This window comes from Pleurodeles waltl, chromosome 6 (assembly GCF_031143425.1).
Source record: "Pleurodeles waltl isolate 20211129_DDA chromosome 6, aPleWal1.hap1.20221129, whole genome shotgun sequence".
Lineage (NCBI taxonomy): Eukaryota > Metazoa > Chordata > Amphibia > Caudata > Salamandridae > Pleurodeles > Pleurodeles waltl.
In genome coordinates, this window is record NC_090445.1 from 166,953,951 (window position 1) to 167,026,039 (window position 72,089).

The window sequence follows — 72,089 nt, forward strand, 5'->3', positions numbered from 1 at the left end:
ATACCAAACCAGTGGCATTCAAGTTGGATCCCACTGCTCAGACACAAACACACGTAGAGTCCTACTACCATACAGATATCACATGCTCGCTGTATACACAAATGTTCTCGACATGCACATGGGATGTTACTGCATAGTTCTGAGTTTCACACAATAGCCAAATTTAACACGAGGGGGATCAGTGAGTCATAGGGGGTCATTACGACCCTGGCGGTCATGGACCGCCAGGGCCGGGGACCGCGGATGCACCGCCAACAGGCTGGCGGTGCATCCAGGCCTATTCTGACCGCGGCGGTAAAGCCGCGGTCAGAAAAGAGAAACCGGCGGTTTCCCGCCGGTTTTCCCCTGGCCTGAGGAATCCTCCATGGCGGCGCTGCAGGCAGCGCCGCCATGGGGATTCCAACACCCTTACCGCCAGCCTGGTTCTGGCGGTTTTGACCGCCAGAACCTGGTTGGCGGTAACGGGTGTTGTGGGGCCCCTGGGGGCCCCTGCAGTGCCCATGCCAATGGCATGGGCATTGCAGGGGCCCCCTAACAGGGCCCCACCAAGATTTTCAGTGTCTGCATACACTGAAAATTGCGACGGGTGCAACTGCACCCGTCGCACCCTTTCCACTCCGCCGGCTCCATTCGGAGCCGGCATCCTCATGGAAGGGGGTTTCCCGCTGGGCTGGTGGGCGGCCTTCTGGCGGTCGCCCGCCAGCCCAGCAGGAAACTCAGAATTACCGCGGCGGTCTTTTGACCGCGCAGCGGTATTCTGATGGCGGTACTTTGGCGGGCGGCCTCCGCCGCCCGCCAAAGTCAGAATGACCCCCCTAGTGCCTCTAGACTTGGTACTTCTGATGCAAGGAAGGATCAGAAGGCCCTGACTGTTTCTCCTGACCAAGTCTAAACTGGCTGCTGCATCCACTTTGTTGTGTGCAAGGTCAAAATTGGCAATAAACATCAAGTTTGGATTTCAGATTTGTTGGGGGAACCTATCTGCCCACAGTGGTGTGCACACCGTCAAGACCAACGGATAGGTGCTTCTGTGGCCATGCTGTGTGTGGTGTGCTGCTTAACTCTGCCTCTGTAGTGGCTCTTTATTAGCTGGACTCTAGGACCGACCTGGCACAAGGAATCTAGGAAGCTGCAGACCAGTTTGTGCCTCCTGGGATGTGCTGCCAAGTGAGAGTTCTTTAGTGCACACCAAGGCAGTTGAAACACTGATTGCACCTTTTGGAATCCCCTGGACACTGGTAAGCAACCGCAGGTGTGTACATTGCTATGAGTGCTAAGTACATTAGTGTTGTAGGGCACCTTGTGCCCCTTCTGCCCACCTTAAGCCATAGCCATTCTCATAAGGTACTACCGACTATTTGACCACCGACAAAAGAACCCTTCACTCTTGTTAAAAATCAAAGCAGCAGACGCGCTTTAAAATGAATTGGAGAGTGCTACAGATGTTTTATGGAAATAACCCATTTATACCAGACAGAAGGTACTGACACGGCTCAAATTACTTTTTTTTTATTAGGAGGCAATCTAAATTGCTGAAAAAATGATTCTTCCAGCAGGTTCTGCTTTTGTTCTGTTTTACATTTATTGCAACCTGTAGAGATGGATTGCTGTTTCTTTGCCATTCTCTCTAGTAAGAGAAAATTATGTACCACAATCAGTGAAGCACGTACAGCACAGGAGGATCCGTGTACTCACCAGTACCTCCTCATAGCTACCGACAAGAGTGTTGTGTTTGGTCATGGGCTCGCCCATGACACTCGCTGTTTTGAGGGAGATGAAGGTAATCTTGCCTGCAGTGTGCAAACAAAGTGGTATGGCCGGTGACGTAAACCGACCTAATAAAAGGGTCGAGGGAAGTCTCCCTCGAGGCCAGTGATAACTAACAAGTGTCCCAGAGTTGGTATTTCACACAGTTGATGTATAAATAAGCTGAGTCGCAAAGTGGTGCCACCTAGCGACTCAAAAAATTTGCCACGAGAGGGGGGATATCGTTCCCGGTGCTCCTCGCACCCGTACCTGCTGTTTTGTGCCACCTGCTGCCGAAGTCTGTGTCACCGCGGCCTTTATCTGCTGTACGGCCGCGTGTGTGCCCTGACGCTTCCTCTGCCAGCGAGCGTCAAGACAGAGTGCCGGAGGCAGTGTCAGCAATGATTTGGTGCCAGCGTGTCGAGCCGCGTCCATGGCTGTTGCTGGAGCAACAAGGCTGCTTCGTGGTCTCGGAGTCAGAAGGAGACTCCGTGTGCGGTGAGCGGCGCTGGGCGTGGGAGGCCCCCTTTCTGCTTTGTGCACGTGTCTAGTCATCAAGCAAGGAAAGACTCCACACAAGCTGCACATTATACCACTGGTGTGCCAAATAAGCATAAGCACACAGAGGTCTACCGGGTATCCTGAACATTGAAAAATAATTTTAAAAAAGAAAGAAAATATAGAGCACCAAATCATCTCCGAGAGGACACACAACTTGTACAGACACGCATGGGATTTTGTCTATAACAGTGTCTCAATGATTCATGAGCACCATATATATATCCTCAAGTGGCAAGGAACTTCCCACACGTGCATATGTACACTGGGGCTCGCTGTACGTTGCCTTGGGGATGACAGAATATCTCCAAAACTAAGGAGACGATGTCTGGCAGTCCAGTAACGTGCATAACACTGGTGTAAGGGAGTTTCAAATCAGAGGCCCATATTTTGCGACAAGGCAGCCATGTCGTCAGTTCCTGTGCTTGAACCTTTTGTCATGGAGGGTCCTCCTTCTGCTCAAGCAGCTCGGTGGAAGGAGGGGGTGGATAGGTTGGAAACCTACTTTCCAGCAACGGCACTGGACAATGAGAGGCACCACCCCATGCTCCTACACTTAGGAGGTGCAGCTATTCATAAACTTGGAAGGTTGTGGTAGAAGAGGGCCCACCTTTCACCTACCAGTCATCAAAACAGGCTCTGACGGCTCATTTTGAACCCCTAGCGAAACCGGACTATGAGCGTTACCTGTTAAGGCAATCCAGACAACTCCCAAATGAATCACTTGATACATTTTATGCCAGGTTCAAAGAACTAGCACGCACCTGTACGTTGTTGGATGCCAAAGATGAAATTTGTGCACAGTTCATACAGGGATGTGCATCTGTAAAACTGAGGGAGAGCATACTACAGGTACCCGGTATGTCCATGGCAAGTATTCTCCCGATAAGCCGATCCAAAGAACTGTAAAAAGAACGTGCAGCCCATATAGAAGCGGCGTTGCAGACCCAGGTCAAGGTTGAGCCAGTGAATGCCATCACCACAGCGGTCATGGAAAAGAAGAAAAACCGGCAGAAGGTTACCGCAAATTCACAGACCTGTTTTTCGTGTGGTGGCCCATTCCCTCATCAAGGCACGTGTCTTGCTCAAGGCAAGAAATGTTCAAGCTGCAATAAACTGAATCATTTTGCCAAGGTATGCCGATCATCCGTCCGTCCAAAGTCACAAAAGTCCAAAGCTATCAACTTAGTCCAGCCACCCGTCGTAACAGGAGAAGACGATGATCTGGATGACGATGAAGAAGAAGAAGGAACTGTCCATGTGATACATGCTCTGCAACCTGGAGGACATCCTCGAAAGCGAGTACCATGATGTCCTGTTTTTCTTGCAGGTCAAAAGATTCATGCTTTGATTGACACTGGTGCCTCCATTAACATACTGGCGCAGTCACTGTTGAAAAGTCTTCCCATCCAACCTAAACTGCGACTCAGGTGTATGCGTTTGGGCCATCGCAGCCACTGCCTTTAGCAGGTGTTTTAACCACCACATTATCTCATGAGAAGAATGCTGTGCAAACCAGAGTGTTTGTAACAAAAACTGGATCTCACATGCTACTAAGCTGCAGGACGGCTAAGCAACTTCACCTCATTTTATTTGCTTTCAATGTCCACCTCGGAACTGTGGAGTGTCTGTTAACTGAGTTTGGGCAGCTGTTTGAAGGGACTGGTTGCCTGAAAGACCGCTTGCTACGTCTGCACATTGATAAGTCCATACAGCCTGTGGCATTAAAACATCGCCGAGTTGCCTTCCATCTGCGACCAAAGGTGGAGGAAGAGCTCAGGAAGCTTGAGCAGGCTGACATAATTGAGAAGGCTGACGGTCCCACACCATGGGTATCACCAATTGTGATTGCAAGGAAACCCAAACAACTGGGAGAGGTGAGGGTCTGTGTCGACATGCCCCTGCCAAACGTCGCCATTAAGCGAGAACGTCATCTGACGCCTACTGTGGATGATATTGTTGCGGAGGTTGCAGAATCAAGGTGGTTCTCGAAGATGGACCTGCGTGCTGGGTACCATCAGCTTGAGAGAGCGTAGTTTTTTATTACATATTATAGACGTGAAATGCTTATGATTAACAATGCTACATTAAATAAAATATTCATTTAAATATATTCATTAACATAAAGGATTTTATGTGTGTAAACTAATGTCAACTATAAGAAATAATCGTTCATAGATTGCTAAAACTGTGCACATTAAAACGCATAAAACTGCATTAATTAGAACTCGTATATCTTAAGTTAGCGTGAGTCAAGCAAAGCTGTGTAGCTCTCATATTAAAGCGTATTCTTCTGTCTCTTCAGTGTGCTGACTTGCAAAAGACCATGACCCAGCGATTGTTCTTTTTCTTCAATAGTTCGCAACAATGCCAGATTTTCTCATCCGCATGCTAGCAGCTTTTAGTATAAAGTTATGTGCTTCGAAACATTAATGGACACTTCCAAGGACGATGGAGCGAGAAGAAGAGAACTTTTGACCTGATACGTATAAAGACAATGAAGTAATCACGGATGAGCCACCTACGAAAATACGTCAATTATGATGACCAATTAGAACATAAAGATTTATCAAAAATGACAAAATGCATTACTTAATGTATAATTTGATAGGTTAACAATGGTGGGGTGTATTGACTGACCAATAGAATTTTGGGGGAATGAATCACGGAAAAGGGATAAAAACCTATGACACAGGAGACAAAGAGTCATTAGATAGGGAATGATATCGATTGCTTCTCGAAACTCTGTCACTCTATTTGGTGATCTGAGACTTAGAGAAAACCATCCTTGCCCGTAGACTGCCCCTTACACTTTTCTCCTTATGAGGAGAGTGTCTTTGCCTTTAACTTAGATAGACTGACGGCAATCTAACTGATGTCCTGAAGACGAAGACTGATCCTGAATGCTGACCTAATCAGAGGAGGGTAATTATAATGTTGCTAATGAAAATTCATTTATTTGCCTTTTCTTTCTAGGTACCAACTGCTGTATGTTTTGATTAGAGACCTTAGTTAGATGTTTTCCAAATTGGTGTTCAAATTGTTTTGCATGAAGCCCAACATGCTAATGCTAATTAGAGGTTAGACGAGGTATTCATTTTGACTGACAAACCGACGTGACTGACGTGATGCTATGCTGAACTAGTATCTTAGAACATTCGATGTATTATGATTCGCTTATATCCATCTGATTATCTATGCTACTGATCTATGCATTATTGAAAGCTTATTATGGTTGTCATCTTGTGACTGTGCTTATATGCTTCCTGGCTTTGAGATTGATGCTTTGCTACTAGATTGTAATCAATAGGGAATAAAACTCATAAGACTTCATTAAGGTGTGGTTATTCATGACTGAAAGGTCATGGGTGCGCCGAATGTTTATTAAATGTTTAAAGTAAGAGATATTTTGGTGTTAAATATTGACAATGTTATTGACATATTGATTGATATATTGATCAGTTATCTCGTCCTACGGTGTCTCACCACTGGGCCCAAAGATTCATCGTCCTAAAACGAGTCCTGATGTGTATAAATTGACATAGACGGACGCGTTAGCAGTTCTGGTAGCAGAGTACGGTTTGGCCCTTGGGGGCCCTAGGACGGAGTTTTCATTGTTTAATTGTTTTCTTGTGATAATACAATTTGGAGAAATGATGAGTTGCTAGATTCGCCATGGCTTTCCCGGGATCTCGGAGCCTGCCTAAATGAGTTGGGAATGTTCTCGGTGCCATAGTATGTGTGGTTAGGGTCTTTTGCGCTTATTAAATCTTATGCACTTTGCAGGTGATTGTGAATATTTGAGTGCGATTAGGCCAAATTAAGTGTTGTTTAGAAGGAGTTGGCGTACTCCACAGCATGAGAGTAGGGAAGTCGGCGTACTTCATGTGAATGCAGCGCTTGTTGCTCAAAATTATCCACGTGGTTGGTTGTTGTATACGGGCCTATTGAGGTCTAAGACTCCGGAGTATGATGTTAAAATGGTTTATGTTGTAATCTGTGCGGTCTAGTAGGTCAATCGGGCGTGGTTGACAAGTCAAGTTTCGAGTTATGATGCATGTGTGAAACCTTCGATGGAGATTTGACAAGTTCTAAAGTGCACTAGAAGGAGTCATTGACAAGTCGAGAGTAGGATTTGCAGGTCGAATTCTGCTTGCGTATGAGGGAACTGAGAAGGAGAGAGTAGCGGCTTAGGCTTCAAGTGAAATCTCTGTAAAGTTCTGAAGCGAATGTGTTACCCTTCCTGTAATAAACCGGCAGATTTGTGTTGTCATTTAAGTGCTAGCAATAATTCGCATTAGTTTGTATGAGTTGTAAGGAGTTAGCGAGGTGTGGACAAGCCGCAAGACTTTGTCAGCTGCAGTGTGTGAGTGTGACGTCAGTGGTGCCGCGCTGGGATAAGTCAGATGTCGAGAGGGGTTGCGCACCGATTGGCTACCGTCCGTGAGAGGCAATAAGTTGAGCAAAGGGTAGGTGAAGAGTGTCCTGGGAACTAAGCCGTTTTCCTGATTAAATATAAAATAAAATGAATTTTGTTAAGGCATTCAAAAGGGCTTTGAAAGGAGATGTGTATATTGTTGCAACTGATGGGGAACCTACACCACCTGAGGGTACACCAGCTTACACGGTTATGGAGGAAAAGGGTGTTGCACCGTGTTTATGGATAAAACAATGGCGCAAATTAACAGAGAAAGAGGGGTGTCTAGCGTTTCCGGAACATGGAACATTTAATCAAAAGGTGTTAGAAAATTTGAGGTGGATGTTAAGTACACAGAAACCACCTCCAAGACGGCACAATATGAGGCTTTGGCAATTTGGGACCTGATGGCTCTTAATCATAGACAAGAAAGATTTCACAGAAGATTGACAAGGGCAGAAAAATCCTATGCAGAGGCTAGGTGGGATAATGAGAACAAAATGTGGAGACAAGGAATAGTGGATGGGTTAAAGTTGTTCCCGGCAATAACACAGGTAGAGGAGACACAGGGAAAGAAAGCTTCTTGCAAAACTGACAAAGATTCAGGCAAACTCAAAGAGAATAAAAGGTCCTGGGAAGAAGAGGATGATTCAGATGTTGAGGCGTTTATGGATAGATTGTTACATGATCGTCCGCCACCATACGCGGTGAACAACAGTGCTCCAAGTACTAGCTTGGATCCTGGGAACCAGACAAAGGAGAAGGGTGTTACTAATCCAGTGCAGACTAGCGATACAGCTTTGATACAGAATTGTGTCAGTGTACCCACTGCACCAGACTCGCTGATACAGTTACAGCCTCCACCACAGATAAAAAGAATTTACCCCGATATCCCAGTACTTGAGACTACTACGAACTTGGTGGTACCGCCAGACCCGATATATACAAAGCCAAGGTTAATACAGATTGAGTCAACTCCACAGTTAGTGTCACAACCGCCACAACTGATATCTGGGTATAACCCAATAGCGGGTCCTTTGAAAGAACCTGCACCAGGATTATTAGAGCAGACCTATGGTGTCGCCGCTCCAAGAAGCTTGGAATCAGGCCAGACACCTGCCGCTATATCACTACCTATTACTGTTGGTCCCCCAGTACCATTATATGCACAGGAGAAAACAGGGACATGCGAGCAGGGGGTTATGACTCATGAAACGATAAGAGGAGGGCCTATTAGAACTCCACAAATAATGGCCCAGGGAGGACAGGTTTGCGAACAATCAAGACACTTAATGGACCTCAGTCCAATAGGGGCACCTCTTGAGGCAATGCGACAAGCAGGGTTGGGAGTCCTGACTCCCCAAACTATGAGTACAAATACCTCATACACTCCAATGATACATGCAGGGAACATTTCACTGCAGGGTTTTACAGTACAACAGTTAAATGAGTGGTTAGAGAAAACTTTCACATCACAAAAGACTACAGCGACTACAATTGAACCTGAAAAAGAAAAACAAGATGAATACCTAAATCTAGTACGACTAGGAGCAGAAGCTGCTGAATTGGTGGATGGAACAATGGGAGTAAATAGATTGGAGTCTTACACTGAGGCAGAACTAAGGTACTTATGCCCTAAAATTACCAAAGAGGTAGGCAAAGTACACCAGAAATTAACGAATTTGGCAGACAAATACAATATCGACATTGGATACACGAAACATTTGAAACGGAGTTACAGATTAGATTTTGACACGAAGGATTTTGAACACATGAGATCTGCAGGCATGAAGACACATTTTAAAGAGTTGCTGCAAAGCGCACAAATTTGGGGTGCACTAGAGAAATGGGAAGGCCGATGGGTAAAGAAAAGAGATAAGGGAAAATGAGATAGTCCAGGTTCTAATGAAACAACAGTCACACCAAATTTAGACACGGTGAAAATCCTACCTGTGAGAGAAACAGCTGGTGGTGTTTTGGTGCATGTGCCTTGGTCCAGGGGAGACATTTTGGGGGTTATTCTAACTTTGGAGGAGTGTTAATCCGTCCCAAAAGTGACGGTAAAGTGACGGATATACCACCAGCCGTATTACGAGTTCCATAGGATATAATGGACTCGTAATACGGCTGGTGGTAAATCCGTCACTTTTCCGTCACTTTTGGGACGGATTAACACCTACTCCAAAGTTAGAATAACCCCCTTTGTCTTTTACGAATGATTATCCTAGGTTAAGAGAAAAACCGATTGAGTGGTATCAACAGACAGATAGATTTGTGAAGCTTGCAAAATGTCTCTGGGAAGACTTAAATACCTTGTTTGAGATTATTGTTCCGCCAGACTTGTGGCTCGAGTGTAAGAGAGGGGTAGATTGGCCCACAAAGGAACCAGCAAGGGATAAAGTGACTGGAGCACCTTCTGAAGAGGTGATGAAATATTATCATAAAGTAATTGAGTTTTTGAAACAAAAGGTGTCGCCGAAGGTGACTGTTGGACCTGGCTTTTTGACAGGGACATCCCCAAACTTTTTGCCTCCTTCCTCCTATTTTTTCTGACCTGTTGTTGTTGGCTTTTGACCTCTGGGCACTTTACCACTGCTAACCAGTGCTAAAGTGCATATGCTCTCTGGGTAAATTGTACTACTGATTGGTTTATCCATGATTGACTATTTAATGTACTTGTAAGTCCCTGGTAGAGTGCACTACATGTGACTAGGGCAGGTAGATTAAATGCTACTAGTGGGCCTGCAGCACTGGTTGTGCCACCCACCTCAGTAGCCCCTTAACCCTGTCTCAGGCCTGCCATTGCAAGGCCTGTGTGTGCAGTTTCACTGCCACTTCGACTTGGCATTTAAAAGTACTTGCCAAGCCTAGAACTCCCCTTTTACTACACATAAGTCATCCCTAATGTGTGCCCTAGGTAACCCCTAGAGCAGGGTGCTATGTAGGTAAAAGGCAGGACATGTACCTGTGTAGTTATATGTCCTGGTAGTGTAAAACTCCTAAATTCGTTTTTGCACTACTGTGAGGCCTGCTCCTTTCATGGGCTAACATTGGGGCTGCCCTCATACACTGTTGAAGTGGCAGCTGCTGATCTGAAAGGAGCAGGAAGGTCATATTTAGTATGGCCAGAATGGTAATACAAAATCCTGCTGACTGGTGAAGTCGGATTTAATATTACTATTCTAGAAATGCCACTTTTAGAAAGTGAGCATTTCTTTGCACTAAAATCTTGTTGTGCCCTTCAATCCACGTCTGGCTAGGTTTAGTTGACAGCTCCTTGTGCATTCACTCAGACACACCCCAAACACAGGGTACTCAGCCTCACTTGCATACATCTGCATTTTGAATGGGTCTTCCTGGGCTGGGAGGGTGGAGGGCCTGCCCTCACACAAAGGACTGCCACACCCCCTACTGGGACTCTGGCAGACAGGATTTAACTGAAAGGGGAAAGAGGGCTTGGTGCATTTCTTAGAGACTCTTTGAAGTCACCCCCACTTCAAAGGCACAACTTAGTATAAAACAGGGCCTCTGCCCTACCTCATCAGACACTTGCTGGAGAAGAAACCTGAACCAGAAACTACATCCTGCCAAGAAGAACTGCCTGGCTGCTCAAAGGACTCACCTGTCTGCTTTTCTACAAAGGACTGCTGCCTTGCTGTTGGCCTGCTGCCTTGCTGATTTCTTGCCTGGCTGTAAAAGTGCTCTCCAAGGGCTTGGATAGAGCTTGCCTCCTGTTCCCTGAAGTCTCAGGACCAAAAAGACTTCACTCTTCCTCTTGGACGCTCCGTGCGCCAAACTTTTCGACGCACAGCTTGTTCCGTGGCAAGAAAAACGCCGCACACCGACGCTGATCAACGCGACGCCTTCGGGACGACCGAAACTTTGACGCACGGCCTCGCAAGGACAACGCCGCCCGACTTCCCGGGAGAAATCGACGCGACGCCTGCCGTGAGATCAAAACTTTGACGCACGGCCTCGCAAGGACAACGCCGCCCCACTCCGCAGGAGAAATCGACGCGACGCCTGCCGTGAGATCAAAACTTTGACGCACCGCCTCGCAAGGACAACGCCGCCCGACTCCGCAGGAGAAATCGATGCGACGCCTGCCGTGAGATCGAAACTTCGACGCGCAGCCCCGCAGAACGACGCACAGCCGGAAAACAAGCAGGAAAATCCACGCACAGACCCAGGACATCTGGTAATCCCCGCGACCCACAGAAAGAGACTGTCCGCGCGCCGGAAAACGACGCCCGACTTCCCCACGTGTAAAATAACGACGCAAGTCCGTGTGTGCTGGGGAGAAATCGACGCACACACCCTTTTTCCACGCACCTCTTCCTTTGTGGCCCTCTGAGGAGATTGCCCACCAGAAACCAGGTACTTTGTGTTTGAAAGAGACTCTGTTTACTTTCTAAAGACTTAAGACGCTTTATATCACTTTTCAGTGATATCTTTACAAATTCATATTGCAACTTTGATCGTTTTGACCTGAAGATACCCAGATAAATATTATATATTTTTCTAAACACTGCGTGGTGTATTTTTGTGGTGTTATGCTATGGTGTTGTATGATTTATTGCACAAATGCTTTACACATTGCCTTCTTAGTTAAGCCTGACTGCTCGTGCCAAGCTACCGGAGAGTGAGCACAGGCTGATTTTGGATTGTGTGTGACTTACCCTGACTAGAGTGAGGGTTCTTGCTTGGACAGAGGGCAACCTGACTGCCAACCAAAAACCCCATTTCTAACATTGGTGATCAGCGGTGAGGATAGGACTTGTGTTTGTGCAGTGACATACAGTAGCTAAGTATTTCACTACCTACCCCCAGTTGAAGGTCAACTTGATTTTTCATCTTTTTTGGCTCTTGGTTCTCTGATGTCCTCCTGGATATACTACTGATATTTTGGACTTTGGATTTTGTTTTTTGCTGATAAGATCTTATCAAAATGGGATTGTGTACCTACTCATTCTTTGTTCGTACTGACCACCTCACTAAGGCTGACCTAAGGAAGCTTTGCAGAAAATGGGGCCTTCCTGTAGCAAGGAGATCTACTAAGGCGGAGATGCTCCATCACTACATAGTCTGGGGGGAGGAAAGATGGGCAGAGAGAGAGGCAGCAAGAAACCAAATGACTAAGTACCCCTCAGATGAGGAGGAGGACTACGCACAGGAGGAGGAAGACTTCTCACATGAGGAGGAAGACTACTCAGAGTTGGACAGTGACCCAGAAATAGATGAATGGCTCCGAGGTCAAAGGCGACAGGAGCAACAATTAGAGGAGTATCTTGCAGAGGTTGAGGTAAAAAGACTCTTAGCCCTGGAAGAAGAAAAGGTTGCAGCTCAAGAGCTGAGCTGTAAAGAGCTGAAACTGGAGGCCGGAAGGGCTGAGTCCAGTTCAGATGGTGGCAGCAAAAATCTTGCATCTAGTACTGCTGAAGGAGGGCACAAGCCCAGAGATGTGGTGCCCAACTTGAAGAAGGGAGTTGACACACCCCAGGCGGTTCAAGGGTATGAGGTAGTTCCCGTTATGCACAGGGTCCCTGAGAAGGATTGGGGGACTGGCACAGGGAGTCATATTCCTACTGGGGGGAGGGACACTTTACTGACTCTAGCAGAGTGTGACAGAGAAAAGGGTTCCCCCCTGGTGGACGTCCTGGATATAGAGTGTAGAGACATCCCAGAAGAGTATGGGTTGAGTGTCAGGGACAGACAGATACTGTCTCACCAGTCTCAGGAGGGTGAAGTAGAGTGCTTTTCCAAGGTTGAGTTACTGGGTGGTTGGGTGAAGGGTACTGTGGTTAATACATGTGAAGAGCAGAGTGATGTAATTGCTGGAGAGCATATGTCTGGTCCTTATTTTCCAGAGCTACGCCAACACCAGGTGGAGTGTGAGTTCTCTGACCCCAGGGAACTTACAATGGAGGAAGACTTCTGGATGAGTACCAGAGAGTCTGAAGAGGCATTTGGGGGTGCTCCTGAAGGGAGTGGTCTAGGTGGTTCCCAACCGAGTGGTGGGAAAGGATTGTAGTGTCCCAGGTAGGTCCCAGGTCCTAGAGGGTTCCATGAGGGAACACCAGGAGGGAAGCCTAGCCTGTACCGTAGGGCCACCTTTTGAGGGAAGCCCCGCAGTGTCAGAAGAACTTGGGGGGGTGGCTGTAGCCAGCATTCCAACAGTTCTGGTGTCTGGCAGTACCCCTCCTAGTGAGGGGGTGCAGAAGTCCAGACATAGGGTTGAGAGGGGGTTGCAGACCCCAGTGGAGGACCTTGAGAGTCAGGGGACAGCTCTGAGAGCAGAGCCCCCCAGGAATGACCCCGGTGAAACCGTTTCTGGTTTGGGGGAAACCCAGACTCTGCCGGATGGGCAGAGGTCGGGAGACCTGCGCCAACCAGACTCTTGTGTGGCCCTTGGGGACGGTGTGTCCCTTGTGGGGGGTGAGAGTGCCCCCCAGGAAGTCCTGGCATGCCAGGCAAAGATTCAACCTCATGGTGGTGACTCTGGGTTGGATACCCAGGTTCAGAGGTTAAACTCTGACCTGGTGGGAGGTAGATGTGCCTCCCAAGAAGTCCTGCTGTGCCAGGCAATTGTCCAACCTCAGGGTGTTGACTCTGGGTTGGATGACCAGGTTCAGAGGTTAAACTCTGACCTGGTGGGGGGTAGGTGTGCCCCCAAGAAAGTCCTGGCGTGCCAGGCAATTGCCCAACCTCAGGGTGGTGACCCTGGGTTGGGGAACCAGGCTCAGAGGTCAAACTCTGACCTGGTGGGAGGTAGGTGTGCCTCCCTGGAAGTCCTGGCCTGCCAGGCAATGGTTCAACCTCAGGGTGGTGACTCTGGGTTGGCTAACCAGGTTCAGGGGATAAACTCTGACCTGTTGGGGGGTAGGTGTGCCCCCCAGAAAGTCCTGGTGTACCAGGCAGTGGTCCAACCTCAGAGTGCTGACTCTGGGTTGGATAACCGGGTTCAGAGGTTAAACTCTGACCTGGTGGGGGGTAGGTGTGCCCCCCAGAAAGTCCTGGCATGCCAGGCAATTGTTCAACCTCAGGGTGGTGACCCTGGATTGGATACCCAGGTTCAGAGGCTAAAATCTGACCTGGTGGGAGGTAGGTGTGCCTCCCAAGAAGTCCTGCTGTGCCAGGCAATTGTCCAACCTCAGGGTGTTGACTCTGGGTTGGATGACCAGGTTCAGAGGTTAAACTCTGACCTGGTGGGGGGTAGGTGTGCCCCCCAGAAAGTCCTGGCGTGCCAGGCAATTGCCCAACCTCAGGGTGGTGACCCTGGGTTGGGGAACCAGGCTCAGAGGTTAAACTCTGACCTGGTGGGAGGTAGGTGTGCCTCCCAGAAAGTCCTGGTGCGCCAGGCAATTGTTCAACTTCAGGGTGGTGACTCAGAGTTGAATGGCCCAGTTCAGAGGTTAAACTCTGACCTGGTGGAGGGTCAGTGTGCCCTCCAGGAAGTCCTGGCGTGCCAGGCAATTGTTCAACTTCAGGGTGGTGACTCTGAGTTGAATGGCCAAGTTCAGAGGTTAAACTCTGACCTGGTGGAGGGTCAGTGTGCCCTCCAGGAAGTCCTGGCGTGCCAGGCAATTGTTCAACTTCAGGTTGGTGACTCTGAGTTGAATGGTCAGGTGCAGAGGTTAAACTCTGACCTGGTGGGGGGTAGGTGTGCCTCCCAGGAAGTCCTGGTTTGCCAGGCAGTGATCCAGTCTGCGAATACAGACCCTGGGCTGGAAGACCAGGTTCAGGGTGTCCCCCCGGACCTGGAGAGAGGGGCTACTGATAACAGGGCCCCTACCATGTTGTCTTCTGAGGAGGCCACTCCTAGTTGGAGGGTGCTGGACCCCAGAAGGGAGGGCAGGGGGAGGGAAGCCTCACCCCGGGCCCTAGTCCAACCTGAAGGTACAGGCCCCAGGTTGGAGGGCCAGTTGCAGGTTAACAGCCCTGCACTGGTGGAGGAATGGTACAGGGCGACTTCTGTAAGCACCCTGACCATGTTGGACTCTGGGGGTACCGCTCCAGGAGGGAGGGTACAGAGCCCCAGAGGGGAGGACCAGGTTCAGGCTGTCATCCCTGACCTGGTGGAAGGGAGAGTGGTTAAAGGGTGCCCAGCACCTGGGGCTACACCCCCCACTCTCCACAGCCACAGTGGTTGGAGAGCTTTGAGAGGCCTGGGGCCTGGCTCTCATCCCTGGCAGCTGTCAGTAATCACTGTGGCTTGCTGTCTGGGTGGACAGAGTTATCCCTGGGGAGGGGACAAGTGTCACACCCCGGGGGTAGAGTGGGCAACACCACTGTGTTGGCCATGGTGGTACTATCCTGCTCCTGGGATACATCTGTGAGCAAAGTAAGGTTAGGTGCTACACAGATGGGATCCGCAGGTAGGGAGAAAGGTTCCCCATGGGTTGGCTTAGTGGGCCCTGAGAGTATGGACAGAGTGATCCAATTGGAGTCAGGAAGGCAAAGAACTGGAGCATGCCCCTGCTGTTGTGGGCCTGGGTCCTTGTTCTGTCGCCTCAAACAGGGAAGTACATCAGGATAGTGATTGTTCTCCCCTGGCTTTAGGCTGGTAGGGGGTCATGTTGGACCTGGCTTTTTGACAGGGACATCCCCAACTTTTTGCCTCCTTCCTCCTATTTTTTCTGACCTGTTGTTGTTGGCTTTTGACCTCTGGGCACTTTACCACTGCTAACCAGTGTTAAAGTGCATATGCTCTCTGGGTAAATTGTACTACTGATTGGTTTATCCATGATTGACTATTTAATGTACTTGTAAGTCCCTGGTAGAGTGCACTACATGTGCCTAGGGCAGGTAGATTAAATGCTACTAGTGGGCCTGCAGCACTGGTTGTGCCACCCACCTCAGTAGCCCCTTAACCCTGTCTCAGGCCTGCCATTGCAAGGCCTGTGTGTGCAGTTTCACTGCCACTTCGACTTGGCATTTAAAAGTACTTGCCAAGCCTAGAACTCCCCTTTTACTGCACATAAGTCATCCCTAATGTGTGCCCTAGGTAACCCCTAGAGCAGGGTGCTGTGTAGGTAAAAGGCAGGACATGTACCTGTGTAGTTATATGTCCTGGTAGTGTAAAACTCCTAAATTCGTTTTTGCACTACTGTGAGGCCTGCTCCTTTCATAGGCTAACATTGGGGCTGCCCTCATACACTGTTGAAGTGGCAGCTGCTGATCTGAAAGGAGCAGGAAGGTCATATTTAGTATGGCCAGAATGGTAATACAAAATCCTGCTGACTGGTGAAGTCGGATTTAATATTACTATTCTAGAAATGCCACTTTTAGAAAGTGAGCATTTCTTTGCACTAAAATCTTGTTGTGCCCTTCAATCCACGTCTGGCTAGGTTTAGTTGACAGCTCCTTGTGCATTCACTCAGACACACCCCAAACACAGGGTACTCAGCCTCACTTGCATACATTTGCATTTTGAATGGGTCTTCCTGGGCTGGGAGGGTGGAGGGCCTGCCCTCACACAAAGGACTGCCACACCCCCTACTGGGACTCTGGCAGACAGGATTGAACTGAAAGGGGGCTTGGTGCATTTCTTAGAGACTCTTTGAAGTCACCCCCACTTCAAAGGCACAACTTAGTATAAAACAGGGCCTCTGCCCTACCTCATCAGACACTTGCTGGAGAAGAAACCTGAACCAGAAACTACATCCTGCCAAGAAGAACTGCCTGGCTGCTCAAAGGACTCACCTGTCTGCTTTTCTACAAAGGACTGCTGCCTTGCTGTTGGCCTGCTGCCTTGCTGATTTCTTGCCTGGCTGTAAAAGTGCTCTCCAAGGGCTTGGATAGAGCTTGCCTCCTGTTCCCTGAAGTCTCAGGACCAAAAAGACTTCACTCTTCCTCTTGGACGCTCCGTGTGCCGAACTTTTCGACGCACAGCTTGTTCCGCGGCAAGAAAAACGCTGCACACCGACGCTGATCAACGCGACGCCTTCGGGACGACCGAAACTTTGATGCACGGCCTCGCAAGGGCAACGCCGCCCGACTTCCCGGGAGAAATCGACGCGACGCCTGCCGTGAGATCAAAACTTTGACGCACGGCCTCGCAAGGACAACGCCGCCCCACTCCGCAGGAGAAATCGACGCGACGCCTGCTGTGAGATCAAAACTTTGACGCACCGCCTCGCAAGGACAACGCCGCCCGACTCCGCAGGAGAAATCAATGCGACGCCTGCCGTGAGATCGAAACTTCGACGCGCAGCCCCGCAGAACGACGCGCAGCCGGAAAACAAGCAGGAAAATCCACGCACAGACCCAGGACATCTGGTAATCCCCGCGACCCACAGAAAGAGACTGTCCGCGCGCCGGAAAACGACGCCCGACTTCCCCACGTGTAAAATAACGACGCAAGTCCGTGTGTGCTGGGGAGAAATCGACGCACACACCCTTTTTCCACGCACCTCTTCCTTTGTGGCCCTCTGAGGAGATTTCCCACCAGAAACCAGGTACTTTGTGTTTGAAAGAGACTCTGTTTACTTTCTAAAGACTTAAGACGCTTTATATCACTTTTCAGTGATATCTTTACAAATTCATATTGCAACTTTGATCGTTTTGACCTGAAGATACCCAGATAAATATTATATATTTTTCTAAACACTGCGTGGTGTATTTTTGTGGTGTTATGCTATGGTGTTGTATAATTTATTGCACAAATGCTTTACACATTGCCTTCTAAGTTAAGCCTGACTGCTCGTGCCAAGCTACCGGAGGGTGAGCACAGGCTGATTTTGGATTGTGTGTGACTTACCCTGACTAGAGTGAGGGTTCTTGCTTGGACAGAGGGCAACCTGACTGCCAACCAAAAACCCTATTTCTAACAGTGACTGATTGGCAGAAAATCGACCGTACCTCTCAAGAGGTTAAAGAGTCAATACATGCATATTATGAAAGGTTGCTGAAGGCATTCAAACATTACAGTGGTACTGAAACAATTGAACTGAAGGACATGAATCATCTTGTGTTCAGATTTGTCGAAGGGCTGAGACCGGAGGTCAGCCAAATGATTAAAAATCATTTGATTTGTTGGCAAGCTAAACCGATTGATGAAGTATTACAGTACGCGAAATTGAGTTGAAGCAGAAAAAGTTGAAGGAGAAAGTGATGGTGATGCAGATAAGGGCTGCACAGGCTGGAATACAGGGAAATGGTGTTCAGCAAATGATACAGCAACAACCGCATTTGAATGGTGTGTTTCAGGCACAGCCGAGAGGTAGAGGTCGAGGGTTTGTGAACTGTGGTTCGGACATGAATAATGTTGTTATTCAAAATGATGGTCAAGGAGTGAAAAAGATGTCACCGTGTCATGCGTGCGGGGGCGTGGGACATTGGAAACGGGATTGTCCGAATATAATGCAGGATGGTACGGTTCAGAAGAGTATTAATGCCGGTACACTACAAAATTCACGAGGTCCAAGAATGAGACACCAGAATCAAAACTATCAAAATAATTTGGTGCAAATGTCAGGGGTGCAACCTATGCAGCAAATGCAAATGCCGCGTTTCCAAACAGTATCAGTACAACCAATACAACAGCAGATCCCTATGGTGCCTAGACAGCAAATGCAGTTACCCCTAGCTCCGATGGGACAGCAACAGGTGACGCTTCCTCAACAGGTCACAGGTCAGGTAACAAACCAAAACAACACTGTACAACAATTCCCATTACGAGGTGAAAATGATATGAATGAGGATTGGTCAGATGACAGCTCAGACAGTGAAGAGTGCAGACTGGCAGCATCCTTAGAGGTAGACCAGAGAGGCCCATATGTGGAGGGAAAAGTAATGGGCTACAAAGTCTCATTTTTAGTCGATACAGGAGCCACACGCTCTACGGTTCGCAGTGCAGAGGTACCAAGATTACCTCTCTCGGGGCGCACCATACGAGTGGTTGGTGTGGCTAACCAGTACCTAACTAATCCAATCACTGACCCAGTGCAGGTTGAAATCGGAAATTTTCAGGGCCTGCATAGATTTGTTGTATGCGACTCAAGCCCAGTATCCTTATTAGGAAGGGACTTATTATGCAAAACCAAATGTTCGATTACCTGTTCCAATGGTGGAATAGAGGTACAGACAAACAGTGATGATGAGGGAGATGAGGGTCAACTCATAGAAGAAGGAGGAGAGATGAATGAAGATTACCCTCTAATTACTCTTTTCCCAGTGTTTACCTTGATCGATCTACCTGCTGATCTGCAAGGATCGGTAACAGAGAAGGTGTGGGATTTGACTGGAAAGGAGGTTGGACTAATCAAGGGAGTAGGTCCAGTCAAGGTGCAGATAAAGCCGAATGCAGTGTTCCCACAAGTGTCACAATATCACGTGACTCAGGATGTCCTTATTGAAGTGACACAGATAATTGCGGATTTTCTCAGACAGGGAGTTTTGAAAGAGGTCCTGAGCAGTCCGTGTAACTCTCCAATTATGGGTTTGAGAAAGCCCTGTGGAAAAGTTCGAATTGTGCAGGATTTGAGAAAAATAAACGAAATTGTGATAAAATGCTGCCCTGTGGTTCCCAACCCAGCGGTAATAATGTTCCAGGTTCCTTGTGATGCTGAATGGTTTACCGTAGTAGACCTATCACAAGCGTTTTTCTCTATACCACTTCACGAAGACAGCCAGTTTTTGTTCAGTTTCAAATTCCTGGATAAGGTGTACAGTTGGTGCAGAATTCCTCAGGGGTTTTCTGAGTCACCATCCATCTTCAATCAGATATTGAAGAAGGATTTGGAACCTCTTGTGCTGCCTTACAATTCGACTCTTGTACAGTACATTGATGATTTGTTGATTGCATCCAAAACCAAAGACAGCTGCAAATATGATACCATTGCATTATTGAACCATTTAGGGAAAAACGGACATAAGGTGTCACCTAAAAAGCTGCAGTACTGTCAAAAAGAAGTGAAGTATTTGGGGCATCTGATTGAGAAAGGGTCCCGAAGAATATCAAAAGAGAGAATAACAGCTGTTTTACAAATGAATCCCACAACAACAAAGAGAGATGTCAGGATGTTCTTGGGAATGGTGGGCTACTGTCGCCAGTGGATACCCAACTTCTCGATCATTTCAAAACCATTAACAAAACTGACAGGAAAAGAAGTTAAGGATGAACCATACACAATCACATTGACAAAAGAAGAGCTTGAGTCATTTTTAGAGCTGAAAGAGTGCATGTGCAGGGCTCTAGCTTCAGGAATGCCTGATTATGAGAAACCATTTTTGTTGTTCTGTCATGAACGTGATGCTTGTTCTTTGTCTGTTTTAACACAGGTCCATGGAGATGCAAATCGCCCTGTAGCATATTTTTCAGCTACTTTGGACCCTGTCGCAGCAGCCTTACCGGGTTGTTCGCGAGCAGTCGCAGCAGTTGGTCAAAGCCTTTCACAATGTGAGGGCATAGTCATGGGATACCCTTTGACAGTATTGGTTCCACATTCTGTTGAAATTCTGCTGACACGAACTAAGACACAACACATGACAAATGCACGACTTACCAAATATGAGACAATTATTCTGGGGTCACCCAATGTCACATTGAAAAGGTGCACTGTGCTGAACCCGGCAACTCTACTTCCCAATGAGAATACAGAAATAAAAGACGGGGAAGAGTTTGAGCATGATTGTCTGGAGGTGACTGAGCTCAGTACCAAACCTCGCTCAGATATAAAGGATACCCAGTTAGAGGAAAACGATTGCACTATGTTCGTTGATGGGTCCTGCCTAAGAGATTCAACAGGAACATTGAGAGCTGGTTATGCAGTATGTACCATACAGGGGTGTGGAATTTATTAAAATATCTACTTGTCCAGGGGACAGGTTGCTTCTCAAATCTACTTGTCCTGTAAAAAGATCTACTTGTCCCTTTGGTGCCATGTAGTGTGGCGACAAATTATGGCAGCAATTAATAGCCTCTCTGATTATGCCAGGGCTACTACCATAGTAGGGCTTGAATACTTGGAGTTTCAATCCCTACTGTAGCAATTTCCTTATTTTGCCACCTTTCTGCAGATCTGCATACTGGGGCTGGAGAAAGCAGTAAGCAATAGTTCCAGGGCTGGAATGCCTTTGAGTCTGCAAACCTACTAACCTGCATGTTTTAAAGATTTTTACCAGCTTCTCTCTAATATTTTCCCATAATAAGAAAGGTTGGACATTTACTCCTGACAATGGCAGAATTAGAACTTCTTCCAGGGTTGGGAAGAAAGTGGCTGGAGGGAAAATGAACTTACAAATGCTCAATAGATTTTCACATGAGCAAATCTACACATCGTATTTACCCACGCTAAAATACAGTTCACAAATATTTTATAGGGGTACGACATATACCATGGGTGCACTTTTGTGACTTTCTTTAAGAATTTGGGGCCACAAGTAGGTAGGTTCAGATTTGTGACCTGCAAATTGAGAGTCGCAAATCCGAATGTAGGATGGTGTCCTTGACACCATCTGTGATTCGCAAGGGCTTCGCAAATGCCCACATCATGAATAATCATGAGGTGGGTCGCAATTTGCGACCCCCTCACGAATGGTGGCCTGCTGGAGACAGCAGACCACCATGTCTGTGACTGCTTTTCAATAAAGCAGTTTTTTTTAGTTTTTTTTGTAATGCAGCCCGTTTTCCTTAAAGGAAAACGAGATGCATAACAAAAACGAAAAATGAAACGTTTTCGTTTCATTTTTTCAGAGCAGGAAGTGGTCCAAAATGTTTACAGTGACATTCACAATGGGAAAGGGGTCCCATGGGGATCCCTTCCCTTTTGCGAAAGTGTAAGCACCCATTTGAAATGGGTGCAAACTGCGATTGGTTTGCGCCCGCGTTCTCGGTCACAAAACAATCCTACATTGCACTGCGAGTTGCAATTAGGAAGGGAACACCCCTTACTAATTGCGAGTCGCAAACCCGTTTTGTGATTCGGTAACCAGGTTACTGAATCGCAAAACTGGGTTTGTGCATCGCAATGTGCTTTTTGCACGTCGCAAACAGCAAAAGTCGCTGTTTGCGACATGCAAAAAGCTACCTACATGTGGGTCTTGGTCCCTAATTAGGTCTGGTGTTAACAAAGACATTTTGTTTTTATTAAACTTCTATTTCTCTCTCTTTCGGCTGGCTTTACTGTGAGTGATCGCATTCTGCTCTTCCACAAGGAGCATATTGCCACACAAAGTAGTTTTGTTCAGTGTCCGGAACTACAGTGGCAATCAGTGACGTAACGAAACTGGAGGGTGCCCCTTTGCAAAGAACATGGAGGAGCCCTCTCTCCAGACTCACTCAGGGCAGGTGCTGTGCTGACAGGGCCCCCTGGAGGGCGGCTGCGGGGCCTTTGTTATGCCGCTGGTGGCAACGTGTGCTTTAAGAGTTCAAAAACTTTTTGGGGGGGGTTTGCCAATGTTTGTTACAATGTTGAGGGCCTGGTAGCTCCCACAACAATAAAGTGTTACAAAAGCCATGTCAAAACAAGACACGCATTGATGAAACTAAAAGACTTATAAAAATATGTCAGATCAGTTGGCTTTGTCAGGGTTTGTTTATTTTCATGCTTCCCATAATCGTGTTGAAAATGGTTACACTGATTTTCCATTAGAAATATTTTTGGGAAATACTAGCATGCATCAACACATTTTACTAAATGACACTTCATTTGCATATAATCAGAGAGCATTCTGGGAGCATTATACTTAGCCTCTTAGCCTAAACTTTTCAAACATGTGTGTACACGTTTTTTTTTTTTTGTACTGGAACCAACGTCAGTAGTAAAGTGTGACCTTAAAACATTTATTTACAGCACGCACCCTAATAATGAAGGCTTTCAAATAATGAACCATAAATACAAGTTCGAACAGCATTATCTTTTGGAAACACATTACCTCAACTGCAGAGAGTTCAACTCTCTGTAAACAGGCAGCCAAAGGGTTTGTGCTGCAGGGGGTTGGGCCTACTTGTCCCAAGGACAAAGTAAATATAAAAACTTGTTGCCCTTGACCCCAAACAAGATGTCCCGGGCATCAGGCCATCAGGCGATAGGAATTCCACATATCTGGCATAGTCGAAGAAAGTGTTTTCTGCACAGGTGGCAGAATTGATAGCTCTCACAAAAGCCTGCCATGCTGCTGTAAATCTGAAAGTCACAATCTATACAGACAGCAGATACGGATTTGGAATTGTACATGATTTTGGTCAACTCTGGTCACAGAGAGGGTTCATGACATCCTCTGGTTCACCAGTGAAAAATGGAGAACAAATAAGAGATTTGTTACATGCGATTCAGTTGCCTCTCGAAATTGCCGTGGTGAAGTGCAGTGCTCACACCAGATCACAAGACTTTGTGTCAATGGGGAATGGTTATGCAGACCAAGTTGCCAGATTTTGTGCATTAAACTGTATATCTTTTAAGGAGCAGTGGGAACTGTTACCACAACCTGAGAATGACACAACCTTAAGTCTAGCATTACGAGTGGTTGATACTTTAGACGAATTAAAGACATTACAAAGCCACGTTAGTAAAGAAGAAAAACGTTCCTGGCAGAAAATGCAGTGTGTACAAAGAGCAGATGATATTTGGGTGTCAGAAGAGAGAAAACTGGTTTTGCCAAACAGTCTTCTGTCACAATTTGCCCGATTGTATCATGGGCAGGCACATTTAGGAAGAGATGCCATGATCAGATCCTTTAAGATTGATTGGTTCAATCCAAAATTCAGACATGCCGCAGAAATTACTTGTCACAGGTGCGTCATCTGTCAACAGATGAACGCTGGAAAAGGAACCGTGGTAATTTTGAGCCACATTGGGAGAGCTGGTGGTCCATTTAATAAAATACAAATGGATTTCATTGAAATGCCTGTTTGCTGAGGTTTGAGGTACGTGTTGGTGATTGTGTGTGTTTTTAGCCATTGGATTGAGGCATATCCCACACGTAGGAATGACAGTCTTACAGTTGCAAAACTACTACTCAGAGAATTAATACCCAGGTTCGGGTTTCCGGTTTCTATAGAATCAGATAGGGGAAGACACTTCGACAATGAGGTGATTAAACTTCTGTGTGCCGCACTCAACATTGAACAAAAGCTGCATTGTAGCTATCGCCCTGAAGCCTCAGGACTAGTCGAGCAGATGAATGGTACTTTGAAATCAAGAATAGCAAAAATGTGTGCAGCAACAAACATGAAGTGGCCAGATGCATTACCTCTAGTGCTGATGTCTATGAGAAACACGCCAGATAAGAAAACGGGATTGTCCCCACATGAAATGCTCATGGGCAGAGCAATGAGGTTACCGGTGGTACCTGCAAATGCACTAGTGAATATTACAGATGATATGGTGTTGGATTACTGCAAAAGTTTGGCTGACGTGATTCGCTCTTTCTCTCACCAGGTGGAAGCTAACACGTTACCACCAATCGGCGAACCAGGACACTCTCTGCAAGCTGGAGATTGGGTGGTTGTCAAGAAGCACGTAAGAAAATCGTGTCTTGAGCCGCGTTGGAAAGGGCCATATCAAGTGATATTGACGACCACTACTGCTGTGAAGTGTGCCGGGGTTCCCAACTGGATACATGCCAGCCATACAAAAAGGGTAACGTGTCCTGTTGAAGAGGAACTTGAAAATTCCGGTACAGCAACTTCAAGAGGAGAAGTCTCAGAGTCAGAGATCAGTCAAGAAAGATCTGAGACTACAGGAGAGCCCGCTGAGAACAGCTGTGTCCCTCAAACTATCAGTGAGTTCGAGAGAGGTGACGGAGTGCCAATCTCAGTGGAGGCAGCAGGAGAACAAAGACAAGGAAAGGTTCTCCCAGAAGCAGACGAATACAATTCAGAGCCTGAATACAGTGTCGAACAGGAAGGAGAGAGAGACGGAGAAGTGGTAAATTTAAATCAGAACGAATCAGAATCTCCTGAACAAGTTCCAAGCCTATCAGGAGAAAACACCATATCACAAGAGGAGGGTGCTGTCCAAGGTACTGAAGGGAAACGCCGAAGCAAGACGAACAGAGGTGACAATTGGCCAAACAAATCACACCTTAGAATAAGAGAAATAGCAAACGAGACAATAATAGAGGAAAGCAATACCTCACAAACTGACGATCTGAGTGAAGGAGAACAACAAGGAGAACGAAAATTAAAAAGAAAGAGAATACCAAACAGAAGATATACAGGTCCTGAATGGGCATATGCTACAACTTCTGAATGGCAACAAGAATTCTTAGCATTCTGTTTTGATCGAGAAATACCAGGCCAGTACTACGGTACCTGAAGAATATACAACAAGAAAACTGAGATAAAGATCGAAATTGAGAAAGCTGAAAAATAATAATCAAGAGTCTTAAGAAAAAAAAAAAAAACTACCGGAAAGTGACATTAAACCTGGATTTGACTTATAGAAACATAATTACGACAAGCTGCTAACCTGGGTCCTGGAGTGAGTGAAGACGCTGTAAAATACGCAGAGAGAGTTTGCTGCTCAGAGTTGATTGTTGATCTGCTATTCTGATTCTATACAAACATGGCTTATAGTAACAAAGGGAGTAAAATGTGTGGTTGGTTAGGACTTATGATAGGTGTTGTATGCGCAATAATGATTGTGGGAGCGATTGTGGGAATGCCATGGAGAGAGAGTGAAACTATTAATGCAACTTTAAAACCTGAGACTACTACTACAACTAATAAACTATCACCATGGGAGAAATTTGAGCAAGACACAAGACATCTGCATGAGGGAACTAATGCAAAAGGAGAACTTTCTACTAATGTTTTCTATCGCTTACTAAATGAGTATGTGGAAACTATGGATGCGAAAGACTGTTATGTATGTACTAAAATTCCTTCATCTGTGCAGGAGGGAGTTACTTATCATAGCCTCCCTCTTACGTATGGGATCAGCTGTAGCTTGCTACTAACAAGATTTTATGATCAAGAGCATGTGCAATATTTTTATTCAAATTTAGATGTTGTGTTTTCTTTTGTGCCTGTTATTGAATTCTTAAATAAGCTAGCTAAAGAGCATGATATAAAATTAGTTAGAGGATTCTTTGAGCCAACACTAACATTTGGAACTGCTTATGCACATCGCAATAATTTAACATGCTTACTGTCTCCTGTAGAGAAAAGCTTTCTAGATCATACAGATGATAGACGCAAAGCATTAAAAGAAAAATTAGAAAAAGGTTTAGAAAAATGCACTTATGCAAATGATTACGCTTATACTGCAATTAAAACACAAGGCAAGTTAGCTATAGATGCATTACACGTAGGTAGACTCTGCATATATAGACTGAAATCTGATCAAGATAATTTGTTTGTAGGAACGAGTGAATGTAGGCATGTGTTTATGTTTCAGAGCAAATGGACCTTTATGTTAAATGGACAAGACCCAGCAATTCCTGGAATCTATTACATCTGTGGGTTAAATGCATATTACCGTCTCCCTAAGGGATGGTATGGGACATGTTATTTGGGAATAGTATTCCCAAAGATTTACCAGATTGATGACTTAAAACAAATACCTGAAACGTCTGGATTACAACATACCAGACAAAAACGAGAATCAGTGGCAGCTGTCATTGGTGACATATTTGGAGCTATAATCCCTTCAGTGGGGGTTATCCTAAATTCTATGAAAATTCAAAAGTTGTCTACTATTGTGGATAACATGCTGACAAACTTTACAGGAGCTATACTTCTGATGGATACTGAACTTGCTGCAGAAAGAGCTATGACTCTTCAAAACCGGCTTGCTTTAGACATTATTTTAGAAAAGAGTGGAGGTGTGTGCAAAATGCTTAATGAACGTCATTGCTGCTCATATATACCTGATAACAGTAAGAAAATTAGAAGTATGCTTACTAACCTGACTAGAGATAGTACAGATTTGAAGGGTCTAAAAGAACCTGGTGTTTGGGAGAAATTTGGAAAAGGAATTGCCCGAGTGGGAAGCTGGTTTACCAACATTTGGAATGGGGTACTTGCAAAAATTATGATGGGATTATTAATTGTTCTGATTTGTTTATTGGGATTTTGGGGAATATGCAAAATTAATGATAAAGTGAAAAGAAATTGGACTAAAAGAACCAAAAGAAACGAAGAAAGTGAAAGAGAGAAAATGTTCAATGAAATATGGGAAAGCTCACATAAAGGGAACAATGTTGAAATGCGTATTATGCGCAAGGTGAAAAATTAAGACCAAAAGATTTGTGATGAGGAGGGACTGAGAGAGCGTAGTTTTTTATTACATATTATAGACGTGAAATGCTTATGATTAACAATGCTACATTAAATAAAATATTCATTGAAATATATTCATTAACATAAAGGATTTTATGTGTGTAAACTAATGTCAACTATAAGAAATAATCGTTCATAGATTGCTAAAACTGTGCACATTAAAACGCATAAAACTGCATTCATTAGAACTCGTATATCTTAAGTTAGCGTGAGTCAAGCAAAGCTGTGTAGCTCTCATATTAAAGCGTATTCTTCTGTCTCTTCAGTGTGCTGACTTGCAAAAGACCATGACCCAGTGATTGTTCTTTTTCTTCAATAGTTCGCAACAATGCCAGATTTTCTCATCCGCATGCTAGCAGCTTTTAGTATAAAGTTATGTGCTTCGAAACATTAATGGACACTTCCAAGGACGATGGAGCGAGAAGAAGAGAACTTTTGACCTGATACGTATAAAGACAATGAAGTAATCCCGGATGAGCCACCTACGAAAATACGTCAATTATGATGACCAATTAGAACATAACGATTTATCAAAAATGACAAAATGCATTACTTAATGTATAATTTGATAGGTTAACAATGGTGGGGTGTATTGACTGACCAATAGAATTTTGGGGGAATGAATCGCGGAAAAGGGATAAAAACCCATGACACAGGAGACAAAGAGTCATTAGATAGGGAATGATATCGATTGCTTCTCGAAACTCTGTCACTCTATTTGGTGACCTGAGACTTAGAGAAAACCATCCTTGCCCATAGACTGCCCCTTACACTTTTCTCCTTATGAGGAGAGTGTCTTTGCCTTTAACTTAGATAGACTGACGGCGATCTAACTGATGTCCTGAAGACGAAGACTGATCCTGAATGCTGACCTAATCAGAGCAGGGTAATTATAATGTTGCTAATGAAAATTCATTTATTTGCCTTTTCTTTCTAGGTACCAACTGCTGTATGTTTTGATTAGAGACCTTAGTTAGATGTTTTCCAAATTGGTGTTCAAATTGTTTTGCATGAAGCCCAACATGCTAATGCTAATTAGAGGTTAGACAAGGTATTCATTTTGACTGACAAACCGACGTGATGCTATGCTGAACTAGTATCTTAGAACATTCGATGTATTATGATTTGCTTATATCCATCTGATTATCTATGCTACTGATCTATGCATTATTGAAAGCTTATTATGGTTGTCATCTTGTGACTGTGCTTATATGCTTCCTGGCTTTGAGATTGATGCTTTTGCTACTAGATTGTAATCAATAGGGAATAAAACTCATAAGACTTCATTAAGGTGTGGTTATTCATGACTGAAAGGTCATGGGTGCGCCGATTGTTTATTAAATGTTTAAAGTAAGAGATATTTTGGTGTTAAATATTGACAATGTTATTGACATATTGATTGATATATTGATCAGTTATCTCGTCCTACGGTGTCTCACCACTGGACCCAAAGATTAATTGTCCTAAAACGAGTCCTGATGTGTATAAATTGACATAGACGGACGCGTTAGCAAGCTCATGTTACATCCTGACTCTAGAGGCATAACAACTTTCTCCACTCATGTGGGTCTCAGAAGGTATAAGCGTTTGAGCTTTGGGATCTCCAGTGCCGCAGAAGTGTTTCAGGACACTATTCATGGGGTGCTTGCCAGTCTACCCGGAGTCATCAATATCAGCGATGACATCCTAGTGCATACTCCCACCATAGAATCACATCTTCATCATCTCAGAGCGACCTTTCACAGACTTCAAGAAAATAGCCTAACCCTTCACAGTGACAAATATGCCTTTTTGCAGACAGAGGTGGCATTCTTTGGTTATCGTTTCTCTGGGGAAGGAGTCATGCCGGATCCCACCAAAGTAACAGACATTCAGTCAGCTACGGCTCCCACCAATGTATCTGATGTTCACAGCTATTTGGGCATGATAAATTACTTTGGGCGTTTTATCTAAAATTTTACAGCCCTTACGGGCCCTCTTAGAGACCTAATAAAGGCCAATGCTGTATGGGAGTGGGGAACTGCACAAGATGCTTCATTCAAAGCTACTAAGTCAGCATTGTCAGAACACACCACACTGGTTTATTTTGATCCCCAGAAAGCGTTGGAGCTATCTGTTAATGCCAGCCCCCCTGGTTTGGGGGCAGTGTTGGCACAGAAACAATTTAATGGGGAATGGGCTCCTGTGGCCTATGCCAGCCGTGCTTTGACAGAGACTGAGCAACACTATTCTCAGATTGAGAAGGAGGCCATTGCGGTGCACTGTGGCTGCAGGCACTTCCACCTTTATCTGTATGCCCAGCCGTTTATAGTACACACTGACCATAAGCCCCTAATACCTTTGTTTAATGGATTCTCTTCCAAACCCCCGCCACAAATGGAAAAGTGGATTCTGCAGTTGCAAGATTATTGTTTTCAAGTGGTATATCGACGTGGATCCTTGAATCCTGTTGACTACTTGTCACAACATGCACGGCCTGCTACTCCTCAAGAGGTTGCGGATGCGAATGAGGTAGAGGACTAAGTGAGGTTAATCGTGGAAAGATCTCGACCGTTGCCCATTTCCCTTGACGAAATCAAGGCAGCCACGGATGGTGATGAATGTCTGCAGCTGGTGATGTCGGCAGTGGCTTCCGGCAAATAGCACAATGTTCTTCAAAATGTGACCCTCAGGATGGCAGAGGGCAGGATGATGTTATCCCCATTGCATAAGGACAGACATGAGTTGGCTGTGTCTTCTGAAGGATGCCTATTAAGAGGCCACAGGTTGGTGATTCCGGTCTTGTTGCAAAATCCGGTAGTGGAGCTGGCACACTCCTCACACCAAGGAATGGTCAAGACAAAGTCAAGATTGAGGAGTAAGGTGTGGTTTCCCGGGCTTGATGACCATGTCGAAAGAATAGTGCGTCAGTGTATGATGTGTCAAGCGGTTGGTCCAGCCGAAAATCCCTCAACGGTTCTTAAGGAGGCTATCTGTCCTATCCCGTGGTTTCGAGCAAGTGCTGACTTTGGGAGTCTGCCAGATGATTGTCACACGTTTGCAGTGAAAGACGGTTTCTCTAAATATCCCGAAGTTGAAATTGTGGAGTCCACCATGACTTCTCAGATCATTCCTCGTCTCGAGAAGATCATGGCCACCCATGGGTTATTACAGGAGCTACACACAGATAATGGACAGCCGTTTTCTAGCCAAGAGTTTGCTGAGTACCTGCAGTCTCGAGGAATTGTTCATAAAAAGATCACTCCTCATTGGCCTCAGGCTAATGGGGAAGGGGAAGGTTTCATGAGAACTCTCAACAAAGTGCTACGAATTGCAGTAGCTGATGGTCACAATGTGGACTGTGCTGTATATGCCTTCTTGCAGGAGTATTGACTCACTCCTCATGCCACCACTGGAGAGACGCCCAGTTCTTTGTGCATAAATCGAAGGGTACGAGATACCATTCCCCATGTAAGGGAACCCTCTGAACTCCATGATCGTGTAGGGGAGACGCTGTCAAAAAGGAAGTACAGAAATGACAAGATGTCAAGAAAACAAAGAGCAAAGAAGCGAGTCATCCACATAGGGGGATCTGGTTCTTGTAGGGAACAGGAGAGGGGGAAGCAAATTTATGCTGCTTTTCGAGAAGGACCTGTGGGTGGTGAGTGGCATAAAAGGAACCATGGTAACTGCTAAAAGGAAACAGGAGACTGTCACGAGGAACATTTAGGGGGTCATTCTGACCCCGGCGGTCTAAGACCGCCGGGGCCAGGGTCGGCGGTGCCCCGCAGGGCATTCTGACCGCGGCGGTTCAGCCGCGGCCAGAAAGGGTAAACCGGCGGTCTCCCGCCGGTTTAGCGCTGCCCTTAGAATCCCCCATGGCGGCGCAGCTTGCTGCGCCGCCATGGGGGATTCTGACACCCCCTACCGCCATCCTGTTCCTGGCGGTTCGCCCGCCAGGAACAGGATGGCGGTAGGGGGTGCCGCGGGGCCCCTGGGGGCCCCTGCCGTGCCCATGCCAATGGCATGGGCACGGCAGGGGCCCCCGTAAGAGGGCCCCACAAAGTATTTCAGTGTCTGCCTAGCAGACACTGAAATACGCGACGGGTGCAACTCCACCCGTCGCACCTTCCCACTCCGCCGGCTCAATTCTGAGCCGGCATCCTAGTGGGAAGGTTGATTTGCCCTGGGCTGGCGGGCGGCCTTTTGGCGGCCGCCCGCCAGCCCAGGGCAAATGTCAGAATCACTGCAGCGGTCTTTCGACCGCGGTGCGGTGTTCTGACGGCGGTACCTTGGCGGACGGCCTCCGCCGTCCGCCAAGGTTAGAATTAGGGCCTTAGTTCTTTAAAGTGGTTCGTATGACAGACAGTGATGTGGTGATGGAGAAGAACATGTCACCAGCCAGTTCAGGTGAGGATGATGATGGAGGAAGGGTGGATCATTTGTGACAATGGTTCCACGTCTCAGAGTCAAGGGTTAGCTGCTGAAAGCCCTCTGTCCTTTGGTCTAAGGAGTACAGATGTGCAGAACTCTGAGCGTCCTCAAGCTTCAGAGCCTGAGGCGCCTGAAAGGGTGCCAGTTGGCTCATCAACTTCAAGACAAGGGTTGGGGCATTATAGTCTATGTCCACACCCATCATGTTCAACCAGGCTGCAAGGATTTGTGGTAGACTGATCAGATGTGGCATGTGCTACATATACCATGTCTCAGATGAGCACTGTGTTATCATCATAGTTTTCTTTGTGTTTTTTTGTTTTGGGAAAAGGAGGAATATTGTGTTTGGTCATGGGCTCGCCCATGATGCTTTCTGTTTTGAGGGAGATGAAGGTAATCGCCTGCAGTGTGCAAACAAAGTGGTATGGCTGGTGATGTAAACCGACCTAATAAAAGGGAAGTCTCCCTCGAGGCCAGTGATAACTAATGAGTGTCCCAGAGTTGTTATTTCACACAGTTGATATATAAATAAGGTGAGTTGCTAAGCGGCGTCACCTAGCGACTCAACAAAGGGTATCAGCCTAAACACCCATATCACAAAGAGTAGGCACCGGTCTACAGTAGCATGCCACAATTCCACTACAATGAAAACAGAGGTCCTTCGCCTTATTTAGCAGCCAGAGCCCCACGTTAATTAAAATTTAGTGGGCAGGGTCTTTCAGCTGTCCAGAGCCCACTGTCAGCTCACCTAAGACCTCAAACACAGAGTCGGCCTGCAGTGGCATAACGAAACCTGAGCCTTCCCCTCCCTGCAAAATTAATTCAGCCCACCCACCACCCACACTCCGGACCCTCTCAGACAGGGTCCCGTGCAAAGTGCCGGAGGGGTCCCCATGGAGCGCGGGGGCTGCAGGGGCTTTTGTTACATCACTGTTGGCCAGATGTTTCCCTTTCATTACAGTTAAAGTTCCCACACATCAGCAGTAGGGTGTTACCATGTACATTAATGCTTAGGGCACACATGCTGCCCTAAACTTTGCACTTATTAGAAACAGACCAGCAGGGCAAAAATATATTCAGGATAATATCTGGATTTCTATAGTGTTTAATATCACCATTTGCAACTCTATATGCTATATATAAAACAGCTGTTGATCTTTACCAATGGTTCTCAATCTCTATACCTCAGAAGGGTAAAAAGCCCAGTTTGCCTTGCCGGTAATGGAGTTTGGCCCCTGCATGGCATACAGATGTCCCAGTAAGAGCTTACCTCACTGAGCCATCATGCTGTTACAGTTCAGGGATATGCTGGTCTTCCTTAAGTTTTCCTTAAGCAGTGAGACCAAGCTAGTGTAAAATTTAACATTCTCTTCAACATATTTTCTAAGATGGTCTGATCATTTTGTGTTGTGCCACTGTGCGAAAAAGGATTCATTTCAGATTTGAGGTGAATTTAGATATGTGTATTGTTGTGAATGCAACTTAATTTCACCCTAACCTACTGCATTTAAACGAAGTGCTCATATCACAGCAGCCATTTCAGATTGTAATGATTTTCTCAAATATTTGACAGCCCAGGAGCGTCATAGGCTCTGTGAGAAATACATACGATCTTACAGACAAGCAATAATGAGAATCTGGAACTCAAAGCCCTCAAGTTGTCCCTGCCAGCCTCAAGCATCAATTCAGTTTTGTTTTGTTTGCATTCCGGTAACCGTAGTCCTGCATTTAAAAGGAAGAATAAACTAACTGCAAGTACCAGAAAGCAAACAAAATGAATAGGACTGTGTGAGCTCTCTGGAAAACCTTTACATGGCTTCAATATGAACAAAAACGTTTTATTGTGTCGTGCACACTGTAATCTTAATTGCTTCAAGCCACGGTCACATTTTTATCAGGAAAGGGGCTGCAGGCACAGGTTCACATCATTTACCCACGATCACACAATTTAAGCAAATGGAACAGCTGGGTTTCTAGATGTCCTATTTGCGGTTGTTTTACAAGTTAGCAGTTGGCATTCTTACTCCCAAAATATTGTCAACCCACAGCCTTCCCCATTCTTTGCAGAAGTTATAAATTCACAGAACGATGGTTAATGGGTGCCCACATGCTATGTTAAGAACAACCAGCAAGTCCTGGTACATTGCATTCTAAAACATGGTACATGTCCCCTTATAGGAATTGACCTACAAGCCTCTGCTTCTCCTTTTCTTTCCTCCTATACACTTCAGGTTACAAGGGGTGCCCCAATTTAAACTAGATTGTACATGGTTCATCTAATAATATGCAAACAATTATGGTATTTCTTACATAGTTAGAAACAATAGCCTTAGGCGGTCATTCCAACCCTGGCGGTCAATGACCGCCGGGTTGGAGGACCGCGGGAGCACCGCCAACAGGCCGGCGGTGCTCCCAAGGGCATTCCGACCGCGGCGGAAAAGCCGCGGTCGGACCGGCAACACTGGCGGTCTCCCGCCAGTGTACCGCCGCCCTTTGGAATCCTCCAAGGCGGCGCACCTAGCTGCGCCGCCGAGGGGATTCCGACCCCCCCTACCGCCATCCAGTTCCCGGCGGTCCGCCCGCCGGGAACCGGATGGCAGTAGGGGGGGTCGCGGGGCCCCTGGGGGCCCCTGCAGTGCCCATGCCACTGGCATGGGCACTGCAGGGGCCCCCGTAAGAGGGCCCCTACAAGTATTTCACTGTCTGCTTGGCAGACAGTGAAATACGCGACGGGTGCAACAGCACCCGTCGCACCTTCCCACTCCGCCGGCTCAATTACGAGCCGGCATCCTCGTGGGAAGGGAGTTTTTCCCTGGGCTGGCGGGCGGTCTTTTGGCTACCGCCCGCCAGCCCAGGGAAAAACTTAGAATACCCTCCGCGGTCTTTTGACCGCGGAGCGGTATTTCGGAGGGGGGAAGTCTGGCGGGCGGCCTCCGCCGCCCGCCAGACTTGGAATGACCCCCTTAGTTTGCTTTAAGGACCTCCTAAATTATCAATTCAGCTGCCAGGGGGAGCTTGAAGCTGCTGCTGGTTGTAATGCACCCCCATCCCACTGTGTAAACCAGTGCGGTGCTGGAAGACAAACTCCAGAAGCTCCATTGCATCGATAAGTAGGATTGTTGAGTCACATAACAGGCAGTTGTCAAAGCCTCTGCCCTTCTGCTCTCCACACATTCCAACCAAACAGTTCCGAACCCAAACACACCACGCGCCACCCACACCAACGTTCTAACCACCCCTTCACGTGCCCCCAGGAAAGCGGACACAACATACCTCCCCCCCTCCCCCTCAACAACATTGACACTGGTGATAAATAGAACTGGTTGCATCCTCGTATTACAGGTGTGGATCCTCCGTAATGGTGGAGGAGCGTCGACCCAATGGCTGGGCTAGCAGCTGTAAAACAGAACGATATTTCATTACCGTTTTATTTTACAGCTGCTGGCTCAACCAGCAGCATTTGCGGTAGGGGCTGGGCTTGGCCACTGGAGGGAGGAGAGTAGAGGCGGAGTGGAGTCTGTGCACTAAGGGCCACATGTACAAAAATTACGTTTTGCAACTCGCAATTTGCAAGTTGCAAAACCTGATGTACAACAGTGTCATTGACACTGTTTGCGATTCCCAATGGGGTAGCAAATGACCTACCTCAAATATTCATGAGGTAGGTCGCAATTTCCTACCCCATTGGGAATGGCCGCCCTCACAGGGATGGTGGCTTGCAGGGGTCAGTAGTCCACCATATCTGTGACTGCTTTCAAATAAAACAGTTTTTTTTTTTTTTTTAAATGCAGCCTTAAAGGAAAACGGGACTGCCCAGACCCCAGGAGGGCAGAAGCCTGTCTGTGGGTTGGCAGCAGCGGTAGCTGCAGTGAAAACCCCAGAGAGCTGGTTTGGCAGTACCTGGGCTCCATGCTGGAGCCCCGGGGATGCATGGGTTTGGCACCCCAATACCAGATTTGGCATGGGGGGACAATGCCATGATCTTAGACATGTTACATGGCCATATTCGGAGTTACCATTGTGAAGCTACATATAGGTGTTGACCTATATGTAGTGCACGTGTGTAATGGTGTCACCGCACTCACAAAGTCAGGGGAAATGGCCCTGAATTATGTGGGGGCACCTTGGCTAGTGCCAGGGTGCCCTCATACTTAGTAACTTTGCACCTAACCTTCACTAAGTGAGGGTTAGACATATAGGTGACTTATAAATTACTTAAGGGCAGTGTAAAATGGCTGTGAAATAACGTGGACGTTATTTCACTCAGGCTGCAGTGGCAGTCTTGTGTAATATTAGTCTGAGCTCCCTATGGGTGGCAAAAGAAATGCTGCAGCCCATAGGGATCTCCTGGAACCCCAATACCCTGGGTATCTAGGTACCATATACTAGGGAATTATAAGGGTGTTCCAGTGTGCCAATTAGCATTGGTGAAAATGGTCACTAGCCTGCAGTGACAATTTTAAAGGCAGAGAGAGCATAAGCACTGAGGTTCTGGTTAGCAGAGCCTCAGTGACACAGTTAGGCACTACACAGGGACCACACATTCAGGCCACAACTATGAGCACTGGGATCCTGGCTAGCAGGATCCCAGTGATAGAGGCAAAAACAAACTGACACACAAGTAAAAATGGGGGTAACATGCCAGGCAAGATGGTACTTTCCTACACAACCCCCCCACCCAAACGAGGGACAATAAGGCTAACCTTGCCCAGATGAGTCTTCATTGTCTAAGTGGAAATATCTGGAGAGTCCAACTGCATTGGAGTGGGTACTCCCAGGTCTATATTCCACTGTATAGTCCATTCCCTGTAGGGAGATGGACCACCTCAACAATTTAGGGTTTTCACCTTTCATTTGTTTAAGCCATAATAGAGGTTTGTGGTCTGTCTGAACAATAAAGTGAGTACTAAACAGGTATGGTCTCAACTTTTTCAGTGCCCAGACCACAGCAAAGGCCTCCCTCTCTATGGCAGACCAACGCTTTTCTCTAGGGGTCAACGCCCTGCTGATAAAAGCAACAGGTTGATCCTGGCCCTCAGTGTTAAGCTGTGAAAGAACTGTTCCTACCCCTAATTCAGAAGCATCAGTCTGGACTATGAATTTCTTGGAGTAACAAGGGCTTTTTAGGACAGGTGCAGAGCACATGGCCTGTTGTAGCTCATCAAAAGCCTTTTGACAGCTAGCTGTCCACAATACCTTTTTAGGCATCTTCTTACTAGTGAGGTCATTAAGAGGGGCTGCAATGGAGCCATAATTCTTGATGAAACTCCTATAGTACCCTGTGAGGCCTAGGAAGGCTCTCACCTGGGTTTGAGTTGTAGGGGGAGCCCATTCCATAATGGTCTGGATCTTCCCCTGCAGTGGTGCAATCTATTCCCCACCTACCAGGTGGCCCAGATAAACCACCTTCCCCTGCCCTATCTGGCACTTTGAAGCCTTGATAGTGAGGACTGCATTTTTACAGGGCCTCCAAAACGTTCCATAGGTGGACCAGGTGCTCATCCCAGGTGGAGCTGAACACAGCTATATCATCTAGATATGCTGCACTAAAAGCTTCCATCCCTTGCAGGACTGTGTTCACCAACCTTTGAAAAGTGGCAGGTGCATTGTTCAAACCAAAGGGCATAACAGTGAACTGGTAGTGCCCTCCAATGGTGGAAAATGCAGTTTTGGGTTTAGCAACTTCTGACAACTTAATCTGCCAATACCCCGCAGTAAAGTCAAAAGTGCTTAGATACTTGGCAGAAGCCAGTGTATCTATTAGCTCATCTGCCCTGGGTATAGGGTGAGCATCAGTTTTGGTTACTTGATTGAGACCTCTGTAGTCAACACAAAACCTAATTTCTCTTTTACCATCTTTACTGTGAGGTTTTGGGACAAGCACAACTGGGCTAGCCCATGGGCTCTCTGAAGGCTCAATTACTCCTAGGTCCAGCATTTTCTGTACCTCTTGTTTTATGCAATCTCTGACATGGTCAGGTGGCCTATAAATCTAACTTTTGACAGGTATACTGTCTCCAGTGTTGATTGTGTGCTCACACCAGGTAGTGGTACCTGGTATCAGTGAGAAGAGGTCAGAGAATTGACCTAGGTGATTTATACAGTTGTCCTTCTGCTCAGCAGTAAGGCAATCTGCAAGCAGCACTCCCTCCACTAAGCCTTCAGCTTCAGTGGTGGAGAAGAGGTCAGGGATAGGGTCACTCTCTTCCTCCTGCCCCTCATCAGTTACCATGAGCAGGGTTAAGGCAGCCCTGTCATAGTAAGGTTTCAGGCGATTGACATGGAGCACCCTAAGGGGACTCCTGGCAGTGCCCAGGTCTACCAAGTAGGTGACCTCACCTTTCTTCTCAACAATGAGATGGGGTCCACTCCATTTGTCCTGGAGTGCTCTTGGGGCCACAGGCTCCAATACCCACACCTTCGGTCCTGGGTGGTACTGGGTCAGGACAGCCTTCTAGTCACGCCATTGCTTTTGGAGCTATTGGCTGGCCTGAAGGTTGTTACTGGCCTTTTTCATGTACTCAGCCATTCTGGATCTTAGGCTAAGTACATAGTCTACAATGTCTTGCTTTGGAGCTTTTAAAGGTTGTTCCCAACCCTCCTTAACAAGTGCAAGGGGACCTCTTACAGGGTGCCCAAAGAGAAGCTCAAAGGGGCTAAAGCCCACTCCTTTTTGGGGTACCTTCCTATAAGCAAAAAGGAGGCATGGCAACAGGACATCCCATCTCCTTCTGAGTTTTTCAGGGAGTCCCATAATCATACCTTTGAGAGTTTTATTAAACCTCTGACCAGACCATTTGTCTGTGGATGATAGGGAGTAGTGAACTTATAAGTTAGACCACACTCCTTCCACGTAGCTTTAAGGTATGCAGACATGAAGTTACTACCTCTGCCTGACACCACTTCCTTAGGGAAACCCATTCTGGAAAAGATTCCCAGGAGGGCTTTTGCCACTGCAGGAGCTGTAGTGGTCCTTAAGGGAATTGCTTCAGGATACCTAGTGGCATGGTCCACTACCACAAGGATGAACCTATTGCCTGAAGCTGTTGGAGGGTCAAGGGGGCCAACTATGTTAACCCCTAACCTTTCAAAGGGCACCCCAACCACTGGCAGTGGAATTATGGGGGCCTTAGGTGTGCCACCAGTCTTGCAACTGGCTTGGCAGGTAACACAGGAGCAACAAAACTTCTTAGTGTCCTCTGACATGTGAGGCCAGTGAAACAATGGGACAAGTTTGTCCCATGTTTTGCTCTGGCCTAGATGCCCAGTCAAAGGAATATCATGTGCCAAGGTCAGAAGAAACTCCCTATACTGCAAAGGGATGATCATCAATCTCCTTGCAGCTCCAGGTTTAGGGTCCCTTGACTCAGTATAAAGGAGGTTATCTTCCCAATAGACCTTATGGCTATAAGTGATATCCCCATTCTGCTGTTTGACAGCTTGCTGTCTTAAACCCTCTAGTGTGGGACAGGTCTGCTGTGCCACACTCAGCTCTTCCCTAGCAGGCCCCCCGGGACCCAAAAGCTCAGCAGTGTCTGCTGCCATCTCATCTGGCGTAGGTTCTGCACAGGGAGAGTATTCCTCTTCCTCAACAGGGGAATCTTCTGGAGAGGGAGGGATAGTGGGCAAGGATTTACCCTTTCTACCCCTAGCGTTTGGGAGCATTTGGTCCATTGTTCCAGGATCCAAGCTTCCCTGTCCTCTTTGCTTCTGGGCCTGAGCCCTTGTGAGAGCAAATATATGCTCTGGAATGCCCAGCATTGCTGCATGAGCCTCCAACTCCACTTCAGCCCAAGCTGATGTCTCCAAATCATTGCCTAGTAAGCAGTCTACAGGTAAATCAGTGGCTACCACAACTTTCTTTGGACCAGTAACCTGCCCCCAGTTGAGATTCACAACAGCAATGGGGTGGCTAAGAGTGTTGTTATGAGCATCATTCACTTGGTACTGCTGACCACGTAGGTGCTGATCAGGGTGAATCAGTTTCTCAATCACCATAGTGACACTGGCTCCTGTATCCCTATAGACCTCAACACCATTTATTAGGGGAAGTTGCTTGTACTTACCCATAATAAGGGGACAAGCAACCAAGGTGACAAAGTCAATACCACCATCAGAGACAAAAACAGCCTCTGTGTGGCCCTAACAAGACCAACCCCAACTGCACTACCAATGGTGAGCCCAGCTACACCCTTTAATTGGCTATTTGTAGTAGACTTCCCACCGCCACTGCTATTACTAGGGGCACTAGAGGACACAGTTGGGGTTGTGGTAGTGGGAGCCTTGGTGTTTTTCTTTGGGCAGGTGGAATCACTTTCCCAATGGCCTTTACTTTTACATAAATAACACCATGGCTTCTTTTGATTGTTAGAAGAGGATTTGGCTCCTTCCACCCCCAGAGGATTTTTGTGGGCCTGATGAAGACTCAGAATGCTTTTTATCTTTGTCACCACCCTTGTCAGAAGACTTACCATCCTTCTTCTTGCCATCCTTGTCACCACCTGTATGAGCTTTTCTGTTCACTCTTGTTCTGACCCATTTGTCTGCCTTCTTTCCCGATTCTTGGGGAGAGGTCAGATCTGAGTCTACCAAGTACTGATGCAACAAGTCAGACACACAATTATTCAAAATATGCTCTCTCAGGATTAGATTATCCTGGCATAGTCAGTCACCTTACTGCCATGTAACCATCCCTCCCAGGCCTTCACTGAACAGTCTACAAAGTCTGTCCAGTCTTGAGAGGACTCTTTTCTGGTATCTCTGAACTTTATCCTGTATTGTTCAGTGGTTAAGCCAAATCCATCTAAGAGTGCATCCTTCACAATTTTGTAGTTATTGGCATCACTTTCTGTGACAGTAAGGAGCCTATCCCCACCCTTACCAGTGAAGGATAGCCACAAGAAAGCAGCCCACTGCCTTTGAGGGACCAACTGTACCATACAGGCCCTCTCAAGTGCAGCAAACCACTTGTTAATGTCATCCCCCTCCTTGTAAGGGGGGACTATCTTATGCAGTTTCCTAGAATCTTGTTCTCTTACAGGATTACTATCAAGAACACTGATGCTGCCACCACGGGGAACTAACCCCAGCCTCTGCCTTTCCCTCTCTACATCTAGAGATTCCCTGTCTAAGGCCAACTGCTGCTGTCTCAGCTTCAGTCTGTCCTCTTCCAGCCTCAGCTTTCTGGGTTCCCTATCTAGGGTGTCATTCTCAGGGTGGGAGGCTTGGGAATTCTGAGACACAGAGGAAATGTGGGAACTGTCTCTAACTGGCTGGACTCTAGTTACCTGGCCTTTTGGAGTGAAAGGTGCCCTACCAGCTTTACTAGATGGCCTGTTAGCTGACAGGTCTTTGGATTAATCCTCCCCAGAGTCCTCAGGGCCCTCCCCTGATTCTTGCTGGGTACCCCCCTCCTCTACCTCCTGATCCTGGGATGGGCCAGACTGGCTCTGGTCACTTTCTAGGAGAAGGCTAAGGAGAAGATCTTTGGTAGGGTTCTTACCAATGCTTAAACCTCTTTCTATGCAGAGACCCCTCAAACTTTTAAAGTTTAAACTACCATAGGTTGCCTGGACAACTGTGGGAGTAAGTTCTATTGCAGACATAGTTGTTAGAAAGTGTTTAGGACAGAGAGAAAAACGTTTTAGAAACTTTTAGAGAAAAAAGAAAAACTTTTCAAACTTTCCAACACTTTTTAAACCTTTTTAGAAACTTTGTAGAAAGTTTTTAGAAATAGAGTTAAACTGTTTAGGTTAACTGTGTATATTTTTAAGTAATTGGAATATGTTTTTCTTATGAAAAGCACCAATGACAAAGTGGTAAAGCACTTACAAGTACTTATCCCACCGCTGCACCACCAATGTAGGAGGCTGGACTGGCTTATAGTGGGTCCCTGAGGGTACTTACACCTTGCGCCAGGTCCAGGTATCCCTTATTAGTAGATTAGTAGTGTTCTAGCAGCTTAGGCTGATAGAGGTAGCTATAGCAGAGTAGCTTAGGCTGAACTAGGAGACATGCAAAGCTCTTACTATACCACTTATATCATATAGATACTATATAATAAGAAACACAATACTCAAAATTACTAAAAATAAAGGTACTTTATTTTAGTGACAATGTGACAAAAATATCTCAGAGGATATACTTCCTTAGGAGGTAAGTACAATACACAAAATATACACACAAACCTAAATCAGGTAAGTAAACAGTTAGAAAAGTAGTGCAAACACTGTAGAATACAATAGCATGCAATAGGCCTAGGGGCAACACAAACCATATACTAAGAAAGTGGAATGCAAACCACTTAGGGACCCCAGGCCTAGTGTAGTGTGTACAGGGTCGCTGGGAGTGTCAGAAAACACTAAGGGTGTCCAAGATACCCCACCCCAAGACCCTGAAAAGTAGGAGTAAAGTGACCCTACTTCCCCAGAAACACACTAAAGTCGTGATAGGAGATTCTGCAAAGACAACAACTGACTGCAAACCACTGAAGACGGATTCCTGGACCTGAGGACCTGCAAAGGAAGGGGACCAAGTCCAAGAGTCACGAAAGTGTCCGGGGGGGCAGGAGCCCACTAAACCCCAGATAAAGGTGCAAAATAGCTGCCCCCAGGTGAAAGAAGATGAAGATTCTGCAACAACGGAAGATGCCAGGAACTTCTCCTTTGCACAGAAGATGTCCCACGGCATGCTGGAGGATGCAGAGTTCTTTCCACGCAGAAAGACCACAAACAAGCCTTGCTAGCTACAAAGGTCGCGGTTGAAGAAAAAGGGTGCTGCCTGGGCCCAGGAAGGACCAAGAGGTCGCCACTTGGAAGAGGAGACAGAGGGGGTGCTCAGCAAAACAGAGAGCTCACGCAGAAGCAGGCAGCACCCGCAGAAGTACTTGAACACGTGTTCAAGAAAACTGAGCACGGTGGTTGTCTCCACTACAGAAGAGGGTCCCATGAAGCCGGTGGTCAACTCAGCGAGTTGAGCAATGCAGGACGGAGTGCTGGGGACCTGGGCTGTGCTGTGCACGAAGGATCCCTTGCAAAAGGGCACAGAAGCCCTAGCAGCTGCAGTTCATGCAGTATACAGGATTACTGTCTGGCGTGGACTTACCTCCACCAAATTTGGACAAATGGACCACTTGACTGTCGGGGTCACTTGAATCCAGCTCCTGTGTTCCAGGGACCATGCTTGTCACGATGGGATGGGACCCAGAGGACCGATGAAGCAGAAGTTTGGTGCCTGCGTTAGCAGGGGGAAGATTCCGTCGACCCACGCAAGATTTCTTCTTGGCTTCCAGTGCAGGGTGAAGGCAGACAGCCCCCAGAGCATGCACCACCAGGAAACAGTCGAGAAAGCCGGCAGGATTAGGCGCTACAATGTCGCTGGTAGTCTTCTTGCTACTTTGTTGCAGTTTTGCAGGCGTCCTGGAGCAGTCAGTGGTCCTTGGCAGAAGTCAAAGAGGGAGATGCAGAGGAACTCTGGTGAGCTCTTGCGTTCGTTATCTGAAGAGAAGCCCACAGGAGAGACCCTAAATAGCCCCCAGAGGAGGATTGGCCACCTAGTCAGGTAAGCACCTATCAGGAGGGGTCTCTGACGTCACCTGCTGGCACTGGCCACTCAGAGGCCTCAATTGTGCCCTCACACCTCTGGATTCAAGATGGCAGAGGTCTGGGACACACTGGAGGAGCTCTGGGCACCACCCCTGGGGTGGTGATGGACAGGGGAGTGGTCACTCCCCTTTCTTTTGTCCAGGTTCGCGCCAGAGCAGTGGCTGGGGGATCCCGGAACCGGTGTAGACTGGCTTATGCAAGGAGGGCACCATCTGTGCCCTTCAAAGCATTTCCAGAGACTGGGGGAGGCTACTCCTCCCCAGCCCTTAACACCTATTTCCAAAGGGAGAGGGTGTAACACCCTCTCTCGGAGGAAATCCTTTGTTTTGCCTTCCTGGGACTGGGCTGCCCAGACCCCAGGAGGGCAGAAACTTGTCTGAGGGTTGGCAGCAACGGTAGCTGCAGAGAAAACCCCAGAGAGCTAGTTTGGCAGTACCCGGGCTCCATGCTGGAGCCCTGGGGATGCATGGGATTGGCACCCCAATACCAGATTTGACATGGGGGGACAATTCCATGATCTTAGACATGTTACATGGCCATATTAGGAGTTACAATTGTGAAGCTATATGTAGGTATTGACCTATATGAAGTGCACGCGTGTAATGGTGTCCCGGCACTCACAAAGTCTGGGGAAATTGCCCTGAACTATGTGGGGGCACCTTGGCTAGTGCCACGGTGCCCTCGCACTTAGTAACTTTGCACCTAACCTTCACTAAGTGAGGGTTAGACATATAGGTGACTTATATGTTGCTTAAGTGCAGTGTAAAATGGCTGTGAAATAACGTGGACGTTATTTCACTCAGGCTTCAGTGGCAGTCCTGTGTAATATTGGTCTGAGCTCCCTATGGGTGGCAAAAGTAATGCTGCAGCCCATAGGGATCTCCTGGAACCCCAATACCCTAGGTACCTAGGTACCATATACTAGGGAATTATAAGGGTGTCCCAGTGTGCCAATTAGCATTGGTGAAAATGGTCACTAGCCTGCAGTGACAACTTTAAAGGCAGAGAGAGCATAAGCACTGAGGTTCTGATTAGCCGAGCCTCAGTGACACAGTTAGGCACTACACAGGGAACACACATGCAGGCCACAGCTATGAGCACTGGGGACCTGGCTAGCAGGATCCCAGTGAGACAGGCAAAAACAAACTGACACACAAGTAAAAATGGGGGTAACATGCCAGGCAAGATGGTACTTTCCTACACCAGGCATATGCAAATCAGGCTTGACCCTGCTCCTCATCAGAACAGTTCAGCCCGAACTGCCAGGCCAGGTCCTCCCTGGACCGGAAACAAGCATCCTGGGGCCGTTATTGGGGTATCACCCCTCAACAGCCAAGCTAGCTTGAATCTGTGGCACAGTGAGCCCGGTACCCATGTCTTCGCATACCCAGCGCATTTAGGGTGACAAATGCAAACACAACAAGGTGATGGATGGAATGTTTGAATTATTCTCAACCATTGGCAATTGCTCAGGCCACAAATCAATCCATAATTTTTTTACCCACTATGCCACCTCAGTTTGGACCCAGCCATATGCAAATCAGTCTTGACCCTGCTCCCCATGGGAACAGTCCAACCAGAACTGCCAGACCAGGTCGTCCCTGGACTGGAAACAAGCACCCTGGGACCGATTTAGGGGTATCAGCCTTCATCAGCCAGGCCACCTTCTCTGGCACATTTGGGCATGCTTGGCAAAGTTAGGGCATCAAGTGCAAGCACAACAAGGTGAATGATGGAATGCCTGAATTAATCTCAGCCACTGGCAATCGCTTGGGCTGCATCCCAATCCATCATTCTTTTGCCCACCATGCCACCCAAGGTGGACTTAGCCATATGCAAACCAGTCTTGACCCTGCACTGCCAGGCCAGGTCCTCCCTGGACCAGAAACAGGCATCCTGGGACCAGTTTCAGGGTGTCACCCCTCATCAGCCAGGCTAGCTTGAATCAAGTGGCACAGTGAGCCTGGGATCCAGGTTTGAGCATACCCAGCGCACTAAGAGCAGCAAATGCACAAGGTGATGGTTCCAAACTGGGTTGGCATGGTGGGCAAAAAAAGTATGGATTGGGATGCAGCCCGAAGCAATTGCTTGTGGGCGAGATTAATTCAAGCATTCCATCACTTTGTTGTGTTTGCATTAGTACAATTAATGGCATCAAAATGTTTTTTTATTTTTCTCTTCGCAACAGATTATGCTTTAGTGAGAACATAAATCAATTTCTTCTCAATGAATGATCCCTTCCATGCTCTTACATTTGTCCAAATCTTGCAACCATGCAGGCCTTAACAAATCCTGAGTATGTCTACCTCTCAAAGCCCTGAAAGGAGAGACACCAGTAACACTGTGCAGACTGTTATGGTAAGATCACAGCACAGCAAACACGGCATCATTCACATCTCCTCAATAATTTCCCGTTGTACACATTCATTCACCATACGGTTAGCCTTCTCAACTTTGCCTTTCCCTGAGAAGAACTATGCTTCTAATGCTTGATACCAGCCCCAGCCAAACATTACTGCATTTCTAATGATGTGAACCGTACCCCATAATCAGATACCAACACTGAGGGAAACCTTTCCCTGGTAAACACATCCATAAGGAAAATGATAATGCACTTAATCATGATCATTGGGTGTAGGAATTTCTTCAAGTGCTTTAAGCAATACTGGGCATAGAGAAAAACCTTCCCCTGAAATCAAAGACCTAAATATTCCACCTCACACACACAAAACTCAGACTTATCTCTCCTTAACCAAAGGCCCCTGTTTTCTAGAGCCTGGAGAACAGTGTCAATCTGTTCCATATGTTTACTGTCATCACTACCATACACATAAATATCGACTTGAAAACCCAAGATTCCATTTAAACCATGCAGAGCATCACACATTACTCATTGAAATCTGCTGCGGCCAAAGCAAGTCCAAAAGGCTTCCTTCAAAACTGATACACCCCACTGGGTGTAACAAAAGTAGTAAGATGTCTTGATTCTTCAACCAGTACCACATGATGTTAAGCTGAATGTATGTCCAACTTTGAAACAAAAATTGCACCAGCCAACAAAACTAACATTTCTTCAGTTTTTTGCAAAAGGGAAATCATCTACCTAAATAGCCTTGTTCATACTTCTGGGATCAATACACATCCTGAGTTCATTTTTTTTTTTTGTAGCCATCCCCATAGTTGAATGCCACAGGGATGACTCAATCAGTTCAATCACCCCCTCTGCATACATAATATCCAGTAACTCATTTAAACTCTCACTGATACTCATTGATACACCAGGCAACTTGTGCTTAGTGGGGATCCTGACCTCCCTGATCTTTACAACATGCTTAAACCCCTCAAGCTTACCCACGTTCTCACTAAAACTTTGTTATGTTTGCCTAGAATAGATTGCAAACAACCCCATTTATCCACAGTATTACTCTCAATAAATAGAACTTGTTGGGGTCAACCACGATTAAGTGCTAGACCCAAACACCCCTGATGATGCCAACCCAGAATGTCCAGACCCACATGAAAAACATAAACCTTCCCTTCCACTTCTTTCAATTTAAACCTCACAACTGTGTCAAAATGACCCTACAAGTCAATAGATGAACCAATATACATCTGAGGATACACATCAGCATTGACAAAATCACATCAAACATATTCTTTTATAATATTTATTCAGACATAATAGTGATCTTGGATCCAGAATCTATCAACAATTGAAGCTGTTTATGGCTGATGTAGAACTCCTCAAAAGGATCCCTAATTTTAGGGAATTTTTTCTTGTTTACTCTCATAGTTAACACCAAATTGCACAGACTTGACAATAATTCCTGGTCAATTGCCACTATGATGGTATTTACAGCACTAGTTCTGTTGTTTTCCTGCAAATCCTGGCCAAATGACCATTGATGCCATACTTTGCACAGCCTTTGCCAATGGCAGGGTGTTAGAAATTGGGTAAAAGTAGGGACCACAATCCTAGCCATGGTAAGTCAAATACACATCCTAAATTAACCTGTGCTCACCAGCTGGTAGCTTTGCACAGAGCAGGCAGGCTGAACTTAGAAGGCAATGTGTCAAGTATTTGTGCAACACACACACACACACACACACACAGTAATCACAATGGGCACACAACAAAAAGACTCCACAAATGTGTAGGAAAATAGAGCTTGTTTATCTGTGCAGATCGAGACCAAAATGATAAAAATACAATCTGTAAATCAGGAGATATGATCGTTTTAGCAATCAATGCAAAAGCAGTGTTTGAGAATTTACTGGGTGCATAATAACGGTTTTATGTTAATGTCTTTATGATAGGTACAGTGAATGTCTTTTGCATCATAGCCCTTCGAACTAGCAGTGCCAGTGAGGGCAAAAGCATCCTGGCTGAGTCCTTCGCTACTTCGAGAAAAAGTAATGGGCTCCGATGATTTAGTGTCTGAGAAAAAAAGAATGCGAGCAGATTTCAGAATCAGGGATGTGCTGTAACACTGGAAGCGCCTGCGCGCTTGTAAACATAATTCTACTATGGTGACTTTGCACGCTCGGGCCAAGTTGGGCTCTTGCACGGCTTCCTGAACTGCGGGCGGAGCAGCTGACTGGAGTCAGGGATCTCAGCAGCTCCACACATTGAGCCCTAACTGCCGGTCTGTGTTGCATTGGTGCATGGCTCTCCCTGAGGTAGGTGGGCAGGTGGCGCGTCAATTTTGGGCTGGTTGGGCAGTCCCTTAACCCCAGGGAATGGACCTGTCAGGTGTATGCTCAGCATGATGGCAAAATTCAATCAGTGAGATGCAGCACTCGCAACACCTTAGACCCCAGCACTGTCTCACTTTATCAGCGCCGCACCGTTGTCCACAGGACGGTTCACGGTAGCAGGAGTCACAATGGTAGCACCATGCTCAGTCTCTCAATGGCATGAAGTCTTGATGGTGATTTTATGGGGTGACAAGGTCTTTGATGCCCCTGAGACCTCAGGAAAAAACAGGGGACAAGTCAGCAAGTCCTTTGAGAAACTTAGGAGGTTGTTTCTATTCCTTGGGGTGCAGGACAGAGATAGGCAGGGCAGCACAACGGGGCTTAGCATCAGTTCCTAGGAACAGGCCAATCTGGCAGAGTGGCGATTGTGGCACACAGCAGTCTTTCCTCCAGTACAGTTTCCTTGAGTCCAGAAGTGTACTGGTTTGAGTGGGTCAGAGACCCAGTACTTAATACTAGAAAGTGCCTTTGATCTGGGGGATGACTTCAGAAGGTTTCTGTGAAGTGCACAGTCCCCCCTTTCAGCTCAGCCTCGGCTCCAGACTATGAGTTGGGGGGTAATCATCCCCTTTGTGTGGACTCTGGTCACTATCCTTTGTAGTGTAAGTGTGAGCCTTTCCCAACCTCCTATCCAGGAAGACCCATCAGTATGCAGATGAATGCAGATGCATTTGAGTACCCTGTCTTGTGGGTGTCTGGAGGAAATGCACAACTGTAGCTGCCACCCAGTCCAAGTGAGACGTGTTTGGAGATAGGCTGTGGAGATCCAGGGCTGTGAGAGCAGAGAAATGCACACTTTTTAAAAGTGTCATTTTTAAAATAGGAATAATAAATCCAACTTTACCAGTGAAGAGGATTTAATCATGGCCATGCCAATGATACTGCACATGAGGAATCTAATCCTCTCAAAACAGGAATTACAGCTTAAAGGTACTTTAAGGAAGGAGTTCCCCATGCTGGCCTATGAGGGGGGCGGACCTCACAGTAATGAAAAACGACTTTGGGAGTTTTTCATTACCAGCACATAAAAACTTATAAGTACATGTTCTGCCTTTTGCTTACATGGAACCCTGCCCTATGGGCTACCAAGGGACTACTTTAGGGGTGATTTATATGTAAGAAAAGGGGAGTTTTAAAGCTTGGCAAAAGGTTTTAACTGCCACGTCAGGGTGGCAGTGAGACTACACTCACAGGCTCAGCAGTGGAACGTCTGAGACATGTTTACAGGGCTACTTAAGTGGGTGGCACAATCAGTGCTGCAAGCCCACTAGTAGCATTTAATTTACAGGGCCTGGGTATATGGTATACCACCTCACAAGGGACTTATATGTAAATTAAATATGCCAATTAGGGACACACATACTTTACCATGTTTAGGGGACAAGCACATGCACTTTAGCACTGGTTAGCAGTGGTAAAGCCCTCAGAGTCCTACGGCCAACAAGAAGATACAGCAAAAAACCAAGAGGTAAAGGCAAAACATCTGGTGTAAGACCACCCTAAGGATCCAAGGTTTGACACATGGCATTGGTTGTGTGTTGCCACATGAAATTTCAATCCACACCGGTAACATGTTACTGCCACCACCACCTTGTGACTTATTTTTTACAGCAGGCTTGCTCCCCTTCACTATACAAATATCCTCTTCAACTATTTTCTTAAGAGCCTCGACTGACTCCTTTGAGTCTTGGGTGCTAAGGCAATGTCAATAGCATCATCGAGAGATGAATTTTAGCAAGTGAGCAATCATTCTTAGATCGTATTATTGAAGCATCTTGTAACCAGTTGATCCCTTATCAGTTGATCCATGAGTGAGCATTCCATTGCTTCATCATATTTAAGTTCTTCGTTATCTTCCGAGACTACAATTGGTGGTAAATGTACAAAGATATTTTCACAAAGATATTTTGTGGTTCCATCCCCAAAAAATATTCCAGCATCCACTGTTTCCTATCCGGCTTGAACTTGAACTCATCTATTGCCCATAGAAATGCATTAAAATCTCTAAATCAATCCTTAAAGAGTATAAGTTGTTCACCAGGTGACTGTAGAAAAGATGGTGGAAGAGAGAAGTTTTGCATGACCGAGCTTAGGGCCAGATGTAGCAAGGGGTTTTATCCATTCTGTGTCTATGGGAAAATGTGTTCGTACATATGGCCCTTAATCACACAGCTAGGAGACACTTAAAGTAAAATATGTATAAGGAGTTCAAAGTATAATAAATTGAGGTTACTTTTTATACAGTAAATGAGCAGAACAAAGCTTGGTAACCACTTGCACAGTAGGCATTGCCTGACCGTCGCAAAAGACACAATCAGGCTCACCAAAATGGTGCCATTTCAAGCATTCGTATGGCATCAGAACGTAGTGCTTGACCGTCGCATATGGTCACAGTCAGGCAAGCAAGATGGTATCTTGTTGGGCATATGTATGATGCAGTCAGTGTGTGCAGCAGTTACATTTGTAGAGCGCAATGGCAAGAAAAAGAAAATAATCCGTCCAGCGCACTAACAAGGAAGAGAAAATAATCTGTCCGACGGGACACCTCATTACCAACAGCTGCCTGTTTCGCTTGTTCTGCTGTGCAGTTTCGCTGACTGTAGTCAATACACTGGAAGAAGCCGTAAAAAGTGCGGAATGTTTGTCAGCTCGCCACCAATGTGGTATTGTAAGACGAACTCCAGGAACTCTGTTGCATCTGCAATTAGGTATATTAAAAGTCACATAACAGGGAGCTGTCAGAGAGAGTTGTAAACCAACTGACAAACAGTTAGGAGCGCACCTGCCTAACATCCCAGCAAATAATCTGCCCCGTTGCATCATGATAAATGTAGTTTCCTCAAAAAACGAACTCAGTTACTTTTAAATATTTCACCTCTAAGTAGGTGCAGCCTTTGCTGTGCATCTCTGGACACATGTGTTTCTGGGTTAATCCCTTCTTCAGCAGAGAACAAATTTGCGGGGTGCTGGAAATGCTGCCATTAATCATCCGGTTTCAATACCTCTTCACTGGCATGCTCCCTTGAGCCACTGGGCTGACGAGCTCTGGAGCAGGCACTGCATGCCAGTGAAGAGGTATTGAAACCGAATGATTAATGGCAGCATTTCCAGCACCCCGCAAATTTGTTCTCTGCTGAAGAAGGGATTAACCCAGAAACACATGTGTCCAGAGATGCACAGCAAAGGCTGCACCTACTTAGAGGTGAAATATTTAAAATTAACTGAGTTCGTTTTTTGAGGAAACTACATTTATCATGATGCAACGGGGCAGATTATTTGCTGGGATGTTAGGCAGGTGCGCTCCTAACTGTTTGTGATTGTAAACCAACTGACCCTCTACCTTTCTGCCCTCTGCACCTTCCAACCAAACCATCCCAAACCCAAACATGCCCTGCGCAAAAGACACCAACATTATAACTATCCCTTTGCATGACAACCAGACTATCCTCCTCTGTCAGCATACAATAGCTGGAAGAAAACAGGTCATGTCAGACACCCAGTCTTCTGTCCCATGCCTACTCCTCACTCAAAGATCTAGAGGAAGGATACATTCTACCATTGCTGTTCTAATGCCCAGGATCCTCTTAACCCTCATTAAGGCTATTCAGCCAGGTATAGCTTGGTTCCAGTGGTACAGAGAGCCCAGGACCCATGAGGAGCAGGGTTATGACTGATTTGCATATGGCTGCGTCCAAACTTAGGAGGCATGGTGGGTGAAAAAAGATGGCTTGGGATACAGCCCGAGTGATTACCATTGGCTGAAATTAATTCACAAACTCCATCCATCACCTTGTCTTTGCTAATAGTACATCGATCAGTTCACAAAATCAGATTTCATTTTCAAAAAGTCAATTTATTTGAGAATGGAATCCTTGTATATACCGCCCACAGCAGTCAGTAATGGGGTTAACCTACTTCTATTCAATGACAGTTTTCGAAATCAATTAACCCAGGGGGAAACAGCAATTTGTGTAAGTTCAGACAATTTGGTCAAGAGCAAGCCAGAAACACAACTGAGGTCTCCTGCTTACACTGTCAACATTAGAGCATGTCACGAGTATACTCTCCTCTTCCACAATTTAGATCCCAGGTTGAACCTCATCACTTTATTTGGTGATAACAAAATTCAAACTGACTCCTCCTGAAAGACTCCTACTGAAGGTTGAGCATTTCGCCACCACCAAAATACATTATTATTACTGTCCTGCTTTTCAGAACGTTGACAGGAAAATTGCTCTCTTCGTCGCATCTCTCTGCATCAATAATCTTGAGTCACAAACATCAATGTACCGCCATGTCTTCCACTAACCACAGGCACCCCAATTCCATCTACCCTGAAAAACATGCTACTTGATTTCTTTCACCATCCCATATCTTATTCTCTGCCTCATTTAAAACCTAACCTTCATTTTAAAGCTAGGCATTGGCAAGTACTCTCTAAGTGTGAATTTAAAAAACACAGGAAAATCACGCCATCCACGGAATACTATGTATTGACCATCAAAAATCATGATTTTTTTATTTATTTTTACACAAAATCAGTGCAAGTCCAATTAAAATGTTACATCAAGTACTGCAAGGAATTAGTCTACCTTCCTAACGATTGCACCTTGGTACTGGTGTTGTACCCAACACAGTACTAGTTTGTACCTGCAAAACTACCTACATGTAATTTATGAATATGAACTGTATGCATACTTTCAATTATTCCAGGTACAGACTGACCTATATAGCAATCTTACAATGCCCAAAGGGCTGGTCTGTCAGGCAGTGATGTAACAAAAAGATGGGGGGAAGGGGCTGCAAGATATGCTGAAGGGTCCCACCACACTCACATCAGTAAGGGTTGAGGGGGCCTCTACTATGGGTGAACCCAGGGAGCCCCCACACCGTGGGGCTGAGGGGACCTTTCTGACGCCCCTACTGTCAGGTCAATGTGTGGGTTGTTTTTTTGGCCATTGTTGGCCTGTTTTATGGTCTGGTGGGCTGGCTTTTACTGTTGATTTCCCTGATGTAACCACCAGTGTTGCCTGCAGCAAGCACAAACACATTCAGTCTTCCATACCTTGTACAACACCTATACAGCATGTCTTCATACTGCCCCATTTGCAAATGATAGCTGTCTGATTTGCTAATGGGGGCAATTTGAAGGCGGTCCCCGGGCCTATTTGCTGTCACAGTCCGACTCTGAATTATTCCTACAAAATGATAAATAGATTAGTACAAAAATGTGATATCTCAAGATTGACCTTCCAGCTCTAATCAACAAAATGTAGAAATAAAGTACAGAAGCCTGTGGAGATTCTCACCAGAAGCCACTGAGGGAAAAGGAGCTCCAGGTTCTTTTCTTCCCTCTGGGATGCTCGCTGATTGCTTTTGCGCGGCTGCCGGTAGGTTGACCAGGAAGTGGCTAGCTTCAGATGTGGGGGGAAGAATTGGGTTTTGTTAGCGACAGCTGAGCCCTGATTGAAAATACCCATTACCTGTGAATCACTGTCACAAGCAGTACGTACTGCCTTCAGTCAGCTGGAATATCATTCATCTCTATATTTGTGCTAAGCAAACTGAAGCAAGAAGTACATCTTTTAATTAAACACTGAAGCCAAACGCAGATCCTGTTAAACCCGCCTGACCAGTTCACTGTGCCATATTCACATTATATTCTTTTACATACCAGGTGGCATCTAGCATTAGCTTCGCCTCCAGGACAGTACCGCACCACTCTGTTGGCAAGGTAATTTTTAATTTCTGGTACATTTTAACCACTTTACTATCAACTGTCCAAAACAGAGCCCATTGATCATAAGTAGATATTTGGAGATTTAGATCAGCCATTATTTATTGGAAGGGCTCTTTAAGGGGTTGCCCACTGACAAAGAAAGGACATTTTGTCACCATCACAAGTCTGCTTTTCACACCTCCATGCCAGCAGGATACCACGTTTTCAGTCCTGAGTTTTTATTTTATTATTATCAGATGAGTTAATTCAATTATGGCAATGAAAACAACCAGCCTTTAACACCCAAAAGAAATTAGGTTGTGAAATTAAAGAATGAAAGCCCAGGAGTGGAATAAAAACGGTCTCACCTACACAGCCGTATTTGATGTGGTTAGCACGTTTCATTCAGTCACCAATGGAGTGAGGCCGCAGGTTAGATCTCAGGTCAGATCGAATTTGTTTTCAAAGTCTGAACTGGAGGTAGGTGAAGATATGTCTGCAAATGGAATGACAGCGTGGCCTGCATGCCTGAAGCCAGAGAGAAGATAAAAGAGTGGTTTCCTATCTCTGTCAACAGAAGAAATGATTGAGTTGTGCTAGGGGTGTAAAGCAGTGTAACGACGGTCTGTACGATGACCGTATTAGACAGAACAGTTGTGGCCCAACAAACCTGCGTGGGTTTTTGATAGAGTGAACAGAATGCTGGAGATTTTTAAAAAAGGTACTTAACAGTTCTGGGCAGAAAAACAGAGAGCTGGGGATGAAAAGAGCGTTTGGACTGAGAGATTAAGAAAAATGTAGAAGCGACCTTGAAATAAGGAAGTAGAATTGTAGAAGAAACCTGGTTTGGCTTAGGGACTGGCGAAGGTGTGAAAAACTGCGTCTGGACTTTAAAACAGTGCTTAAATTTGAAAAATAGAAGTGCAGGTACTCTGTATCAGAGTACCTGCTTGTTTCTGAGAAGTGCCGGTACTCTATAATTAAAAGTATTACGTTTTTCCTGAGAAGAGCAGGTACTCTCCCTCTTCAAAATAAAAAGGTGCAGGTACTCAGTACCGGACAGTGCCGGCCCTGTAAAATAAAACTGGTAGTGATTCAAATGACTTTACCTAATGAATACAATATTGCTTACAAGACTTCGAGGGACTGAGATCGAAAGGCATGGATGAGCAGTCTGAGGGGCTAGAAATGTTTTAGTTCAGAGACAGGGCTCAGGGAGTAAGCAATGTGGAAGTAACCAGGTTGGTTTTGATTCTGGACGGCACTTGGCAGGGTCAAGTTTAGTGATAATGAACGCAGGAACAACCTTGTTACTCTGCATGCACAAATGAGGACTTTCAACGTGACTAAAAGGGTTTCAAACTGCGACAGAGGAACACGGAAGAGAACAGAAGAAACTGAAATGCAGAACCAGTAAAATTGCCTGAGCTCGTCGAGTGAGTGTGAGGCCTTTTCCCTTGGCCCTGGGGCAGTCACTGGTTACTAGATGGCATCCATGATGGCTACCCATACTTAACAATGGGATACAGGGCAGGAATACCAAGTGATGTAGTTAGGCCGCCATGCACATTTTTGTTGCAGGGGAATCCAACACACGGAAAATGACGTATTGGCAGTAATGACGCAAGCAAAGCGCATAACCATAGAAGGACACACTAAGATGAAAAGGGGGCGACTGCGCTAAGAAAAACATGGAAGTAAGTCATTAGCGGACGCGAGCACAGGAAATTACACAATAGAAAAGGGAGCGCAAATGGCAATACCAAGTGCTGCAAAATACCATAGGAACAGGGAGCCGTAGACCAGCAGAAGGAAGTGGGTACATATTGATTTCTTCAATGAGACACAATGGACAACTTTCACGCTGTAGAGAGTTCACCATCAAACCAGCAGATGGCGCTCTCCCTACGCCAAATCAGGCGTCGTCAATCAGTAGCTCATGAGTTACTGGTAGCTCACTATGTATCAATAAGCAGCTCTCCTGTGTACAAATCAGCCTACTAAATAGAACTGTGTATTCATGATACATTTTTTAGGCCTCTTGAGCTGATGTTTGGGGAAAAATGGTCGAATATCCAAAATATACTGATAGATCCAACTGCGCTGGGAAGGCTTATCACTGATGTTATTACCTTGGTGCCAGAGGCAATGCAGCTTTGGTCGTTATGAATTACTCATGCAGAGGTAATCTGTACTGACAAACAGTTTTTTACATTACTGCTGGCAGTCCTGCCTGCTGCACTAAGATGATCACTGCTCATAGTCTTGCATAGGATGGAAACTAAAGTAATCACGTCAGAGGTGGTCACTTTTACAAAACTTTTCGGCATGACGTTCATTGAACACAACTAGCTCTTATTACAAAAAAGGTTGAAGAACCCTGAACAAAACACTCCCTTTGCAATCATAGCTCTCTAATAAGGTCAAGCTGACAAAGGGTTCACTTAAGGAGAGGCTGATAAATGTGGAACTCAGATACAGCAAGATACAGTCATCACAAAGAATATATTCACTGTCCATTTAGAGCTATTACTTATAAAATGTCACTATTTGAATATACTAGAAGTGTAGCTGTTAGACTATGTGTAACTCAACTGTTTGGGCATTTCATCAATGAGAACTTTAAATGACGGAGAAACTGATAAGTTTTACATTGATGGCAATCATTGAAGGCTTTGAGAATTTCCGCGTTCTGTCCTGTGGTATCTTCTGCAACTGCGCCAGATGAATGAATGCAGGCTACAACTCAGAATTCAAGAAAGATAGCACAGAGTTGCAGCAATACTGCCCAAAATCTCCTTAGCTCATCAAGCAAAACGAAAATAGGAACCAAACCCACATGGCAGGGGTGCTACTAGATGTCAAAGTAAATCAGAGCACAGTCTGACGTTTTTGGGGAGACCAGTGTACTAGGGCTCTGTGCTGGTAACAAGTTCTAAAAAAAGAAGTGGGGGGACTATGCAAATTAGGCAGTATGCAAGTACAACACATGTGTGTCATCACTGCACGTGACATCGCATGTGGCATCACAGGAAGTGACCTCAGAGGAAGTGACATCACAAGCCATGACTTTACCAGTTAATGACATCGCAAGAAGTGACATCAGAAAGCAAGGAGGGGAAGCAAGTGTGCCTGCCTCAAAAAGACTGTGTATATTATTTGTACAAAAAATACATGGGTGGATATAAGGGAGCACCCATAGACCACCCATGTAACGCAAGGCAGCACAAAAGGCTGTCTTGCATTTGTTTTTTTGTGCAAAGCCACACAAAAAAATATTCTTTGAGGGTATTTCTTGTTTGTATGTGTGCTGCAGATTGCAGCATACACAGTGCTTTAAATGGGCAAGTATTGTCCAGTATTGAGTACCTGCACTTCTTTTTAATTTGAAAGGCAGAGTACCTGCACTTTTCACCACTGCTGCAATATATTTTATAGGAGAGCACCAGCAGTTCTCAACAGCAACAGGCACTCTAGAGGGCAAGTACCTGCACTTCTATAGTTCCATATAAAGCACCAAGCATACATGCAAAGAGGAAATAACAAGCAGAAATAATGCTATTTTTCCTTGTTATGCCAGCCTTGGATAAACTCATCAGCTTGGTGCAAACCTGTGTTTGCAAGTCTTTATAAATATGGGTTTGCGTCAAAAGACATGGGTGTATGCACAGGAATGCCCAAGCACCACCCATTTAGCATCTACCTGTTGTGAGGTAACTCAAGGCAAAGCAATGTGCTGCCTTGCGTTAGTTTTGGCTTTTTTGTATTAAGAAAACAACACAAAGGAGATGTGTGGAACACTGTAGATCCCAAAATATATTTTGTGTCATGGTTGTGCCAGAAACGTGAAGCAATTCCAACACAAAATCTAGGCCTCAACGTATACATTTATGTTTTAAAAACTCTGCCACAAAGAAATTGGCAACAAAGAGAAACATGACAGTGAATCTGTTCTGCTTAGTTGGTTTTAAAGTCTGAATTTTATAATACCTTCTGAGGTTAAGACACATACTGCAGAGATTTTTGTGTGCCCAGTAAATCTGAGGAAATAATAATAATGATGAGATAACGCTGATGGTTAACACATTTACTCGAAATATCTTTGTTCTGTATAGTCCTGGTTTTGACTCAAAGTAGCAGCAAGGTTAATACGTCTCCTGCAAAGCAAATCATACAACATGCAAATAACAGATTTTATTTTATGTTGATAGGTAATTGGGTTACTGCTTTTAACACAGAGATTCTTTTGTTACTTGCAGTTGCATTTGAATCCTTTTTAGGTAACACAGTGAGCTATGAAGGATGATATGTGACTCTTACATCTCGTAACCTTCACTTTCTTATGTAACATATTCTGTACATTGATTTACATATCGGTATGCTTTTGTTGTCAATATAATCTATATGTGTTGTATAAAGCGCTCTGATGACCTGCATTGGGATGAATACCACTTCAAAAGAAACAAAATAGTGTGTAGTGTGTATATCTGACATTCTTACAGTGCATGCTTAGGGCCAGATGTAAATAGATATGATTTTGCGACTTGCAAATTGCTAGTCGGAGCGACTCGCAATTTGCGAGTCGCAAAATCATATGCAGAATGGTGTCCATGACACCATCTGCGAATCGCAAGGGGGTCGCAAAGACCCACCTCATTAATATTAATGAGGTGGGTCACAATTTGCAACCCCCTTGCGTTTCCCTGCAGTCACAGGGATGGTGGCCTGCTGGAGACAGCAGACCTCCATGTCTGTGACTGCTTTTTTAATAAAGCAGTTTTTTTTCTGTATTGCAGCCCATTTTCCTTAAAGGAAAACAAGTTGCAATACAAAAGAAAAAATTAAACCATTTGGTTTCATTTTTTCAGAGTAGGCAGTGGTCCATTGGACCACTGCCTGCTCTGAAAACATATTTTTGACGACATTCACAAAGGGGAAGGGGTCCCATGGGGACCCCTTCCCTTTTGCAAATGAGTTAGCACCCACTTCACATGGGTGCTAACTGCAAATTGCTTTGCGACCGCGTTTGCGGTCACAAAGCAATTCTGCATCACGGTGCGAATCGCAAATAGGAAGGGAACACCCCTTCCTATTTGCGAGTCGCATTCCCATTTTGCGAGTCGGTACCGACTCGCAAAATGGGAATGTGCATCGCGATATCCGTTTTGCATGGCGCAAACTGCGATTTGCCTTAGCTCTTTTGTACAGGGTCAGAACAAAGTCAAAATTATGCCTCTTTTAAGCACCTGTGAAGTACTAACAAGCTGTGTGCTTTTGCTTCTTTCCCACTGCTTTTACATTAGGTGTAATGCTCCAGACAGCTCCCAGCCAGGATACTCAAACAAAAGAAGGCCCAAGGCCCCTTAAATTCGGCCTTTGTTATGGGCCCAGCTGGGGCCTAAACTAAGAAAGGCAACCGCTGCCTGCCCGTTGTTACTTGGATAGAAAGCACACAACGTGCAGGCGCTGCTGTATGTGTCCCGGTGTTTGAAAATTACATCAGGACAACTCATCATATTTTACAGTGGGCCCAGCGTTTTGTCAGGGTGGACGGCGCCCAGCCTGTGAAAATAGTGGGTGGACACCGTCCACCCGCGTGTACCTCCAACTTGTGTCCCGGGTAACTCACAGTGAGCAACCAATGGGAGTCACTTACTTCAAGGACCATGGATGTGGTAAGGATTTGCGAGCGATACTGGAACCACTGAACCAGGAGCCCCCACTGGACGGACGCACTGAGAACAGTGGGACTCTTAGATTAGGAACAGGACCATGAGTCACAGCCCGATGGATCCAGTGGATGCAGACTCAAGGAGACCAGCCACACTAAACAGAATTTGGCTCCTCCCTCTCTAGGTATCTAGAGTAGTCTTGGTCAAAGGCAAGTAAAATGATTACCAATATTCACTATACACACATGACCACTGCGTCTTATTCAATTACTGATTTAAATATTCGTATGAAATATTATATCACAGCTTTGGCTCTCACAACAGTGTTTTTGTTAAGATTTACAGAGAAAAGATTCTATATATACACATTAACTGGGCGATCTTCTCTTTTGGAAGATGTATCCATTTGAAATGTGTCCAGATGAACCATTGATAAATCTTGCTTGGCGGCCACATTGCTGTTATTGCAGCTGGGGTGGGACTCCATCGCCAGCATATAACAGTCAGGAGTAGGGGCACAGATGCTGCCAATGCACTTAAAAGCACTTGAGGACTCCCGCTGCATGAGACACACCCGTTCGCGTGCCCGGGTGAAGGCTGGGCCAAGAACAGGCTTGTCTGAGCCTGTCCACAACTGGACGGGGCTGGGCTGGGCCCACTCTCTTGGCTGGTGGACCTGGAGTGGTAGGTGAGAGGTGAAAAGGTACCGTCATTCTAAATTATTTTATTATATGGTATTGACACACAGATGGGCTCTATTTGCGATATGGATAAGAGGAAAGCAGCAGGTCTGCAAGAAAGTTCTTCTATCAAGGCCACTACAAACTATTTGTCCAGCGCTATGGGGGCCATTAACTCAGAGATCAGCTTGGGTGTAGGAAGAATTTCTGCTGCAAGAAGAGCTTAATGCAGGGTGCACACACTCCATTTAAACGGCGATAATGCCGAAACGGTGAGCTTAGCTCTCAATCGACCTGATGAGGAAGAGTGTTGAACGGGGGTTCTGTTATCTCATTCTGAGGGAAGTGGGGTTGATCAATTGGATGGTTAGCCAATATCTCTCTCGACCCAGTCAAAAGAATAAAAGGTGACTATACACCGGCAGGAGGGCCTATAGTGCGCCAAACTTTATTTCCAAATCGAAAAAAGGAGAAAAAGGGGGTCCCAGGGCCATCAAAAAGAAAACAACTGCTAACATGAAGGCCCCAACTGTGAAAGATTTACAGAATTCCGAATAAGGTCTAACAACTCACGTCTCTAACTGGATAGATACATTAGGGAATGTTTTTATAAATTCTGTGGCGAAGTCCTGTCAGATTTGGAGAAATTAAAATGCAAATTAGATGACCTTGAGGCCCCCATTCAACTACCCAGAGCAACTTAGGAAGACCAGTCACATAACCCTGTTCAGGATGCAGTTGAGCCACATATGACAAGAGAGGCTATATCACTGGAGCAAGCTGGCCAAATCACTTATCCTGCAACAAGGAATGGATCAAGGATGCATGTTGAAATTAATAAGGGTACAGAAATAGGTACTGGTGAAGTTCAGAGCTCCTGGGTCTTGAAAAATGCTTGTCTGCAGGTACCACCGGGGAGGGGGGGGGGGGTACACCGCATATATTAGTTTAAAAAAATGTCCGATTCCATCATCTTCTGTGAAGGAGGATTATTTCGCTCTGAAAAGCAAGACCCTGGCTAAGGAAAAGTTCGAGGTCGCATTGTGACTTCTCAGTGGAGGTTTTAATGGTAGGAGAACGCCATGAATTGACCCTGCGAGAAAGGAAGTGGAAACTTTGTTATTATTAACGTTAAGCCCCTAAATGTGGTCAAACTACTCCTTAACTACCTTTACAACCGGAAGTGAACTGCTGGAGTTCAGTACTTTTGTGCAACATAGCTACTGGTAATGTCATTCACCCCTTAGTAGAAGAACCAACTTTTACTGTGGAAGTTTGAAATTCCTTCAAAGGACTGGTGCCCCTTGATGATCTGGACTGGCTGTGTTCTAAGCGGGGATCAAAAGCCCAGAAGGGTCATGTTAGTGATGTGCCACTGAAGGAGGACCCTATAAGTCCAGGGCAAGGGCCAATCCTGAAAAGTGACTTTGTGAAGGATTTAGCAGATCCCAGGAACTTACCAAGGAGGGCATCCGAGAATCGACGGGGCCTTATGATTCTTTCCTAGAACATAGCAGTCATCCACTCGAAATTATCAAATCTAGATTGGTTTTCTGCCAGTAGTAATGCAGATATTGTTTGCCTGCAAGAAACCTGGTCCTGTGAGGCTTTTTGGGTTAAAGGTTTTTATACTTTGTGAATTGCAGCCACTCCTGGAAGAGCTGAGGGTGAATTAGCTATTCTGTTTTCTGTAAAATTAACTGGTCTTTCTAGCAGAATAATAATTCTACACCCTATTTCTAGGGACAATAAAGCAGATGTCATTAGTTAATTTTTATAATAACATGTTTGATACTCATGATGTCACCGTAGTTGATGACCTTGATGAAAGACTGCTGGAATTCCAACATAGTTACACAAAAGAGATCCTTATAGTCTGGGCTGGAGGTTTCAATATCTGACTATGTGATAAATGTGAGTTATCGGTCTGTGGTACAAGAGCACTGGAGGAGACAAGTGGACTTCACTTCCTGCATAACCCCTACTGGGAGGCCCAAAAAAGGGTCCCAGTGTCTAGAAATCTGGCATCTGCAAATAATTTAGGGCAGATGTAGTGCCCTTCCCCTAACCTACATCGGATCCAATATGGGCAGGGAGACTGATTTCATTATACTCTCTTTGGGTTTAACTGCATTATTGCTGGATCATGCGGTTATGACTTTGTGTATAAGTGGCCGTAACTCACTTGTTCTGCTCCTTGAGTTATATCTAACAGATGGCACATGGCACAGGGAGAGCTTGCCTCTAACCACTTCTTGTAACAAGAGTATTAGCAGCTGAGTCCCATCCCCCACCTTTTGCCCCTCAAGAAAAGTGCCTGTCAGGCTGAGCAAAGGTCAGCCTGACAGACACTTTTCATTTTCAGGTCAGGCAGCCAGGAGCTAGACATGCACTATTTGTGCAGGCTCCTGGCTGACTGAGCTGAACTTTGCTAGGCTGAAGAAGTCACAGCTCTGTGAGCGTGACCTCTTCAGCAAGCAAAGTTGCCTCGAGGCCCTCCCACTCATGACTAGGAGGAGCAAGGAACGTCACCGATTGCCTTGGACCTAGGAGCTTCAGTTTTAAGCCCTGAAGTGCCCAGGGCTGAGTGTCAATCTGTGACACCTCATCACAGAGTGGAGGTGAGTCAGCAGTCTCACTGACCCCATCCCTCGCTGTGATGAGTTGGAGCTGCTGCCTTCCCTCATTCGCTGACCTTAGGTTAGCCAGGGAGGGAAGGCAACAGCCCAATTCTCCTGGAGCCTCCGAGGCAGAGCTGAAGGTAAGTGTGTGTGTGCTTTTTATTTTTTTGTTAATGAATGTTTGGTGCGTGTGTGGGTGTATGTTTGAATATTTCATAATGAGTGTTGTGAATGGATGTGTGTGCGCGCATGTGAATGAATGAGTGTGAGTGTGCATGTGTGCCTGTGTGTCCCGCCCTGCCCTCCTAAAATTACCGGCCGCCACTGAGTATTAGGATAAAATAAGACAGAATAGACAATGAGGTTTTTCTGTGTATGTTTAGCAAGGATAACAGCCAAGCAATTCTATCACTGACATCCGGTGATGAAACCCCAGAGAGTATATTAGCAGTCTTTGGTTCCCTATGTGCTTCCACATGAGGGGTTACCCTAAGAAAAGCACCTAGAAAAACACCTCCACAAGGTTGGCTTAATCATGCTTGCACAGACGTGCACAAAAACCTAAAATTAGCCTTGTCCAAAACTCTGCACTCAAGGAAGATCTTATGTATGCCATGAGGCTTTATAAAGATGCCCTCGAGACAAGGAAATCTCAGAAAGGCAACCTGGTTAGGAGATTAGAAAAGGCAGCTAAACGTAGAGATAGCACTGCGTTTTGGAAAGCCTTTAGCCTACTTTATGTGTCTGGCTTTGAGAAGCCCTCTCCGGACTCTGTTATACCTGTTGAAGCCTCGGTAGACCATTTTACTAGCATTTGTGACCCAGACAATAGGGATACCACCCCAGAAAATAGTGAAGTGGTAGGCTGTACCTCTGAGATGTACGCCAAATTAATTTAAACCATTGAGGTCAGGGGCGTAATTGGCACCATAAATCAGAGTCCTCCGGGTAAGGCACCTGGGGCTGATAGAGTGGCATTGGATTTTTATAAAGTTAATAGTGTCTTCTGACCCCGAATTTTAACTAATATCTTTAGGGCTGCAAAAAAGGGGGAACTTGTTCCATCTTGGAGAGAAGAAGTAGTGGTTCCCATTTTTAAAAAAAGGGTACAGCAAGGAGATAGGTATTCTCCATTCTGCTATCGTCCAATCTCTCTTTGGATAGCTCCTCTAAATTTTTAGACAGGTCTTGGCAGCAACTATAGGCCTGGCTGAAGGATAAACAAGCCCTTTTAGGAGTGCAATATGGGTTTCGTCCAGGGTTAGGCACGGCAGAGCAGTGCTTAAATCTCCAGCTGATTATTGTCAGGTATGTATCGGCCAGGAGGGGATCCATTCATCTTGAGTTCATGGACCTCTCCTTTGCTTCTGACATGGTGAAAAGAGTAAAACAGTTGTGCAATACTGGTAAAGACCTCCTTAAAACGAAGTCTGGGATGATACCAGCATTGCTTTACATGGATGATGTAGTTTTAATTTCAACAACAGCAAATGGTCTGCAAATGCTCTTAGATTCATTTTTTTTTTTTATGGGAGGTTGGACCTTAGCAAATCATTTATAATGAGTATTGGCCCTTATAATGTTTTAAAACAAACCCTTCCGATTGGGAGGGACAGTGATTTGTAAAGTTAAAACTTTCCCATATTTAGGCTTTCCTCTAGACTCTAATTTAAACTGTAATAGCTTATTTAACACTAGGGCAATTCAATGTCAAAGGGCCGTAGAGTCAGTTTTTAGCTTTGCATGTCGACTTGTGCATAAACCTGTACTAGAGCTGGTTACCATTTATAAAAGCAAGTGTGTTTCTCTGTTGTATTTTATAGGGCTGGTGTATGGGGCTATAAGGGTGCTAAGCAGCAACTGCAGTTTGAAAACAAATGTCTATGCCATCTTGTAGCTGTCCCCCAATCTACTCCTTCTAGGTGCTACTCTGAGGTAGGCCTGGTTCCTATGGTGGATAGAAACAAATGGGAGCCTTTACTTCTGCGGATGGGAATCTGAGGAAACTCAAAAACCCATTTTTCGAGGTAGCTGCTGCTTTCACTGAAAAACACCTAGGCAATTCCCTGGATTAATTATGTTAACAATAGTTTTCTAGCTTTAGATTTACCAGAATGTTTCCAAAACCCAGAGTCTGTAGCGGTGCGTACAAAGTTTGAAGAGTCAGGAGTGTTTTTGGAAAGGCAAGCCAGACACCACCAGGAGGGTTTCAATAAATTGCATTCCAGCCCTAATGATAATCTTGTTAAATTGTTTCTTGGTTGTGAATTTTATCTGTCATCAGTCTCTAATGAACCTCAGGTTATATCTTGCTAGATTTCGTTTTAATGTGTTACACCTTTTAGTGACATTTCCCAGACAGGGTGTGATTTTGCATTGCCAAAATGCCCATGTGATAATGTTTCCTCTCAAAGCACAAAACACTTTGGGGGTTATTACAACTTTAGAGGAGGTGTTAATCCGTCCCAAAAGTGACGGTAAAGTGACGGATATACCACCAGCCGTATTACGAGTCCATTATATCCTATGGAACTCGTAATACGACTGGTGGGATATCCGTCACTTTAACGTCACTTTTGGGACAGATTAACACCTCCTCCAAAGTTGTAATAACCCCCCTTATTCTTTCCTTTCAGCTATATTCCTAGGCTTGGGAATGTTACTTGATGCCAATTCTGTGTACAACTAATATTAAACTACATAAGAAAGTCTTAATCTTCTTGCAAAAACAAGATAATACGGAATTGTGTGCTGCTGTGGCAAATTTTGTTCACTATGCTTTGGGGATCGGGAATAAATATGGGACATTGTACAAACCTCAGTGATTTGAATCTCAGGTTTTCTTTTCTCTTTATTTTTTGATGCACAATCTATGAGATCGTTTTTTTAGATATGATATTTTTATTCTCTATGATGATTTTAAATGTATGTATATGAATTGTTGTTATTCATCATTATAAGCTGAATAAAGTTTGACTTGACTTGAGTACTTGATAAATTACTCACCAGAGAGGAGCTGGGATCACACCACTTGACTTAGGCAGGCACCTGAGTCATGTGTTGTGACCTCAACTCCACTAATTCATCGCAGCTATGCCTGGCCTCTGTCTTCTTTACTCCAGAATTGTTCTGTCAAACCTTCTTGCTGTGCTCCAATCTCTCTCCTTCCTTACTGCTTTCCTTGCGCTCTAATTGAGCTGCTTCTATAGTCTGTCCCTCAAGTCAGCCTTCACCTTCATCCAAGCTCCCTTCCTTCTCATTGTGTCCATGTTCCCACCTTCGACCTCAGCTTCCCTCTTCATTAGGGGCCCACTCCTTCAAGCACGTTCTATTCTATGTATCTAGCTCCTTTTTTATTCTTCTGAGCACATTCCACCCTTCTTCACCCAGCTTTGCTTTTCCTCCCCACCTACAGCTGCTGCTCTACTCTTTCTTCTGCCGTCCTGCTCTTTTTCGCCTCTTTTAGTGCAGACAGATTATTTTATTTCAAGTAAGCTTGCATGTCTTTCCTTTACTAGCTATTATCTGCCTTCTTCAGTCAAATTCTTCTCTCTCTTGGCAGTTTCAGATCTCTTTTCCCTCCTACTGCCCTGGGAAGAGGAAACGCAAACCCCTCTAGCCAGGTAAAAGGGCAGATTACCAGGTCAACCCTGTGAAAGTCACACTGCCAGGGGACTAGTGGGTTCACTCCACCTCCGTAGGGGGGAACTTAAATACCTGATCCTTTTAACCTGTGAAATAGGCTCACATAACACCTCCATCCTTTGAAATGAGACACATAACTATTCTACTCTTGCAAATGTGATCATGTTACTTGCCTAGCCTTTAAAATGAGGACACAAGACACTGTCAGTATTCTTCCATTAGAATCATGTAACCCCTTTTCTTGGAAAATCGGCACGCATACCCATCACCACCTCATGCCCCTCATACAAGATGGAAACATCTGGGGCTAGATGTACGAAGACTTTTTGCAGTCACTGTTGAGGCATTTGTTAATGTAAAAAGGCTTGTTCTAATGTATCAAACACAACTTGCAATCCGGTAACACATTACTGAATTGCAATTTGGGTTTGCAACCAAATAACAATTCAGTATTTGGAAGGGGGAGTTTAGGGCATCCCTTCCAAATACCAAACCGCAGTGTATTTACTAATGTTTTGCAAGCGAGATGCGGTTGCAAAGCATTCGTACTTTACCACCATCTCAAAGTTGGTGATAATCCATTCGCAAATGGGAAGGGGTCCTTTGGGACCCCATTCCCTTTGAGAATGTTTAAAAATATTTTTAAGAGTAGGCAGTAGTCCCATGGACCACTTATTAGTCTTAAAAAATAAAAATGAACATTTCATTTTTTTTATTTTTAAATGCATCCCGTTTTCCTTTAAGGAGAATTGGTTGCATTTACAAGAAAAAATACTGCTTTATTTAAAAGCAATCACAGACATGGTGGTCTGCTGACCCCAGTAGGCTACCACGCCTGTGATGGCAGTGAATCCTAGTGGGTCACAAACAACCTACCACATTAGTATTCATGAAGTACCTCGAATTGTGACCCGCTACAAATCAGTAGTTCGCAAAATGGCCTATTAGTACATAGGTCACTTTGTAAATGACTACAGTGGATGCAAAAATACTGATTGCAAACTGCAACCAGTATTTTCTAAACAAGCTGTATGTACACTCAGCCTTGATCCCTTCTGCCGGCTGACTGGAAACATGAAACCCAATGACCTTGAGAAAGGAACAAATGAGTACACACCACGTGAAATTGGCTTTATGACCCACTCATCCTGGAAATGGACGTTTAACTCCTCCATCCCCAGATATGAAAACGCATAACTACTTCTTCCTGGGAGGGGTGAGGTAACTCCTCTATCACGCTGAATTGACACATGTACCCTCCCAATCTTGTAAAATGGACGGACTACTTACAGTAGAAAATCCACATTTTAGCATGATTCCCATTCTTTTTACCATCTAGGCACTCCTGGTATTTTGCCTATGCAAACTGAGAAACAAATAACCAGTTCCTCAGTGCATATATTCCTATTTTAGTGGTAAAGGTGATTATATTCAGTTTCTCAGGAACACAACCTGCCTGCTCTTTGCAGCAGAGAGCTGTAGATGGCCATGATGTCAAGGCGGTCTGCAGGCAAGGAGGAGGGCTGATAGCCACCTTCCTGGGATGCCTGGTAGGCTATAAGAGAGGAACATCCTTTAGTGAATTTTCAAAAGATCTGTAGGGCATGGACATTGGAACGGGAAAGATATATTTTCAGCATGTGCTCCACTGAAGCCAAAGATCAGAGCTTACCAGTTTAGGTGAGACCAGCCTTCGCATTTATTGGGAGGGAATCAATGTAAAAAGGCTAAACCAGAACAGCCCAGTTTATGAACCTTTCTAGAGTAAATCTTTAAAAAAGCTTGGATTGACCACTCTTATAATCAGTATCCGATGTAAAGAAGAGACTGTCATTCATTACAGGTGTGGGAACTACAAGAGGCCAATTCCTCCGCCCCTTTTAGGTCCTATATCTTTTTGTGTTTTAGTGAGAAAACATAGATTGGACTGGAGGCAGGCATACTTCTTCTACCTGTTGTTTGCTAATGAGGCTCTGAAACACAGACCCTCTTAAATGGGAGGAAAGGTTGTGTGGGACCCAATAGCTCCTGATCCCACACTGGAAAAAAGCTAGAAGACTGAGAAGAAAATGATAACTAGCCCCATAAAATTGCATGGTACATGACTTCGAAGCTGATCGAGTCTGCTGAAGTGTTCTTAGGAATGGGACCGATCTCGACCAAGACTTGTGTGTTTTGTTCTACAAAAGTTTCAATCTCAGCTGACCCCTCTACCCTTCAGCCAATAGCGACCCAACCAAGAGCACCAAAGGACTCTTCTTATGGTCCATTTTCTGTTCTTACTGCTCTGGCACTGGACTTGGTGAAGATTTGTTTTCGGAAATGGAAAGTCAAAGACAAAGCTAACTTACACTCACTGTGAACTGGTATCCAGAAAGGAAACTCTCCAGAGGAAGGCAAGGATTTTGTAGTCAACACCAAGGGCTGGGCTGAAGCAGAATAGGAGAGGCAGAGCTAGCTTAGCCTAGCTTAGTCAGGCTTGGAAAGACCAGAGAGACCCTGTGTGCCGTGCAGATGCAAGCCAGAAAAAACACAACAGCAACTCTTTGGATTTTGGAAGCTCTGAATTGTGTCAGTCTCCACAAGATGAAGGACACTGCTCCAGCCCCTCTAATCTGACTGTAGGCTAAAGACAGTGTAGAACTGGGGGTCATGCTGTGTATCTGGAGAAAGAAGAAACCTCTAGTGCCCACTTGTAGGTTTTGGGCAGGGACTTTCATTGACTGTCCATGCAGAATGGAGAAGCCATGTAGAATGGAACTGTCAGTTTAAGAAGCTATAACCTTCCAGTAATTGATCCAATTTTTGTTGTTGTGGCCTTATTTTATTCCTAAAACACTTTTTGATTTTATGAACTTGTCTTGGAGCTTTTCTCAGTAGTTTCTTAATGGAAGAATGTGCAGATATAGTTAACCCTTAACACACATTCTCTGAAGTTGCTTTCCGTCTCTGTCCTGCGCTGCTAATGAGAAGACGAGGTTGTCTCAGAGAAAGTCCTTGACTAAATAGCAGCTAGTTTTGCACATTGATGGGCAACCCAGCTTCTTACATTTTTCAATAATCTGTATTACTTTTAGTCTGAATTGTCCTGGTCTTATTCATTACTTAAAACGAGAATCTCCGTGTCCTGGCCTTTGTCATTACTTAAAATGTGAATCCCAGCCCTGAGACAGGAAACAGACAGGAGTGCTGAAATGCAAGCCCCGCCCACTCTCAGCTTGGCACCATAAATGGGCTGGCATTCCTAGCCTCTTCCTGATCATTCCAACTGTCAAAGGTCCAGAAGAGAGGTGGTGGGTAGTAATGACTGTGGCAAGGATGATTAGGACTAAGAGTACTGAAGGTTATGTGTAAGTAACCAGATCATCATCTCTATATCCATTGTCCTCATCCCAACCATTACCAATGAGGTATGCTAAAGCCTAAAAGCTTTTGAAAGAACACTGCTAAGAATCACCTGAATGCAAACATGTGAATATATATTTCATGCAATGAATTCAATTTTCAACTTACGAAGATATATAAAGGAATATAAAAATTTCACAAGTATCAAGGGGCCAGATGTACGAAGCATTTTTCTAATCGGCCCCTTTGCGATTAGAAAAATGCTTTTTGGGATGTACAAAGCCCAAACTGCGAGTTTGGGTTCTGCGATTCGGTATTAGAAAGGGGCATGTCAAGGGCATCCCTTTGTAATACAGAATCTAAATGGTATGTATAATTGTTTTGTAACCACGAATGCGGTCGCAAAACAATCGCAGTTAGCATCAATTTCAAATTGGTGCTAACCCATTCGCAAAAGGGAAGGGGGACCTGTGGGACCCCTTCCCGAATGCATGCAAAAACATTTTTTCAGTGCAGGCAGGGGTCCCACGGACCACTGCCTGCTCTGAAAAAATTAAAAGAAAACTTAATTTTTTTTCTCGAAATGCATTCCATTTTACTTGAAGGAAAACGTGCTGCATTTAAAAAAAAAAAAAAAAAAAAAAACTGCTTTATTTAAAAGCAGTCACAGACATGGTGGTCTGCTGACACCAGCAGGCCACCATCCCTGTGAGTTGCGCCATTCCCAATGGGGTAGCCAATTACGACCTACCTCAGGAATATTCATGAGGTAAGTCATTTACGTCCCCATTGCGAATCACAGACGGTGTCATTAACACTGTTGTACATCCGGTTTTGCGACTCGCAAACTGCGAGTCGCAAAACCGGATCTTCGTACGGATAGTCACAAAAGAAACATACAAATCTAAATGTAAGTTAACTTTTGAAGATTCAAAAACCCTGACCCAAATTGCTCATTTAAAGTCAAAACTTTCTGTATAACATAATGTTCCACAAAAGGTATGTCCTGATGCCCACGTCCCAGACTGCATATTTCTTGACACTGAAGACCTTGAAAGTCAGAGGTTCAAATTCCCCTTGTTGCTATTTCTGAAATGTTAAATGAAACAGAAAGCAGCTTTCCTACGGATGCTAATGTCATTTTCTCATCAATCTACGTGCTGATTGTCAGTTTAGATACCTTCTTACCTCTACCTGGCTTACCAGCGGACACTGATAAATGATCTGAATTCCTGACTGTATGTACAATGCTCTTGTAATATCCAAACAGTGCAATAACTGTACTTCATCCGGAGAAGGCGAAGGAAATAAAGTAGGAGAAAGGATTATTTAAGAACAGTAGAAGAAATAATTAACCTTTCGATCAAAGTAGGGGTCGGGTCTCAAAATCAACTCAACCACTAGGAACCTCAAAAAGGGAGGAAGACGCAACAAAGTTTACCCACTCTGCAGGGTGACATGAATTTCAAATCAGTCAATATTATAAGCTCAAAGGTACAGAGCTGTAAAAACTAAAGAAAGTTCCATGGAGAGGCAATATGATAAAAAGGAGGTGGAGTAAAAAAACTCTTTAAAAAAATCAATAAACCAAGAATTCAGGATCTCAAAAAGATTTATCAAACTCAGAGAATGCCTTAAACCCCATGGTCATGATTTAGAATCCAGCATGCAAACACAAGTGGCACAATGCCCTGTCTGGCAAAATGAAGGACCGCCCGCTCTATTTAGAGTTTGATGAATCAATGACTTTCTGCTCGCAGAAATTTAATGATAATCCAGCAGTTTTTGGGCCATCGGTGTAAATGGCCCAGCTGTGCTTCAGACTGTCCACCCTATTGAGAACAGACAGTATGATGCAATTATTTTTCTTCAAAATCAATAGGAAAATCCTGGCAGTCTCAAACAGAAAAAAGGAAAAATGACCCAAACTTTAGGAGAAAATTCATGTTTTTTTTGTTATACAAAAACATATTCCCACTTCGGAAATTTGTTTTTGTAAAACAAAAAAGTTTTCTGAGCGACTGCAAACTTTGATTGCCTTTTGAGGAATAGCAGTGGTGACAGTTGCTCCAAAGGCTTATAGATCACCAGAAAGGCATAGATATCCAAACAAGGTGGACTGTAGTCTGCCTGAGCAGCAGAGGTTAGGCAGAGGTCAGATAGGACGACCATTCATTTTTTAAATTGGCCTCTAATTCTTAAAAGTATGCATGTTAAGGTGCAACACATCTTACAGGAACTGCAGAATAGAAAGAAAACAAATATGAAACTTTAATGTGAAGAACATCTCGCATTGAATGAAGTCAGAGTGCAGAGTATGATTTCAGTGTAGAAGGTCTCCTACAACCAGTATGGTCTCACCTAAACGGAGTGGGCGACCCTTCATTTGTATATTTAGCCTTTCAACTTCAAGGCCTACAGAGACAGTCTGAGAGGAAGAGGCAGAATTGAAGTCCTGAGAGGTGAAGGGTAAATGGAAGAATCCAAGCAGCTATCATAGAAAGCGTCCATAGCAGAAGAAAGCAAGGTCTGTGGGGACAAAAGGAATGCTCATTATCACTTCTGCTCCTGAATGATAAGGAGCTTTGGAATTAGAAGTGACAATACATAATTCTGATAGGCCACTTCACCACCAATACATCCACTCCCCATTCTCCCTTGTCTGGATGACAGAAAAGAATCTGA